Source organism: Nicotiana tabacum, chromosome 22 (genome assembly GCF_000715075.1).
Source record: "Nicotiana tabacum cultivar K326 chromosome 22, ASM71507v2, whole genome shotgun sequence".
Classification (NCBI taxonomy): domain Eukaryota; kingdom Viridiplantae; phylum Streptophyta; class Magnoliopsida; order Solanales; family Solanaceae; genus Nicotiana; species Nicotiana tabacum.
Window position 1 is genome coordinate 135,757,726 of NC_134101.1, and position 72,089 is coordinate 135,829,814.

General features: G+C 39.9%; 1 protein-coding gene across 1 annotated transcript; it reads left to right on the forward strand.

Moving 5' to 3' along the window:
* Positions 1 to 7,785: 7,785 nt before the first annotated feature.
* Positions 7,786 to 23,708, forward strand: LOC107784950 (uncharacterized). Its single transcript, XM_075243819.1, has 23 exons — positions 7,786 to 8,125; positions 9,449 to 9,528; positions 12,619 to 12,705; positions 12,806 to 12,856; positions 12,950 to 13,067; positions 13,198 to 13,254; positions 13,404 to 13,468; positions 13,568 to 13,651; positions 14,090 to 14,140; positions 18,567 to 18,629; positions 18,712 to 18,758; positions 19,037 to 19,106; positions 19,184 to 19,246; positions 19,553 to 19,642; positions 19,722 to 19,760; positions 20,739 to 20,888; positions 20,978 to 21,055; positions 21,155 to 21,240; positions 21,726 to 21,774; positions 21,869 to 21,949; positions 22,174 to 22,267; positions 22,877 to 22,989; positions 23,345 to 23,708. The coding sequence occupies exons 1-22, from the start codon at positions 8,008 to 8,010 to the stop codon at positions 22,942 to 22,944; spliced, it is 1,689 nt and encodes a 562-aa protein (XP_075099920.1). The 5' UTR covers positions 7,786 to 8,007; the 3' UTR covers positions 22,945 to 22,989; positions 23,345 to 23,708.
* Positions 23,709 to 72,089: the final 48,381 nt, after the last annotated feature.

Consider the following 72,089-nt stretch of genomic DNA (forward strand, 5'->3'; position numbering starts at 1 on the left):
CTAGGGCGACCCCTAGCTGACTGACCTCCACCTCGAGCTAGTTGGGTGGGTGGGGAAGTAACTGGTGTTGAAGTCGAAGGCTAGCCCCTCTACTGAGATGAACCTCATATAAGGTAGGGATAGAACCTCTTGATGTGACCCAAATCTCCATACTCAAAGCAACCTGTCCCTATAAATGGCGGTGGGGACTGAAGGGAGCCCCGAGCAACAATATACCCGCTAGAAGGACCGGGCATAGTTGAACCCTGAGCTGATGGTGCATGAGACGAACTTTGAGATGGAAGGGCACTGAGAGATGAGTGGCCCTATTAAGAACTGTGAAAACCATGGCCAGATGTTGCACCACGGTGAACTAGGCGGGCCGTATGAGCATGCTGGAAAGGACGACCTCTGTCGTGGTGGAACTGACCTCCAAAAGGAACACCACCAAAACTACCTGATCCCCAAGGCCTCTTGGCCTCCCTCTCAACTCGCTCCTGGCGGCGAACCAACTCTATATCTTGTGCAATGTCAACGACCTCCTCAAAAGAAGTACTAGACACCCTCTCTCTAGTCAAAAGAATACGCAGCTGATAAGTAAGGCCATCAATGAACCTCCTGATCCTCTCCCTATCTGTGGGAACCATCCAGATAGCATGACGGGCCAACTTAGAGAATCTCATCTCATACTGCATCATAGTCATATCATCCTGACACAACTGCTCGAACTATCTGCGCAGCTTCTCTCTGTAAGTCTGCGGCACATACTTATCCAAGAAGAGAATGGAAAACTTTTGCTAGGTAAGGGGCACTGCACCAACTGGCCTACACCTCTCATAAGCCTCCCACCAAGTGAAGGCAGCTCCAGAGAACTAAAAATTAGTGAATGAGACCCCACCGGTCTCTAAAATACCTGTTGTACGGAGAATCCTCTAACACTTATCCAAGAAACCATTGAAAGTCGGAGGCTGAAGTCTACCAAACCTCTCCAATCTACGCTGCTCATCCTCAAGCATGGCAGGGACCATATAGTCCAGAGCAGCTACAACCGGATGGGCTAGTGGAAATATCACGGCGATCCATCCCACGTGTTAGATTTCAGCACTGTCTAGTTGGACAAGAACTTGTCTTATGAGGAGGAGCCGATAGCTATTCTATACTGGCAGGTTCGTTAGTTGAGATCGAAGAGTTTTTCTTCTATTCATGTTTAGTGGAGAGGTCAGCCTGCTGAGGCATCGACCTGGGAGTCTGAGTCCGATATACGGAGCCGTTATCCCCATATTTTCCCTGACTCAAGTACTTCCTTCTTATGTCCGTTCGAGGACGAACGGTTGTTTTAAAGGTGGAGAATGTGATGACCCAAAAGGTCATCACCTATTTCTAAAATAAATTCTGCATTTCGAGTCCTTAAAGTCCACTTTCCGCATCACCTCAATTTGTGTGGACAGTCCGAGCGCGTTGCCGGAAAGCTATTATGTGAAAATCTGTGAAAATGTTGAAATTTTGACTTAAAATGCATTTAAGTTGACTTCGGTCAACGTTATGGGTAAACGGACCCGGACCTATGATTTGACGGTCCGAGAGGGTCCGTGGAAAAATATGGGACTTGGGCGTATGCCCGGAATCGAATTCCGAGGTCCCAAGCCCGGGAAATGAATTTTTAAAGAAAATTATTTTCTGGAAATTTCTATGAGTTTTGGAAATGAAATGCATTTATAACTTGATGGTATCAGGCCCGTATTTTGGTTCCGGTGCGCGTTACAGGTCTTATATGTGATTTAAGATAAGTCTGTGAAATTTGGTAATAAACGGACTTGAGATGACATGAATCGGATCGTATTTGAGAAAATTGGAAAATTGGAAGTTCTTAAGAAATTTCATGATTTTGATGCTAAATTCATAGTTGTTGATGTTATATTGGTGATTTGAATGCACTAGTAAGTCCGTAGGGTGTTTTTGAGGTAGGGTGCATATTTGGTTTGGAGCCCCGAGGGCTCAGGTGAGTTTCGGATAGGTCTCGGGAGGTTTTTGAACTTAGAAAAATTGCAGAATCTGCAGTCTGCTGGTGTCCAGGTGTTTGTGTTATGCGATCGCATAGGAATGTTCGCAATCGCATAGTGTAAATTTCAGGGGTCCTATTTTATGCTATGCGATCGCATAGGTCCTTCTGCGATCGCGTAGAGTAAATTTTGGGAGATCACAAATTGTTCTATGAGATTGCATTAGTCCTTCTGCAATCGCAATGTGTTAGACCAAGCCTGGGAATGGAATCATTTTCTTCTATGCGATCGCATAGCCTTGTCTGCGATCGCAATGCCCACCCCTTTACCCTATGAGATCGCATTCTCTTGTCTGCGATCGCAGAGAACAAATTTGCCTAGTCATTTAAACAGAACAGAACCCATACGGGATTAAACCCAAATTTCATAACTTCTTCTTCCAAGCTCCAAATTGGGCGATTTTTGAAAGAGAACTTCACCACAAATTCATAGGTATGTAATCTTGGACTCATTTTCTTCAATTTTCATTAACACCCATTAGATTTATAGTCTTAAATCATGTTCTTAAGGGTAGAAAATTAGGGATTTGGGTAGAGTTAGGGCTTTTTGTATAAATAGAATTTAGACCTCGTTTTGGGGTCGGATTTCGAAACTAATTACATATTCGGGCTTGTGGGTGAATGAGTGATCGGGTTTGGTCCGAACCTTGTATTTTGACCGAGCGGGTCCGGGGTCGATTTTTGACTTTTTGGGAAGAGTGATAGGAAATCTATAATTAAGCATTGGAATTGGATTGTTTAGCGTTTATTGATGTTATTAAGTCGATTATGTCCAGATACAATTGATTTGGAGCCAAATTGAAAAGGAAAAGCGGTATTTGAGGCTTGAGTTGGCCGTGGAAGTTCGAGGTAAGTGTTTGGTCTAACCTTAGCTTGAGGGATTAGGAGTTGTGTCCTATTTGCTACTTGTTTCTTGTTGAGTACGACGTATAGGCATGGTGACGAGTATCTATACGATGGTGTCGAGCATGACCGTGAGTCTTGAATTGTAATTTACTGTGTTCATAAATAATACTACGGATGTTTAAGTTGATGATTCCCTATATTGAGTAAGGATTATGATTATTCTCGTGGAAATTACTTATGACTGAGTATTGGTGTTAGCTTAGGTAGTTAGATGTTGGAACAAATTTGGTTATAGTTGTTTCTCCCTTGCCGGGACGTAGTTACTTATACTGTCGATTCCCTTGCCGGGATAGTGTAGTTCTTTATTGATCCCTTGCCTGGACTCTTGTTATGATTGTTGTTGATGGTATATGTTGATCGGGTTGCGCGCCGCAACAATATTATATTTGGATCGGGTTGCACGCCGCAATAATATTATATGTGGATCGGGTTGCACGCCGCAATAATGATATAAATGGATCGGATTGCACGCCGCAACAATAATATAATTGGATTGGGTTGCACACTGCAACAATGATAAATGATATATCTGGATCGGGTTCCATGCCGCAATAATAATATAATTGGATCGGGTTGCACGCCGCAACAATGATATAGTTGGAACGGGTTGCACGCCGCAACAGTGATAAATGATATAGTTGGATCGGGTTGCACGCCGCAACAGTATTGTCATGTGTTGGGATCGGGTTGCGCACCGCAACAATTGATGATATAAAGTTTTTATAGGTTGGTTACAAGCTCCTTATTGTTTTGTTGTAGATTCTAAGTAATCCTTATGCCTTTCCTTGTCTTACTGTTGATATTGACATACCCGCAACATGTACCCCCCTCCCATCTTTACTTGTTGTTCCTATTTTATTTTCCGTTGCATATTATATAACTGCACAGGTTTATTTGATAGTCTGGTCATAGTCTCATCACTATTTCGCTGAGTTTAGGCTAGGTACTTACCAGCACATGGGGTCGGTTGTGCTAATGCTACACTCTGCACTATATGCAGATCCCGTAGCAGCTTTTGGACAGTAGCATTTGGGTGGCTGTCTTCAGTCCAGCTAGAGATCCCGAGGTAGTCCTGCAAGCGTCCGTTGGCCCGACGTTTTCTTCTATCTTATTATGTGTTCTGTTTTTAGTTATTTCCGAGATAGATTGTACTTTCCTTTCAGCCATTTGTTTTAGTATTCATAAACAGTTCGTGATATTGTGACATCGGATTCCAAGTAGAGACGTATGTTGGCATTGTCGTACTGGCTTTAGTTATTTTATCAGATTAAGTCTTCCGTTTGATTTTATTTGTCGTTAATATTTCAATGTTGATTACCTGCTAATTCAAATTGTTAAAAAGGACTAAAATGAAAGAGTTAGTGATTCTTTATTTCGCGGCTTGCCTAGCTTCTACGAGTAGGCGCCATCACGACTCCCGAGGGTGTGAAATCCGGGTCGTGACAATACTTTACGCATTGTGGGCCTGAGGGCACAGTTATGTATATGTATACTTGGGCCCGAGGCCGCAGTCTATTTATTCAGATAAACAGTTGGTTCATCATTCAGAAGAGGGAGTATTCATAACCTTACTTCCTATGTTTAGTTCAGTTATCAGTTATCTGTTTGTGTTACAGTATTTATAGTTCTTTCCTTCAGTTGTTTTACATACCAGTGCAATTCAAATGTATTGACGTCCCTTTTTGCCCGGGGCCTGCATATCGTGATGCAGGTAATGATTTACAGGTTGACGATTCTGCTTGCTAGGACATCTCATATCAGCTATTGTGAGCCACAGTCTTTCGGGGCATTATCCCTCCCTTTTTCAGTTATTATAGTATTTCAGTTAATAAGGTATACCGGGGACCTTGTCCCGGTAAACAGTTAGCATTTTCAGTATTCTTTAGAGGCTTCGTAGACCATAACCCAGCCAGTCAGATATTAACAGGCTTTTATGTGTTAGCCTTGTCGGCTACTCGTTTATAATTGCAGACCTTTCAGTATTTTCCGCATCTATGATATTTCAGTCAGACTCTTTAGTAGATCATCATGTTATATATTTACATCTAGCTTACAGTTATACCACATGTTGATCCAGCCACACAGTTGGTTCACTTGGTCACATGTAGTCAGGCACCGAGTGCCGTGTTACGCCCAGGCCATGGTTCGGGGCGTGACAGTCGTGCATGGCAGTGATAATTGTAGAGTTTGCTAAATACACGTCTAAGTCCAGCGTGTTCATGCTATCCATAGACACATCCAAGTGTTCATAACTATCTAAATAATCTTTTTTATTTGTTTTATTTTCATTAGTAATTTCGGTGGTTTCACACAAAACCATTTGCTCATTTTCTAAGAGAGAAAAGTTGTTTTGTGTTAGGATAGTTGTATTCTCCATGGGCAGATTAGTAGTAGCCTTTCCAATGTAATTTTCTTGCATTTTAATAGAATTTTTTGATTTGTATTGCAAGACTTGAGTATCCAGGTACTTACCAGTGTTTGGATTGAATAATTTAACCGTGATACCTGGGTTGTTGTGACTTTTCAGTATTTTTGAGGAGTTTTTCGGATTACCCTTTGTATTATGCTTCTTCTCTTTGTTGAAGGACGCTGTCTTCCACTCCCCTTCGGCGTCTTCTAGATTTTTGGTTGATTGATTTTTTTTTTGGGGATATTTTATCCAGATCTTCCTTCTGAACATATTTACACTGGGTTTAGGTGTGGCCCAACCTTTCACAATTTTTGCACAGGAAGTTTTCACCCTCGTAGTGTATGTATTGTTTGTGGTGACCTATGTAGATGAAAGGTTGGACAGGGAATTCCAACGGTAACTCGACACAAAGCCTAACATATCGACCTCTTACTGTGGTTGATGTGCAAACATCGATTTTTAATAGACGTCCTATGGCATTCCCAAAATTTTCAAGAATTTTTCCGTCGTAAAATTCTGTTGACAATTGCGGTAATCTAATCCATACTGCTGAGGCTGTCAATTTCTCCTTGTTTGCTACAAAATTTGGTTTTCATTTTGTGATTGATAAGTAGTGACCATTGATAAACCATGTCTCCTGGTGGAGGGCCTTCTCCATATTTTCTTTCTTGGTAAATTTGATGATGTAGTAATCCTCTCCTAGATCAATTAGTGGGAAAGGCTTCGAGGGACTCTAGAATTCTTGTATCTTCTTTTTTAGATAATGATGCATAATACGTTTTCCAAATAGTTTAACTATGATTGAGAACTTCCATGGTTCATAAATTCTCTGCTTGTCTTCCTTGGTTAGGGATATCGCTTTAGTTCCCCGTATGTTGAGCTCCATTAAATGTTCTTGTATTCCATCTTCTGAGTAGTTTTCTTCCATTGGGTTTTGGGATAGGGTTAAGGAATTTGTTAAGTTCATTGGGTTTAAGGATACTAGCTTATCCTTGAAGGACACTTTGTCTTCTACGCCACACTTTATGGAATTTCTATGCTTGATATCAGGTGCTTTTCGAGGAGGAGGAATTATGTTTGATGCTTCAAAGCATTGGGAATTCATTGTAGAGAGAGAAACTCTGTGTTTACTTAGTACGTAATTAAAGTTGAGCAAAGTTTACTATTAATACCCCTCGGATATAATCAATTGTTCTTCTCTCGAGTAGTTATTGTTTTCTTCTTAATTCATGATATGGTGTGTTGTTGAGACATTATTTATTTTGAAGCCTTCATTTAGAGAAATAATGAGGAAGGATGCTCAAAGAAAGAAATAACATGCAAAAGCTTCATCAAGTTCAAGTCCTCATACGACTATATTTCTATGTCTGAACTATACTGATGTATTTTTGTTGGGAATGTATATATATTGGTTCTTGAAAATTAATTCTATATTCCTGTTCCAAGATATGGTAGAATTCTAACACCGTCCAATGCATGATACAGTGATATACAATAGAAATCTCATTTGCGTGGCCATGGAGGAGTTTATCACATTCTTTTAGGGTAACTACTTTGAACATTTGCAGAAACAATAGATAGTTGTACTGCATATTATGGTATTTGTGGATTTCTGATATGTTTATGTACGAGTATTGTATCTATATACTTAGTGATTACCGGGTTAATTGCCTTCTATAGAGCTGCTCATTCTGATTTTTAGCACCAGCAGGCCGTGCTTATTTTCTTCTCTTTGAAGAAGAAAAAAAAGGAGAAGCATACGAGAAAAGAAATATGAAACGCAAGATGATCTACTTCTCATACATGTGGAATACAAATGCAAAGCTATCTACTTCTCATACATGTAGAATAACAATTGGATATTATGGTTGTTAGTTGTTATTTTGCATATACAAAGTGGAGTAATATATTTCACTTTTAATAATTAATTAAAGTTGTAATAGTTTTTTAATACCTTTAGCGTTTCCTTTGTTATTACGTGCAAGAAATATTACCTAAATTTTATAAAGTTTTGACTAAAATATTAGAAATATAGAACTTTAGATAGTCTCTTAAAACGCCAAAAATTATAAACTACAATTTCTCTTTCCAATAGAGAGGACGAGAGAACTCTATCATTATAGAAGTACAAAAAGGTATCAGATGATTTCATTTGCCGTGATTTTTTTATATGTAATAAATCGATGGCCAAAAATAACTATATTCGTTATATATATATATATATATATATATATATATATATATATATATATAATATTTTATGTTATGCGTTTACTTAGAAGAAGTTTTTATGATCGCATAATTCAGATAAAGTATAATGTAAAGGTAAATTTGACCGAATAATATAATGAAATATATAATATAATATAGTATAGATAATAATATCAGAAAATAAGAGTGATATATTTGACCCTTTCCTAAATGAAAAGAAGAAAGCGACTTGACTGCAGGCTAAAGGTTCCATTGTCTGCTTCTATCAAAGAGTCAATACCTACGAGATGCGCCTTTTTACTCCTTCCCCTCCGACATTTTCTCAAACAGTTGGCCTACGGTTCCTGTGAGTTCTGTGTGTAACTGTAAACCCCTCCGTTTTCCGAACAATACCTCCGCCGAAACCCTAATACAACAAAGTAACCAAGAAGAAGACCACATAATGAAGTACGTTTTGGTAACTGGCGGTGTAGTGAGTGGTCTTGGCAAGGGCGTTACAGCAAGTAGCATCGGCGTTGTCCTTAAAGCATGTGGCCTTCGTGTTACCTCTATCAAAATTGGTTTGTTTTCCTATCCTTTTTTGCCTCAACAAAGTCTAGGCATATGGCCCTGTTTTCCTTTTTGTTTAGCCACTTTTGCTCTTCAACTGTTTTGTTTTCTGTTTTAGTTTCGCTTTAGTTCATGGATAAATATGTATCATTATGATACTGAAAGGACTACCAATATCCATTACTGGAATCAAACAAATAACGATTCATACAAGCTAGTTCTTCTAATTGATAATTTGGCCTAAAAAAGAACTTAAATTTGATTCATTGATTTTTCTTTTTTATTAAGAGGTTTTTGCTTTGGAACGTGGTATTTATACTGAATATCTCTATGAACTAGTTTTATCAATTCCAATAGAATAATCAAAATTTGAACTTGATTCAGATATAGGATCCAAAAAGATGGTAGGAACCCTTTTTTTTTTTCTCACAAAGGCAGTATAGGATAATCCTACAAGTATAGGATAAACTATGAGGATAGAATTTTGACATAATTTTTTATCATAAATTGTTGACAACAATTTATCTGTTGATTAAACTGATATGGAGTAAGAGTAAAGGAAAATGATGCTGCCCATAAAGAGGGAAGTCATTTTTCTCCCTTTTTTTGTGGAAAATAGTTTCTTGGCTGCAATATTTGTCACAATTCAAGGTATCCAAACGCTGGAAAATGTTTTATTGAGGAAATTATTTTCCTCGAAAACATTTTCTGTCATACCACACTTTTGAGTGTTGATTGAAGCAAGTGACATGGAGTAGAAATTGGGATATTTGGAAAAGAAAATGAAAGAAGCATTTCTCTCTTTTGTTTAGAAATCTTATTATTGGAACAATATTTTCCTCAACTCAGGGTAACTGAACATGGGAAACTAATTTCATCCAGATAAATGTATTCACGGGAAACATTCTTCGTCATGCAAAATCCACCATTAGTTTCCCCGTTTTGACTTTCCTGCTTAGCTGATTTGATCTTTGGCCGGTGAAGAATTAACTCTTGTTATGGAGTTTGTGAATGCTTCAGTACTCAATATCCACATTGTGTTCATATGCATAGGTATTTAGCATTAAAATTTTACAAATGATAGAAAAAAGTCAGCTGTATTGCATCTTGCACACAAAGTGTATGTTCTCTGTTGGAAATCAAATTGGAAAGTTGAATAGACTTCTTGTCTTGTTTATCATTTGCTTTTACCTCTGAATCTTCATTTGATGTGTGATGCTTGAATGCCAGTATGATTATTCATGCGTTTTCTTAGTTCTGTTGTTCTGCTGATGGATCTTGAATTGAGAACTTTTGTCTCTCTCAAGTACACTATGACATTTTCATCTTTGCAGATCCATATTTGAACACTGATGCTGGCACCATGTCCCCTTTTGAGCATGGGGAGGTTTTTGTGCTTGATGATGGTGGAGAGGTCTTCCCTTCCTTCTCCATGTTTACTTAGAATTTTTTTTTTCAATTGTCTTTCTTAAATTTGACTCTGTTGTGATGATCTTCAAATAATTATTTGGCATACTGAAAATTAATTTTGTTGGATATTTATATTGTATGCTTTACTTTTGATATGTTTTACCTTATATGGCCTGCATCATGCAGGAGAGCCAGTACGCGATGGTTAACATTCTCTAATTTGATGAGTCCTCATACAATTAAAACTTGTAGAACCAACTTGTTCCACATATAAGTAAATTGTTTCCACTACATCAAGGATAGCTGATATCTTAAAGATCTACTAGCCTGAAAGTGGTAAGTATAAGACACACTTGTTTTTTGATATATACAGGAAGTATACCAAAAAGTAGAGAATTTACATCACAACATGATTCTCTACAAAAGACGCCCAATCTTCTATACAAGTAGGGGTTATATGAGTGCACCAAAAAGCGATCAAAGATAAAAGACTATTCTTTAGATGTGGAAAAGGAGACTCAATCCCATCAAAAGCTTTCCTATTTCTCTTCCCCCAAACTATCCACATGAGAGCTAACAGGGCCAGTGTTAAAAAAAGCGGGCGCTTCCTCGCTTTAAGCGAGAAGCGAAGCGGAGCGGGAGGGGTATCGCTACCAGTGTTAAAAGCGGCTCAGGTATGCATGAGCGACCGCTTGAGAGAAGCGGTGAAGCGCCCAGAAGCGATCGAAGCGGACGATTTTTCAATTAAAAGATCCAAAGTCTTTTTTCAATTAAAAGACCCAAATCGCTGTTTCTATTTTAGCACTTCTTCGACTTCTTTAGTAGCAAACTAGGGTTCTTCAAACTAGCGATTTCTTCCTCACTTCAAGCAGCGATTTGTTCAAGCAAACTAGGGTGGTTCTTCTTCTTCTTCTTCAAGACTTCAACAATACAACAACTTAGTTTCAATAGGTATGTTTTCCAGTTTATTTTCATTCTTCTTTTTCTTTCTAAACGTCCAAAAGTGTTGAAATGATGGCTTGAAAAATTTTTTGCCCAGTTTCTGCCCAATTATTATTATTTTTTTTTAAATTCCGCTTCACTTAAAAAAAGCGGGCGCTTCGCTTCTCGTGAAATGGGGGTTGTCGCTTTTCCTCGCTTCATGCTATTTTTAACACTGAATGGGACGAGCTTCCACGCCTTTTGCTTTCTTCTTCTACGGAAATCGGCCCAGCTATATAACATTTTCTTTACAGTGCTTGGTATCACCCATTGAACACCAAAAAGATTCAGGATTGCCCTCCACAAAGCCGAGGACACAGGGCAATGCAACAAAAAATGATCAATCTCTTTCCCTGAGCTTTTACACATGTAGCACCAACTAAAGAGTGTAATTCCTCTCTTTCGCAAATTTTCAGCAGTCAAAATCACTCCCCTTGCCGCTAGCCATGCAAAAAAGCTTCGTGGGTGCCTTAGGAATCCAGATCGAGGAGTATGGAAAAATGGCCTTCTCTCTCACCAACATACTCTGGTAAAAGGACTTTACGGTGAACAAACCATCGCCACGCAAACCCATCTCCAAGAATCACAAGATGGATGGGGCCTGTCTTGCCCATAAGTCAACAAATCTTGGAGCTCCGCAATCTCCCAATCTTGCATGTTCCTTCTAAGGAGAGGTCCCATACTACCCCCCCCCCCCTTCATGCTCCTTACGAATCTGTTGGACCATCAATTCCTTCTGGTTTGAAACTCTGAAGACGTGGGGGAAGGAGACCCTCAGAGTATCCTCTCCACACCACCTATGATTCCAAAAGTTGATTCTCCTTCCATCTCCCACCCTGTAAGTGATGTTGCCACTGAAGGCTTCCCAATTCTTCATGATGCTCCTCCACATGCCACACCCGAAAGATGCTGTGATTGCCTTGGTCCTCTAACCCTCTCCCGTGGAATCGTACTTTTCTACAATGACCCCCCTCCATAGAGCATGCTCTTCTACCCCGAATCTCCACAGCCACTTCCCCAACAAAGCTCTGTTGAATACCCTAAGATCTTTTACTCCAAGTCCACCCCACTTCTTTAGGGAAGTGACTGTCTGCCAATTCACTAGATGAAACTTTCTAGTTCCATTCGCTGCATACCAAAGAAAATTCTTTTGAAGCCGCTCCAATTTTTCTGTGATGCTCACAGGAGCTTGCAACAGCAACAAGTAATAGGTGGGCATACTCGATAAAGTGCTTTTAATAAGCACTTCCTTACCGCCTTTTGACAAGTACCGTTTCTGCCAGCCTGCTAATCTTTTTTCAACCCTTTCGATCACTGGATTCCAAACCGTAGTATCCTTATGCGAAGCGCCCAATGGGAAACCCAGGTAAGTAGTGAGAAGGGAGCCCACCTTACTTCTGAGAACATAAGACAAAGCATCAATGTTAGCAACCTCACCCACCGGGAAAATCTCACATTTGCCGAGGTTGATTTTGAGTCCTGATACTATCTGAAACCACTGCAGGATCTGCTTCAGGTAGGTCAACTGATCCATATCAGCATCACAGAAAACCAGGGTGTCATCCGCAAAGATCAAATGAGAGACTCTTTGGCCACTTAACACCCCGATCGGAGCTGAGAATCCTCTCAAGAAGCTTCCGCCCGTATAAGACACACTTACATAATGATAAACTTCAAATAATAAGAGAGAGATAGCTTATAAAGATCCTTCATTAGGTTGGAGGTCTGAGTGACCAACGGAATAAAGTGGGAAATGGCCGGTGTTCGACTCCTGGGTGGTGGGGGGTTAAGGTGGAGTCTATCATATCAAAATAAAAATAATGTGCATACTGATACACACTCACTGTTCTTTTATGAAAAAACCTAACCTTTGCATATGTACCTTATTCACAAGATAGAGTTCACAATCTTAGGCGTGGACTGTTCTATGGTACAAAATCAGGTTATCATAGATATCTAATGTTACTTATTCTCTTTTAAAATCTTAAGCTTTTGTGACAAAAATGTCTTCTACCAGAAAATTGGTACTGTATTAACATACAATAGATTCTGGTCTTCCTCTGAAGCATCAAAGATTACTCTTATTCATTACAATAATAATGTGCTTCAACAGGTCGATCTGGATTTGGGAAATTATGAACGTTTTTTGGATGTGACATTGACAAGGGACAACAACATTACCACTGGAAAGATATATCAGGTTCTTATAAATAAACATATACATGTAGATATGTGCCTATCGACTGCTCAGGAATGAGATCTGTTTGACAGTTTTTTTTCCTTTTTGGGTGGGTTACCAGTCTGTTCTGGAGAAGGAAAGGAAAGGTGATTATCTTGGAAAAACTGTTCAGGTGATTATGCTTTCATCTGATATCATATATGGTGCGTCACTGAAAAGAAACCTATATACTCAGAGGAATTTCTCTCTCTCTCTCTATGTGTAGGTGGTTCCCCACATTACTGATGCTATTAAGGATTGGATTGAGTCGGTATCTCTGACCCCTGTGGATGGGAAAGATGGACCTGCAGATGTTTGTGTCATTGAATTGGGGGGGACTGTAGGTAAGTGCTTCTAGAACACTGGTGCATCTAATCTACTAAAAGCCCTAGCCTTCCTGCCCTTCTGGTGCATCTAAGCTACCTGTGCATCTAGCATCTCTTCTCTAGTAACCTCTTTCATAATTGTTTTTAGGTGATATTGAATCGATGCCCTTCATTGAGGCTTTACGGCAATTGTATTTCTCAGTTGGTAAGTAGGATTTTGCATTATGATGGATATGGAAAAGTCATTGGCTTGTTATTCTCTATAAGGAATGCCCTCTTATGATGTGTACTAATGTAATCATTAGCTTCCCTTACTCTAATCTCCTTTTGTAACCTTTTTATTTTTCTCAACAGGGCAAGACAACTTTTGCCTTATTCATGTCAGTCTTATACCTGTACTAGGTGTTGTCGGTGAGCAAGTAATAGTCCATAAAATGTTTATGTTTGAACAATGTGAATTTTCTTTTCATGTTTTTTCTTTCCATATATCCGTCATTGCGTTCTCCATGTGTCTGCAGAAAACAAAGCCTACGCAACATAGTGTGCGGGAGCTAAGAGCATTAGGTTTGACTCCCCATTTTTTGGCATGCCGGTCTGCTCAGGTATGTTGTTTTCCCCATTGATATAAATTCCTGCATTTTATATTTTGTATAAGATGTGAGTCGGTTTGTTTATGCTGGGACTTCCATTATAATTTTGCAATAGCCTAGTCCTAGCGTGAGCTTGGAGATGTAAAGATCTCACAGTAGCCCCTCTGTTATGGTCTTTCCTTCCCCTTCTTTTGGCTTGTTCTCCAAAGTTGTCAAATAACGAGATGTGAACTTCATTCCAGCTTTGTGTGGCATCCTAAGAGTTGGAACCTATCTTTTAACTACTTTATCTCTCTTTATGTGGTAAACCCTTATTGTTACCTAGAGACATGAAAAATTACTTAAGAGGAGAAAATTTTGGAACTGTTTTAAACCTTAAAATTTTAGGATTTTGGTTTCTCTACTACTACATTCTGCTGATATTGTTGAAATATTTCAACTCTCTTGCAGCCTTTACTGGAGAATACAAAACAGAAGCTTTCTCAGTTTTGTCACGTTCCTGTAAGTGTTAGTTTTATTGTATAAATAGTAGTAAATAACCCTAATCCCATATGTATTAGGAGTAGGACATGTATTGTATATATAGGGCTCATTGTATCATTGTCATTTTTAATCAATAATATATTTTTTCCCGTGCTTTCTTACATGGTATCAGAGCATCGGTGAGAAGAGATCTTTGTGCGTCATTCCAGCGATATCCGGGAAGAAAGAACTCAGTCACCGTGCAATTTTCCGGTGACCTAAGTGACTAATTGCGTCAAAGTCACTAATTATCAGTGTTGTGCAAAATCCAACACCACCACAAGGTTCCCAAGAGAGATCCGACCAAACCCGAGAAAAAATCACCAGAAAATAGTTAGCCACGAGCTGTCACGCGCCCGTCGGAGAACTGTTTCCGGCTGCGTGTCTGTCACACGTGCCGGCGCGTATGACCCCTTCCGGTCAGATGTCACACGCGCCGGCGCGTGTGACCCCTTCCGGTCAGATGTCACACGCGCCGGCGCGTGTGACCCCTTCCGGTCAGATTTTGAAAAAATTTCTTCAGGACAGCTTCATCTCCTTGCAATTCCGAGTCCATTAATACTATTTTCGACAGATTCCGACAACTTTGGAATTTTCCGGCGAGCTACAGTGATTTTTCCGGCGTGAACAGTGATCCCCAACAATTTCTACTTTTTCCGGCACGATATTATAATGGAATTCGTATCTGAAGCCTTTAACTCACAATCCGTTGGATTAAATGCAATAAATCCAATCCAGATGGTTTCTTTACCGGATTATATTGAGTTCCTTCAGTACAAAGCACGTAAACAGACATCTTCAGGATTAACCTCCGTTGTTCCAACAAATAGTATCATGATTGGTGTCTCCCAATCTTCACCTTCTGAGTCTTGGGTAATTGATTCAGGTGCATCTGATCATATTTCTGGTAACAAATCTCTTTTCACTAGTATCTCATATTCTCAATCTCTTCCAACAGTCACAATGGCCAATGGGTCTCAAGCCATTGCAACTGCAATAGGTCAAGCAAGTCCACTTCCTTCCTTATCTTTAGACTCAGTTCTTTATGTTCCTGGTAGTCCTTTTAATCTCATAGCCGTTAGTCGCTTAGCCAAATCACTTAAATCTGCTGTTTTATTTCTTGATGACCTTGTTTTTATACAGGAACGCATTACAGGGCGGATCATTGGTACCGGACGTGAATCAGATGGACTTTATTACCTTATCCTTGCAAAATCACATGGACTCGCATCTTGTCTTCCTCCAATAACTTCTCCCGTTACTGATTCACCAAATTTATTACATAAACGGTTAGGACATCCCAGTTTGTCAAAACTTCAGAAAATGGTACCTGGCTTGTCTCACTAGTCCACTCTAGAGTGTGAGTCGTGTCAGCTCGGTAAGCATACCCGCTCCCATTTCCGCGGCGTCTTGACAATCGAGCAGAGTCACCTTTTACTTTAGTCCATTCAGATGTTTGGGGTCCTAGTCGGGTTAGTTCTACCTTAGGATTCCACTACTTTGTTAGTTTCATTGATGATTATTCCAGGTGCACTTGGATATTTTTGATGAAAAATCGATCTGAGTTGTTTTCTATTTTCCAGACCTTCCATGCTGAAATTCAAAATCAATTTGGGGTTTCTATCCGTATATTTCGTAGTGATAATGCCCTAGAGTATTTGTCTTCCCCATTTCAGCAGTTTATGAACTCCCATGGGATTATTCATCAAACATCTTGTCCGTACACATCCCAACAAAATGGGGTAGCTGAAAGAAAGAATAGACATCTTATTTAAACTGCTCGTACCCTGCTCATACAATCTCATGTTCCGCTGCGTTTTTGGGGGGATGCAGTTCTTACATCTTGTTATCTTATTAATCGTATGTCATCTTCAGCTATCCAAAATCAAGTTCCATTCTCTGTCCTGTTTCCCCACTTACCTTTGTTCTCTCTTCCACCCCGTGTCTTTGGGAGTACGTGCTTTGTTCATGACCTTACTCCAGGAAAAGATAAGTTAGCTCCTCGTGCTCTTAAGTGCATATTTCTGGGTTACTCGAGAACGCAAAAGGGATATCGATGTTATTCTCCTGACCTTCAGCGATTTCTTATGTCTGTTGATGTTACCTTCTTTGAAACCCAATCATACTTCACAGGTCCAGTTAATCACTTAGATATTTCTGAGGTGCTACCTGTTCCTTCTTTTGGAGATTCAGTCCCTATCTCCCATTCATCTTCCTCCATAGCTCCACCGCCTACAGTTCCAGTTACAGCTCCACCACCTATAACTCCAGTGTCACCACCGAGTCTAGTGCCACCACCTAGTCCAGTTCCACCAACTATAGCTCCAGTGCCACTACCTAGTCCAGTTCCACCAACTATAGCTCCAGTGCCACCACCTAGTCCAGTTCAACCTTCTACAACTCCACCACTCCTGACTTATCATCGTCGTCCGCCCCCAACATCATGACCAGCTGATTCACGTCCTGCACCTGACCCTACTAATACTGTGGACTTGTCTCCTCTTAATCAACCGATTGCACTACGAAAAGGTATACGGTCCACACTTAATCCTAATCCTCATTATATCGGTTTAAGTTACCATCGTCTCTCATCATCCCATTGTGCATTTGTGTCATCTTTGTCCTCTGTTTCCATCCTTAAGTCTACAGGTGAAGCACTGTCTCATACCGGATGGCGACAGGCTATGATTGACGAGATGTCTGCTTTATATACGAGTGGTATTTGGGAGCTTGTTCCTCTTCCTTCAGGTAAATCGACTATTGGTTGTCGTTGGGTGTATTTAGTCAAAGTTGGTCCAGATGGCCAGGTTGATCGACTTAAGGCTCGTCTTGTTGCCAAATGATATACTCAGATATTTGGACTCGATTACAGTGATACTTTCTCACCCGTGGCTAAAATTGCATCAGTCCGCCTTTTTCTATCCATGGCTGTTGTTCGCCATTGGTCTCTCTATCAGTTGGACATTAAGATTGCTTTTCTTCACGGTGACCTTGAGGATGAGGTTTATATGGAGCAACCACCTGGTTTTGTTGCTCAGGGGGAGTCTAGTGGCCTTGTATGTCGGTTGTGCCGGTCCCTCTATGGTCTAAAGCAGTCTCCTTGAGCCTGGTTTGGTAAGTTCAACACAATTATTCAGTAGTTTGGCATGACTCGTAGTGAAGCTGATCACTCTGTTTTTTATCGACATTCTGCTTCAAATCTCTGTATTTATCTGGTCGTTTATGTTGATGATATTGTTATTACCGGCAATGATTAGGATGATATTAGTAAGTTGAAGCAACATCTCTTTCAGCACTTTCAAACTGGGCAGATTAAAGTATTTTATGGGTATTGAGGTCGCTCAGTCTAACTCAAGTATTGTGATCTCACAACGGAAGTATGCCTTAGATATTCTTGAAGAGACAGGAATGACAGGTTGTAGACTTGTTAACACTCTGATGGATCTGAATTCTAAACTTCTGCAGGACAGGGGGAGCCTCTTGGCGATCCTGCAAGATATAGGCGGTTGGTTGGTAAATTAAATTACCTCACAGTGACTGGACCTAACATTTCCTTTCCTGCGAGTGTTGTGAGTCAGTTTATGGATTCTCCCTGTGATAGTCATTGGGATGCAGTTGTCCGCATTCTTCGGTATATAAAATCAGCTCCAGAGCTTATTGTTTGAAGATCGAGGCCATGAGCAGATCGTTGGATACTCAGATGCTGATTGGGCAGGATCACCTTCTGATAGACGTTCTACGTCCGGATATTATGTCTTAGTGGGAGGAAATTTGGTGTTCTGGAAGAGCAAGAAACAGAATGTGGTTGCTCGGTCTAGTGCAGAAGCAGAATATCGAGCAATGGCTATGGCCACATGTGAGCTAATTTGGATCAAACAGTTGCTCAAGGAGTTGAAATTTGGTGAGATTAGTCAGATGAGACTTGTGTGTGATAATCAAGCTGCTCTTCATATTGCGTCAAATCCAGTGTTCCATGAGAGAACTAAACACATCGAGATTGACTGTCACTTTGTTAGAGAAAAGATACTCTCGGGAGATATTGCTACAAAATTTGTGAAGTCGAATGATCAGCTTGCTGATATTTTCACCAAGTCCCTCACTGGTCCTCGTATTAGTTATATATGTAACAAGCTCGGTACATATGATTTATATGCACCAGCTTTGAGGGGGAGTGTTAGTTTCATTGTATAAATAGTAGTAAATAACCCTAATCCCATATGTATTAGGAGTAGGACATGTATTGTATATATAGGGCTCATTGTATCATTGTCATTTTTAATCAATAATATATTTTTTCCCGTGCTTTCTTACATGGTATCAGAGCATCGGTGAGAAGTTTTGTGATTTTGCGTCTAGAATTGGGAGTTCCTCTTCATTTCTTCCGTTTTGATCTGCTTCCCTACAGGTTGCTAACATCCTAAATATCCATGATGTTCCAAACATTTGGCATATTCCGCTCCTGCTTCGGGTGGGTCTACCAACTGCTACCTTTTGTCCTTTGACATATGTTATATAAAAATGTTGGTGCTAAAGTTACATATATGTCACAGAACCAAAATGCACATGATGCCGTTCTAAAGCAATTGGATTTGCTGAGGTAATAACTTACCTCCTTTCTGTAATATAAACAGTAATTTAGATTTAGAATGTGACCGTCCTCTTCCCATCTCATATTTCCTCACTATTCTACTGAAATGAAAAAATGTTTCTCAACTTGGATGAATTCGATATGCAGTTCTCTCTCTTTTATGATTTTCTAGCAGTAATTTTGCTATTTAGGTTTAGTTTCTAGTAGCTGATATCTGACATATACAATGAGCAAGTTAGAGCAAGTTGCTTGATGTGTCCTCTGAGATTAGTGTTTCTCCGTGTCAGTGTCGCAAAACCTGTTGATTTACGGGAGTGGACGAGAAGAGCTGAGACCTTCGACAACCTTACCAAAACTGTTAGTAGGATTTACACAATGTAGGTATACTTTTAACAAATATATACATTGTAATTGAAAACTACCTTTTTCCGCAGGTTAGAATTGCGATGGTTGGGAAGTATGTTGGATTAACAGACTCTTACTTATCTGTAGTGAAGGTAACAATATGAAACTACAAAAACATGCACCGTCTTTATTAAGCTTACATTTTGTATTTGGGATGTGTTTTTTCCGTTTGACCATAGTCAAATTTAGCATTGCCTTTTTTCTTAAAGCAGCTTTTCCCATTGTCCTGCTTTCTAGTTTTGAAATCTGAACATTCTTATAAGCGTTAAACTGTTAATTCCTTATCTTCACTTGTTTCTTTCCCATATTTATGGGCCCTCCTGGATGCATTTATCGAATGTTTATATATGCTATGGTGTTGACTAGTCTGTTTTATAATTTTTTTCTTCATATTTTAGGCCCTTTTGCATGCATGTATTGCATGTTCATATAAGCCATCCATTGACTGGATTGCAGCATCAGATCTTGAAGATGATAGTGCTCAATCGGTACTTATATTTCTCTCTGTTTTTGGTTAGGTGCTGTTATGAGCTTCTGATTGCAACTATCTTATCGTTTTTCTGTCAGGCCCCAGAAGCTTATGCAACAGCGTGGGAGACTCTAAGGGTAAAAGTTGATCCTTGTCTAGTAATAATATTGTGTCATCCATCATTCTTGTTCGCTCCTTTAATGTCAGTTCATTCTTAGACATGAATTACTAAGACTGCCTTTTCTAGTTGAAGGGAAAGTTTATTAGTCTTCAATGATGACTTCTTAACATGGCATATTATTATTTTTCTCATCTTGAGATATGAGTCATCTGTCAATGCAGTACTTTCATTCTCTCTCTCTCTCTCTCTCTCTCTCTTTCTCTCTCTCTCTCTCTGTTTTCTTTCCTTTTGTGGTTGTATCATTTCTAGCATAGTTGAGTTTTCATGTGGTGGTTATGGGTTTTCAGTTTCTATATCATTTCTGCATGATTGCTCACTTGAGACGTGTTAACTATCCCACATTAGTCGAGGGAATGGACTGTTGTCTCCTTATATGGTCTTGCACAATCCTCATTTCATGAGCTAACTTTTGGGGTGTGAGGCTCAAAGTCCATTTCCTTTATATGGTATTAGAGTCAAACGTATTCCAGTTCTTGGTTTACTTAGTGTTAGGCCCCCATGTTATGTTGTCCCACGCTCCAGATGTCCAGCCTTGGCGTATGTGGTGGGGGTTGGGGGTTGGGAGGGTTAAGTGTCCGACATTGATTGAGAAATGGATTGTTGTTTCCTTAAATGGTTTTGGACAATCATCAACTCACAACATACATCTTAGGTAAAGCCCAAAGTTTATCTTCTTTACAACATGCATGTGAATATGCCACTATGGTAAGACTTCTAGCAGTCTAGCTAACCATCTATCCCTGAATATGTTTTTCTCGTAATGATTATCAAGATTCAAGATTGCAAAAATGTTTGGGCGAGTCTTATGCTGCTAAGCACCCTTTCGCGCTGGTGCTTTCATCACAGAGGCTCAGCTGTTACTGTAGAACTCATTCTTTGATAGAGTACATAACTCATTTTACAACCTATTGAGATTGAAACCAATCTTTTCCAGGGTGCAGCATGTGTCTTGGTTCCTGGTGGGTTTGGTGATCGTGGTGTCAAGGGGATGATATTGGCTGCAAGGTATGCTAGGGAGAATAATGTACCGTATCTCGGGATTTGTTTAGGGATGCAGATTTCTGTAATTGAGTTTGCCAGATCTGTAAGTTGATTCTTTTAGACTGTCAAATTGGAATATCTTGTGTTTAAACCATCTCTTTTATGTGCCTGTATCTCTTTTCAATTTTGCAGGCGTTGCATATGGAAAAAGCAAACAGTGAAGAGTTTGATCCCCAGACACCGGAGCTTGTTGTAATATTTATGCCTGAGGTAGTTAGCTCTTAATAATTCAAAGAGATGACTAAATATTTGTCTCGTTAATATGTTTCTCTTTATGCCTTTTCTAATATCACTGTTTTTATTTTGCAGGGGTCAAAAACACATATGGGAAGCACCATGAGGCTTGGATCTAGGAGAACGTTGTTCCAGACTCCTGATTGTATCACGTCAAAACTGTATGGAATCTACACATCAATGTTGACACATTCAATTTATGAAGTACTACTTTATCTAGTATCATTTATTCATCATAACAGTGCCTTGACCAGATGCTTGATCAATTAGATTTCTGTGGACTTATAGGATATAATTAGTCTAGAATTGCCAATTTCTTTGGAGCATCTCTACACCAGGAGCATAAGATGTGATTTTGTGTCGGTATCGTTTGGGATTCGCCCCATCATAATAGTTCACCCATCTGCTTTCATTGAGATATTACTAGTTCTCTTTCACCTATGTAAGATTAGCTTAGATACAGGATGTAAAATGGGTTTTTTTGGGATCTCTGCTGGCTTGTTTTTGTTTTTGCTCTCTGGTTATTGGTTGCACGTCCCTTCAATGGTTTTCTAATAAATTATTACCTGTCAAAAAAAATAAAAGATTTTTCTTAATTTCCAGTGTGTGTTTCCTGATACATGCACAATATCTTTTCTCTTGACAGGTATAGCAATTCTAAGTATGTGGATGAACGGCATCGCCATAGATATGAGGTTAACCATAGGCCTTACACTTGTTGCATGGTGATCCTTGCTGCATGAAGTATGCTGTCATGCCCACTGAATAAAATGGTGGTACATATTGCAGGTCAATCCTGAAGTTGTAGGGACTTTGGAAGAAGCTGGTCTGAGATTTGTGGGAATGGACGAAAGTGGAAAACGAATGGAGGTTTGATTTTGGACTATAGGCTTTAAATTGCTATTGACTTGGTGAAAACTATTCTTCATAATCCTTTGGTTTTAGACTCCATTATGTCCATAAGCTTAACTTCACAAGCTTTATGTTCTAGTAATTATTGGTTCGCATTGTTTTAAGTTCTTCATTACTTTTCTTCTTCTTGTTATTGCTTGTAGATTTTTCTCAATTTTTTCATCCTCTTATTCTTTGTGCAGATATTAGAGCTTCCAGGTCACCCATTTTATGTTGGTGTGCAATTTCATCCTGAATACAAGTCAAGGCCAGGGAGACCTTCAGCTCCTTTTCTAGGTAGGACTTAGATGGTTGACTTTTTTCTTTTAAATTTTAAAATAAAAACTGATAGTATAGCCTATAAACTTGATGCAATTTGCATGCATGTGGTGTTGCTTTTTAATGTTTCTGCAGTCATTTTCTGCGAACGGATTGTGTTAATGCAGCAGAGTCAGTATGAAATCTTTTATTTAAGATGGCAAAATCATTATTTTGGCAGTTGCCCGTACTTTTTTTTTTTTGCAGTAATTTGTGATCATTGTTCGTGCTAATAATGGCATCAATGTGATGTTTATCTAAATGGGCATGTTCGTCATTTAGCAGTTATTTACACTGGAAGAAATCTATGTTTGCTCTTGCGTTCCCTTAGATTAACAGTTGAGCTTGTTATTATTATTTGCTCCATATTTCTACCCTGCTAGAGACCTGGATTAATAGTACAGAAAACTTCCATTGCTTTTAGCTGAGGATAATAGCATAAGCTCACAGCATGCCAGAAAACTTCTATTGCTTTTAGCTTGTGCAGTCTCGGAACAGGATTGTACAGATTTTGCAACTTGTTTATTGGCATGCTGTGACCATTGCCAGCAGTGGAAGTAGTACCTTACAATTGTCATTGTACTGTAGGGCTTATCATGGCAGCAACAGGACAGTTAGAAGCTTACGTCCAGATGCAGCAGAATGGAAGCATATAAGCAAAACAGCAGCCGTAACTAGTTGGGTAAATTTTTGTTCACAAGGTACATTACTGTCTTTTATTTTTATGGCCTGCACCCGCTATAGTACTCTTCTTCAACATTTTGGAGTGTTCTTTTCTCACTTTGGTGTGCTGCCCAACACCAGCCGCGACCTGTAGTCGCCAGTACTTGTCCCAGGGGGTCTAAAGCTGAATTTTGTAGATTATGCGTCTATTCTTGTCATTTGAAATTTTTGTAGTTCCTTTACAAATTTACAATTCCAACAATTTAGCTGAGAGTACTTGGGGGGAGGGGGTTTCTGCCATTCTGATGAAAGATGAAACTTGTGTGGTATTGAGTTGGCAACTGCTTCAGTCTCTCTTCGATAATTTAATCTTCCAAGTGGTTTTGATTGCAGGAAAATTGATTTTGTGGTGTGATCCTTTCCAATCCTTGTCAACTGGTGGTGAGATAAATGTTGACGTACTGCACATGTTTGCTTGTGGACCAGAGCCCCCTCGAGTATGCAGAGCTGCGTTCTATGGTTGTCAGTCATTTCGAAGTGATTTAGCTAATACCCTTCTTGTTACTTGTCAACTTTGTTGACAACAGATAATTTAAAGATTTAGTTTGAGTTCTTTGGTTCTTTCTCTACTGCATTCTGATGGCGCCTCTTTTTCTTTATGTTTTTAACAAAGATTGTTTTGCGAATGACAGTGTTGTAAACATTTATTGCCTAGACTCAAAACGGAAATCGGGGACGTGAGATGGTGAAATTCTTTTACATATGATCCAAGAGTCACTAAAGGTGGACAAGTTGGATTAGAGCCAAAGACTTTATAAGGTGAAATATATATTTGAGGGTAAAAACCCTTGCAGGATCGGTTCCAACAGTCTGATTATGTCCCGAATGGGGAATTCAGTTCAATTTGTATTGTTTCCAAGAAAAGGTTGCCAGATCATGGATTCTACAGTTTGAACATCTGGAAAGGAAATAATAGTTTCACTTACGATCTTCAAGATTGAATCGGAAAAGCAGAAAAATACTCCCAACAAATATCTGCTAAAAGAAGAACGAAAATTTGTGTAGGTGAAAATTGGTTGGTGCCATAGTTGTACATGGCTCTTGTGAGTTCCAGCTCAACACTACTAGAAATTTGGTAAATACCGACCAAAATTTTTCGACCAACATTGGTCGGTCAAAAAAAGCGACCAAAGTTGGATGGAAACTGGGAGAAAAGTATTTTATATTTATTTAAATAAAATACCGACCAAAGTTGGTCGGTAAGTTGGTCAACAAATTGACCGAGCTGGTTAGACTTGCTTAGTCAAAGAAACTTTCACATTACCGACCAACTTTCGTCGGTAATGTGGACCCAATTTTTAAAATTTAATAGTTATATTATTATTTAAAATATTTTATAAAATTTAAAGAAATTTTATTTAAAATTGCCGACCAAAGTTGGTCGGTTAATTCAGGGGAAGCATTTACCGACCAACTTTGGTCGGTATATTTTAATTTCTGGAAAATAACCGACCAAAGCTGGTCGGTTATTAGGTCAACATTGGTCAAAATTATGAATCACTTTTATATTTACTATCTAAATAATATAAATGTAATCCGTTAACACTTTTGTAATACAAATAATGAATACACGAACATATATACTAACATATACTATAACATGCTATATATGTAGTTAAAGTAGTACAACGAAGCATGTGTATATATATATATATATATATATATATATATATATATATATATATATATGTAGAGAGAGATAGATAGATAGATATAGGTCAAACGTGTTTTTAATATTCAACGATGCATCTAAGTAAGTTATAAGTCGATGAATCAATTTACAAACAAATATATTTAATGATAAATTACATATACTAATTGGGATCTTCACAAGTCTATCAATCCCTATTTGATCTATTTGATGATAAATTATATAAATTTTTAAGTCGTTGAATATTAAAAACAAAACGTTTGATCTATATCTATTAATCGTAAAAACAAAACGTCTCGACTTATATCGATTAATATATGTCATGCATTATTAGTGATGAATGAATGTAATCCGTTAACTCTTTTGTAATACGAATAATGAATACACTAACATATACTATAACATGTTATATATGCAGTTAAAGTAGCATAACGAAGTATGTGTGTTATATATATACGCACACTAACATATACTATAACAAGCTATAGATATAGTTAAAGTATTACAATGAAGTGTCTCTGTGTGTGTGTATACTTTGATAGTCGCATATATATAAGAACACGAAGCGCTAGGAACAAAGGGTCAGGTTCTTTTAGGGATTGATAGATTTGTTAATCAATTCATCAACTTATAACTTATTTAGATGCATCGATGAATATTAAAAACAAAATATTTTGACCCATATCGATTAATATAAAAAACAAAACGTCTCGACCTAAAATCGAATAATATTATATTGGTTTATCAATTGATTAATTATTCGTACGTAGTAATGTATAAGATTGATCATCAATTATAATATAGTGTATGTGTGTGTGTGTGAAATTACTCATATACTTAACTATAACTTAGAAAATTTATTTACATAGATGCTATTATAATTTATTAAAAGTAATTACCTAGTTAATATAATTTTTTGTAAAGATTATACTTATAGTTTATAATTATTTATAATAGTTGTATAGTTAAATAAAATAAATGTTTATAGTTAATAATAATTTTTTATAGCTTATAATATTTTAAGAAATAAAAACAAAAAAAAAAGAATTTAGTTTTTTTTTACTTTTGTCGGTTTTTGGTCAAACAGTCAACACTTAATGTACCGACCAAAATTACCAACCAACGTTGGTCGGTAATTCTGAAATACATAATGAAATAACGAGCTCCCCCTCCCCCCATTTCTCTTACTTTCTTCCCCAAATTTTCCCTAACTCCTCCTTCAATACCTTCCCCTCTCCTTCTCTATTTCCCTCACACAAATCTCATTTCCAACACCGCATCGCCACCGCCCGTCGCCTGCCATCGCCGTCGCCGACCACTGCCACTGCCACTATGCTACCGTCCCTCTCCTTCTCCACCTAAAAATTCTAGGTTTGAATTACGACCCATTTCTTTGATATTTCTAGGTTTTGTTTCAATTATTTGAACATTGTATTTTATTATTTCAATTAGAGTTTTAATTATTTGAACATTGTTTTTATTGAGGACTAGGGTTTAGGTCTTGTTTTAATTTAGTTTTGTTAATTAGTTTTATTAACTAATTAGTTTAATTAGTCTTGAATAGTTTAGTTAGAATTGAATTATTAACTTTGTATTGTCTTGAATAGTTTAGTTAGAATCTAGGGTTTAGGATTTGTTCTTGTGAATTGAATTGAATTTTTAGGATATGCATTGAACTTTTAGGATATAAATTGAACTTTTAGTTTATGAATTGAACTTTTAGTTTATAAATTGAAATTTTAGGATATGAATTGAACTTTTAGGATATGAATTGGACCTTTTGGATATGAATTGAATTTTTAGTTTATGAATTGAACTTTTTGGATATGAATTGAGCTTTTAGTTTATAAATTGAACTTTTAGGATATGAATTGGACCTTTTGGATATGAATTGGACTTTTAGTTTATAAATTAAAATTTTAGGATATGAATTGAACTTTTAGGTTATGAATTGAACTTTTAGGATTTGAATTGGACCTTTTGGATATGAATTGAATTTTTAATTTATGAATTGAACTTTTTGGATATGAATTGAACTTTTAGTTTATGAATTGAACTTTTAGGATATGAATTGAACTTTTAGGATACGAATTAACTAAATTAATTTGTTCTTGTTTTATTTGTATAGATGGAACATCGTACTTGGATGTACAATATGAAGTATCCTAATCGGCAGGGATTGCCTGAGGATTTTGTAGAAGGGTTGATTACTTTATTAGACATGCAATGTCACTTCCACCATACCAAAGTGAAGGAGTAATTATGTGCTCTTGTGTCAGGTGCGACTGTATGAAATTTGAAAATCCGGAGGAAGTTAAGCTCCATCTTTATAGGAAGGGGTTTATAGAGAATTACTTTGTGTGAACTAATCATGGAGAGATCGATGGTGGCCGTGAGATATTTCATAACATGGTTGTCGGTGAAAGTAGTAGGTCGGTGGAGACCTCGGAATTCAATTCCGGGCATACGCCCAAGTCCCATATTTTCCTACAAACCCTCCGGGACCGTAAATCACAGGTCTGAGTCCGTTTACCCAAAATGTTGACCGAAGTCAACTTAAATTAAATTTTAAAGGCCAAATTAACATTTTCATCACATTTCCACATAAAAGTGTTCCAGATATATGCTCGGACCGTGCACGTAAATCGAGGTGACGAAAAAGGAGGCTTCTAAGGCCTCAAAACACTTGATTTACTCGTAAATCAAGTGATGACCTTGGTCATCGCATCCTCTACCTCTAAAATAACCGTTCGTCCTTGAATGGACATAAGAAAGAAGTACCTGAGTCGCGGAAAAGATGGGGATAACGGCTCCGCATATCGGACTCAGACTCCTAGGTCGATGCCTCAACAGGCTGACCTCTCCATTGAACACAAATAGAAGGGAAACTCTTCGATCTCAACTGACGAACCTGCCGGTCTAGAATAGCTACCAGCTCCTCCTCATATGACAAGTCCTTGTCCAACTGGACAGTGCTGAAGTCTAACACGTGGGATGGATAGCCGTGATACTTCTGAAGCATGGACACATGAAACACTGGATGCACAACTGATAAACTCGGCGGCAACGCAAGTCTGTAAGCCACCTCTCCTACTCGATCAAGAATCTCAAATAGGCCAATGAACCTAGGGCTAAGCTTTCCCTTCTTTCCAAATCTTATCACGCCCTTCATAGGCGACACCCGATGCAACACTCGCTCGCCAACCATGAACGCCACATCACGAACCTTACGGTCGGCATATCTCTTTTGCCTAGACTGAGCTATACGAAGCCTATCCTGAATGATCCTGACCTTGTCCAAGGCATCCTGTACTAGATCTGTACCCAACAACTGAGCCTCTCCTGGCTCAAACCATCCAACCGGCACTGCCTACCATATAAAGCCTCATAAGGAGCCATCTGAATGCTCGATTGGTAACTGTTGTTGTAGGCAAACTACGCTAAAGGCAAAAACTGATCCCACGAGCCTCCAAAGTCAATGACACAAGCTCGGAGCATATCTTCCAAAATCTGAATAGTACGCTCGGACTGCCCGTCCGTCTGAGGATGAAATGCTGTGCTCAACTCGACCCATGTTCCCAACTCACACTGAACTGCTCTCCAGAAATGTGAGGTAAACTGCGTACCTCGGTCCGAAATAATAGACACGGGAACACCATAAAGATGAACAATCTCCCAGATATAGATATTACCTAACCTCTCAAAGGAATAGGAGACTGCCACAGGAATGAAATGCGCTGACTTAGTCAGTCTATCAACAATAACCCACACTGCATCGAACTTCCTCTGAGTCCGTGGGAGTCCAACAACAAAGTCCATAGTGATACGCTCCCACTTCCACCCGGGAAGCTCAATCCTCTGAAACAAACCACAAGGTCTCTGATGCTCGTACTTTACCTGCTGACAATTCAAACACCGAGCCACATACGCAACAATATCCTTCTTCATCCTTCTCCACCAATAATGCTTCCACAAATCCTGATACATCTTAGCGGCGCCCGGATGAATAGAGTACTGAGAACTATGGGCCTCCTCTAACATCAACTCTCAGAGTCCATCCATATAGGCAAACAAACTCGACCCTGTTGCCTTAAAACCCCATCATCTCCTAATGTAACCTGCTTGGCACCACCGTGCTGCACCGTGTCTCTATGGACACACAAATGAGGATCATCATACTGCCGATCTCGGATACGCTCCAATAAAGAAGAACGAGTGACTGTGCAAACTAATACACGGCTAGGCTCAGAAACATCCAACCCCACGAACTGATTGGCCAAAGCCTGAACATCCAAGCAAGCGGTCTTTCACCGACCAGAATATACGCAAGACTGCCCATACTGGCTGACTTTCTACTCAAAGCATCAGCCACCACATTGGCCTTCCCCGGATGACATAAGATGGTGATATCATAGTCATTCAATAGCTCCAACCACCTTCTCTGCCTCAAATTTAGCTCCTTCTGCTTGAAGAAATACTGTAGACTCTTGTGATCCATGAACACCTCACATGCCACGCCATACAGATAATGCCTCCAAATTTTTAATGCTTGAACAATGGTTGCTAACTCCAAATCATGGACCGGATAGTTCTTCTCATGAATCTTTAACTGGCACGAAGCATAAGCAATGACCTTTCCATCCTGCATCAACACCGCATCAAGTCCAATACGAGATGCATCTCAATAAATTGTATATGGCCTTGAACTTGTGGGAAAAACCAACACCGACACCGTAGTCAAAGCTATCTTAAGCTTCTGAAAGCTTGCCTCACACTCGTTTGACCACCTGAACTGGGTACCCTTTTGGGTCAACCTGGTCATCGGGGCTGCAACATATGTAAACTCATCCACAAACCGACGATAATAGCCCGCCAAACCCAAGAATTCCAGATCTCTATAGCTGATGTGGGTCTAGGCCAGTCCTTGACTGCCTCTATCTTCTTTGGATCTACCTGAATACCCTATGCTGAAACAACATGACCCAAGAAAGCAACTGACCCCAGTTAAAACTCATACTTCGAAAACTTAGCATACAACCAAGTATCTCTCAAGGTCTGAAGAACAACTCTCAGATGCTGCTCATACTCCTCCCGGCTGCGGGAATAAATCAAAATGTCATCAATGAAGACTATCATGGATGAATCCAAGTAAGGTCTGAACACTCGGTTCATCAAATCCATAAAAGCTGTTGGGGCATTCGTCAACCCAAATGACATCACCAAGAACTCATAGTGCCCGTACCGAGTGCGGAAAGCTGTCTTAGGGACATTGATTGCCCTAATCTTCAACTGATGGTAGCCAGATCTCAAGTCAATCTTCGAAAATACCTTGGTACCCTGAAGCTGATCAAACAAATCATCAATCCACGGTAATGGATACTTATTCTTGATTGCAACCTTGTTCAACTGCCGGTAATCTATACGCATTCGCATCGATCCATGCTTCTTCTTAACAAACAACACCAGCGCACTCCAAGGCGAGACACCAGATCTAATGAAGCCTTTCTCAAGCAGGCCTTGCAACTGCTCCTTCAATTCTTTAAACTCAGGCGGGGCCATACGATACGACATGATGGAAATGGGCTGAGTGCCTGGAGCCAAATCAATGCAGAAGTCAATATTTCTGTCGGGTAGCATACCCGGCAGGTCCAAAGGAAATACCTCAGGAAACTCCCAAACAACAAGCACATAATCCATAGAAGGAACCTCAGTACTAAAATCACAAACGTATGCCAAATTGGCCAAACACCCCTTCTCGACCATACGACGAGCCTTCATATATGAGATAACACTATGGGTAGAATGACTAGAAGTCCCTCTCCACTCTAAACGAGGCAACCTCAGCAAGGCATGACAGTCCAAGATTGCGTGGTAAGGTGATAACCAGTCCATCCCTATTATGACATCAAAATAAACCATATCCGAAAGTAACAAATTTACATGAGTCTCAAGACCTCCAATCACAACTACACATGAATGATGGACATAATCTACCACAATAGAATCACCCACCGATGTAGACACATATACAGGAGCACTCAAGGAATCACTAGGCATGACTAGATACGGTGCAAAATAAGATGACACATAGGAGTATGTAGACCCTGGATCAAATAGCACTGAAGAATCCATACTACAAACCAGAACAGTACCTATGATAACTGCATCGGAAGCCTCAGCCTCAAGTCTGGCTGGAAGAGCATAACATCGGGGCTAGGCCCCACCACTCTGAACTACATCTCTGGGACGGCCTGTTGCTGGCTGGCCTCCACCTCTAGAGACCTGAGCTCCACCTCTAATACCTCTACCTCCACCTCTAGCACCTCTACCTCCACCTCTAGCTGGCTGGGCGGGCGGTGGAACACTCCGTGCCTGAACCATGGCACGGGAACCCTGTTGCTGAGAACTACTCGGTGCTCGAGGGAAAAATCTAGCAATATGTCTCATGTCACCACAAGTAAAACAAGCTTTCGGCTGCTGGGCTTAACGACCCTGAAAACTCTGAAGCGGAGGTGCACTGATAGGAGCTGGCGATGCACTATAGGACTGTTGATCAGAATACTACATGTGAGAACCACGACCACCTGGGGCTCCATGAGAAGCCTGAAGTGCTGACTGAGACGACCTGGGAGGACGGCCCCTACCAAAAGAATCCCTGCCTCCAGATGAGGCACCACTGAACCTACCAGAATGATGAAGTCTCTTGTCAGACTCCTAACCACTCCCCTGCGATAGAACCATCTCAACTCTCCTGGCCACATTGGCCGCCTCCTGAAAATAAATCTCACTCCCCGTCTCCCAAGCCATCTGCAATCAAATAGGCTGAATAAGTCCCTCAATGAACCTCTTCACTCACTCTCTCTCTCTCAGTGGGAAGTATAAGGAGAGCATGACGAGCCAAGACGATGAATCTGGTCTCGTACTGAGTAACAGTCATAGAACCTGCTGGAGATGCTCAAACTGCCACCGATAGATCTCTCTCTGAGTGATAGGAAGAAACTTTTCCAGAAATAACTGAGAAAACTAATCCTAAGTCAAAGCTGGTGACCCAACTGGTCTAGCCAAACAATAATCCCTCCACCAAGTCTTGGCGGATCCAGATAAGCGAAAAGCAACAAAGTCGACCCCATTGGTCTCCACTATCCCCATGTTCCTGAGAACCTCATGACAGTTGTCTAAATAATCCTAGGGATTCTCAGAAGATGCATCGCTGAAAGTGGTAGTTAAGAGCTTGGTGAACCTGTCTAACCTCCACAAGGCATCTGAAAATGTAGTTGATCCATCACCGGTCTAAGCTGCCGCTCTGCTGAAGAAGCGGTATGTGACTTCACCATTCGTGAAAGAACAAGAGTAAAGGGTTCAATTTAGCAGTGAGAGAACAAAATCGCACGATAGAGAAGAATAGATGTGAAGTTTTTCCTAACTTTGTAGCCTCTGAGGGATAAATACAGACGTCTCCATATCGATCCCTCAGACTCTGAGCGGCAGCTTAGACCGGAATTGTCCGTGACCTGATACCAACTTGTCACGACTCGGATTGTGAGACCTAAGTAACCTAGAGCTCTGATACCAACTTGTCACGACTCGGATTTTCCACCCTCGGGAGTCGTGACGACACCTACTCGTGAAATCTAAGCAAGCCGAGTATTATAAATTCACTACACTTTTTATTAAGCTTGTTCAATAATTCAAAGTAATAAGTGATTTAGGCAGCGAAATAAACTAAATAACCAGAAATGCGGAAGACGAAAACTTAATCATTAACCGAACATTTGCTACATAGTCTGAAATACAATACTACCCAGAATTTGGTGTCACAAGTCACAGACTATCTAAGAATACTACAAATAAGGTCTGAATAAAAATACAAAAATCTGTATCTGAATAAGTAAATACAGAAAGAGAAATGATAGGAGGAGATGCTAAGGTCCGCGGACATCTGCAGGACTACCTCGGGTCGCCTGAATAGACTGAAGATAGCACCCTCACTGCGCTCCAAACGCTCCGGTATCAGTATTTGCAGACAGTGCAGAGTGTAGTATCAGCACAATCGACCCCATGCATTGGTAAGTGCCTAGCCTAACCTCGACAAAATAGTGACGAGGCTAGGACCAGACTACCAAATAAACCTGTGCAGTTATATCATATACAATGGAAATAAAAGCAAATATTTACAGTTAAAGATAGGAGGGGGGGAACATGCTGCGGGGAGTAACAAATAACAACAGAATACCCATAAAGGAATGCAAGGAACGCCATAATCAATTACCAACAAAAGATAAGGAAATAAGAAACAAGTACACATGTAATACCGTTGAAGGCGTGCAACCCGCTCCCATTTCATATAGTACCGTTGCAGGCGTGCAACCCGCTCCCATTTCATATAGTACTGTTGCAGGTGTGCAACCCGCTACCATTTCATATAATACCGTTGCAAGCTTGAAACCTGCTCGCATTTCATATCGTATCGTTGCAGGCGTGCAACCCGCTCCCATTTCATATAGTACCGTTGCAGGCGTGCAACCCGCTCCCATTTCATATAGTACCGTTGCAGTCGTGCAACCCGCTCCCATTTCATATAGTACCGTTACAGGCATGTAACCAGCTCCCATTTCATATAATACCGTTGTAGGTGCGCAACCCGCTCCCATTTCATTTATCAACACCAATCATAAAAGAATCCCGGCAAGGGAATAATAATATAACAACAACATCCCGGCAAAGGAACAATAATATAAGAACAACATCCCGACAAGGGGACGATAACATAACAACAACATCCCAGCAAGGGAACAATAACATAACAACAACATCTCGGCAAGGGAACAATAATGATAATCCTCATATGAAACACGAATAATGACAACAGAGTCACAACAATTACAATACAAGACTCACGAGCATGCTTGACACCGACGTATAGATACTCGTCACCATACCTATACGTCGTACTCCACAATTAACACATAGCAAATAAGACACAACTCCTAATCCCTCAAGCTAAGGTTAGACCAAACACTTACCTCAAACTTCCACAGCCAACTCAAGCTTCAAACACCGCTTTTCCTTTAGAATTCGTCTCCAAATAACTCGTATCTAGTCCAAATTGATTTAACAACATCACTAAATGCTAAAGAATTCATACCCAATGCTTAATTATAGGTTTTCTATCATTTTCCCCAAAAAGTCAAAAGTCTACCCCGGGCCTGCTTGGTCAAAACTCGAGGTTAGGACCAAAACCCGATCACCCACGAGCTCAAATATGCAATTAGTTTTGAAATCCGACCCCAAAACGAGGCCTAAATTACAATTAATCAAAAAGCCCTAACTCTACCCAAATTTCTAATTTCTACCATAAAACCCCTAGATTTTTGGATGAAAATTGATGAAATGCAATGGGAAATCGAAAGAAAAAGGTTTAGAATCATATACCAATGCTTTGGGGAAGAACTTGTTTTTTGAAAATCGCCTCAATGCTATCTAGTTTTGAAAATATGAAGTTTTGAACTAAATCCCGATTTGCTACTGTTTTTAATTTACTGGACAGGCCTTCTTCGCATATGCGAAGGGTCAGGTCCATTATCCTTCGCGTTCACGTTTAGCAGCTCGCATTCGCGGAGCTTTGACTCCTCAAGCCTTCGCGCTCGTAGGCCAGTGGCCGCGTTCGCGTAGAACAAAATCCCCTTCCCCCTGCCCCAGCCCAAAGGCCTTCGCGTTCGCAATAGCAGTTCCGCGTTTGCGAAGGGTAGCACCCCCAAAGCTTCGCGTTCGCGACCTGTTTATAGCGTTCGCATAGAAGGAAAATTCCTTCAGCCTGACTTAACCTTCGCGTTCGCGAGAGTCCTTCCGCAAATGCAAAGAACAAAACTTCAGAACACCAGAAACTGAAAACCTGCAACTTTTCTAAGTTTAAAAATCTTCCGAAACCTATCCGAAACTCGCCCGAGCACTCGGGGCTCCAAACGAAACATGCATACTAACTCAAAAAATCATATGAACTTACTCGTACGATCAAATTGCCAAATTAACAGCTTTAACAATGAATTTAGCATCAAAACCAAAGAAAATTTTCAAGAACTCTTAACTTTCAAATTTCACAACCGAGGGTCCGATTCACGTCATTTCAAGTCTGTTTCCTACCAAATTTTATAGGCTCAATCTAAACGCCATATAAGACCTGTGCCCGGCTCCGGAACAAAGATGCGGGCTTGATACCATCAATTTCAAAAACATTCAAATTTCCAAAAACTCTTAAAATTTCAATTAAACAATTTTCTTCAAAAATTTATTTCTCGGGCTCGGGACCTCGGAATTCAATTCCAGGCATACGCCCAAGTCCCATATTTTCCTACGGTCCCTCCGTGACCATCAAATCACAGGTCCGGGTCCGTTTACCCAAAATGTTGAACAAAGTCAACTTAAATTTTAAAGGCCAAATTAACATTTTCATCACATTTCCACATAAAATCGTTCCGGATATATGCCCGGACCGCGCATGCAAATTGAGGTGAGGAAAAAGGAAGCTTCTAAGGCCTCGGAATACAGAATTTACTCATAAATCAAGTGATGACCTTTTGGGTCATCACAGATACTTTCAGGTGAGGAAATTTGGGAGAGGGTCCAGAACTTCAATAAATTTATTGAAGCTCCACATTATAGATTCCCCGGATATGGTGTTACTCATAATTGGACAAAACAAAGTATATTTTGGGAGTTTCCTTATTGGAAGGATAATCTTCTCCGTCACAACCTTGATGTCATGCATATTGAGAAGAATTAGTTTGACAATTTGTTCAACATAGTGATGGATGTTAAAGGTAAGACAAAGGATAACCTGAAGGCTAGAATGGACTTAAAAGAATATTGCAGGCGGCCTGAATTATACTTGCAGACAACAAACAAGTTGAAGATATTGATTATTATGGTGTGATCAAAGAAATAATAGAACTAGAATATAGAGGTTCGCCATATAAGAAATTGATACTCTTTAGATGCAAGTGATTTGATCAAATCCAACAAGAGGTACAAGAGTACATAACCAATACAACATAATTGAGGTTAATCGTACGAGGGAGTATGATCACTATGATCCTTTCATAATTGCACATAATGTTAGGCAAGTGTATTATGCTCCTTACATTACGGCAGAATAAGTCTGATTGGTGGGTTGTAATAAAAACTAAGCCTGTAGGTAGGGTGGAAGTCGAGAATGTGTTAGAAAATGATTTGAACATCCTGAACGCATATTGGAAGAAGTTGATATAAATGAAGTAACAATTATAGAAAATGAGGACGAAGAATCAACTGATGAAGCTCAAACAAGTGAGGAGGAAGAATTCTCGGACGAGGAACAATACGTCGATGCGCTTTAAAAAGTTGGTTTCTTAAAGCACTCTAGTTTTATAGCTAGTTTCTTATATGTTTCAACCTAAATATGTATTATATTATGCAGATGGTAGGCAAGGGTCAAGGTAACAATGACCCTACTGGTTCTTAGGGTCGAGAAAAGGCTAGGAAGGGAAAAATGAGGATAGATAATAATACTCCCTCTTTTCCACCCTCTTTAGAGATGCCTATGTCTTATCCTCCACCCTACGGCTATACTGAGATGTCATAGCATCACGAGCCCTACAGCTTCATCCAGACACCAGGTCTTTCATCACAGGGCCATAGGACTATACGTCCGACATACAATCCAGCTACCTTACGACCACATGGATCGCAGCCATCTGCATCGCAGCCATCTATATCACATCCCTACATATCACAGCCACATGGATCATATCCATCTATGTCATAGCCATTCAGGTCACATCCATAAATATCACAACCACTTGGGGTCCATCTAGATATGTCGCAGTCACAGGAATGACAACCATCTTTATCAGCGACTCCATCTATTTCAGGCCTTCGCCATAGAGGTAGTAGATCTGACCCCCCCCTACACCATCCATATATGCCTATGATACACATGCTTCATACGATGATGATGATGACGAGGAAGTGCATTATGATCAATATGGTAGGATCATCATAGTCCCTGAGGGTGATGGGTAAGAGTTATTTGCGTTTATTGTTTTGTAACATTTTTAATAACATATTAATGTATTTTTATTGTTAAATTGCAGGTTCATCCCGAGTAATAAGACTACGAGGATAATCACCAAAGTCATCAGAAAGCTTTATGATGGCCCTTATGCGACTTGGAATAATTTCCCGTTCTCGCTGAAGGAGCAAATTTTCAATCAATTTAAGGTATAAATGTTATTTTAAGCAGTTTAATAATTTATATTTATGATATTTTCATATAATATTTAACTTTTGAAATACAGAGCAAGTGTGTATGGGAACACCGCTATAGCGCGAAAATGGTTGCAAATTTTCATCATAAAGCTCACAAGCAATTGTCGGATGCTTTCTCCGATGCTAGAAAGAAGAACAAGAAGCCTGACTGGTTACTTCAAAATTTATGGGATGATTTGCAAAGGCAATGGCTTACCGCAAATTTCTTAGAGAAGAGCAGAAAAGGAAAGAAAGCTCGTGCATCTGATAAGGGAGGCTCCTTGCACACTGGAGGTGCGATCAGCCTAGGGACAATAAAAGGAAGATTAGTACGTAATTGCTTAAATTATTTTAATTTTCAAAGTATATCTATTCTGTTTATTAACTAAATTAATTTGTTTTCAGGAAAAGAAGTTGGGGCATCCAATGAACCATGATGAGCTATTCAAGGAGACGCATATTGTAAAGAAGAAGAAGAGACGGATCAAGAAAGGTGGGTTGAGGACCGGGCCTCGACTATATATGCTTTCACTTTTCTTTAAGTATTTTAATTTACTTTTATATAAATTTTGAAAAACTAATTCAATTTAAATTTTCGTATAGGGTTTCTACCAAACTAACGTGGAAGAATTTATCCGCACTCAGGTAGCTGGTGAATTGGGCGAGCCAACCCAACCTTCAGACGAGGATGACGAAAGAATATGGATGGAGTCTGCTGGCGGTCCAAATAGGGGAAGGTATACGGGCTTCCAACTAAAACGTTTCATCGTTATAAGTGTGGAATGCAAGGAATAGGAACTTCCTCACAAGGCGAGCAACTTAATGGGGAGAGCCTCTCCGCTATGAGAGAGACTATGACAGAGCTCACATTTGAGCTAAAAGCAGCCAAGGAAAGAGAAAGGGTTAGAAATGCTTAATTCCTTGGCATGCAAGCTCAGATCAGAACTATCATATCTATTGGAGCTTTTTTGTTGCCCCGGTTTCGTGAGTCATCTTCAGAGGCTCGACCTGCTCGTGATCGTTCCTCCTGTCCTCCCCGTGGTCGTTCTTTCCGTCCTCCACAAGACCCTTCTCTATACCGCCTTGTAGATGAAAGTTCATCAGACGGTGATGATGATGTTGTACAAAATACTCCTTGACTTTTATATACTTTGAACTAGACAAATAGAACCAGTTTTGAACTAGTTGTAATAAGTTTTAACTTGGTTTTGGATTTTTATGTTCAATTGAACTTTAGTTTGTTAGTTTTAATGAATTTATTGATTGTTGTTGTGTTATTGTTATTGTTGTTGTTGTTGTTGTTGTTGTTTTATGTTGCTATTAGGTGTATTGGTATGCTAGCAGATGGTGTAGCTGCTAAAACAGGTATTTTATGCCAAAATTAAAACCTAAAAAACCAACCAAAGTTGGTCGGTTTCTATTAAAAAAAATATTTTTCTGCAAATTACCGACCAAAGTTGGTCGGTAATCATTAAAAAAAAATTACAATTACCGACCAAAGTTGGTCAGTTAATGAATAAGGAATTCCTAGAATTCAACATTACCGACCAACTTTGGTCGGTATTGTTAAATTCTATTTTTTTTAAAAATATATATATTTCCATTTACCGATCAACTTTGGTCGGTATTTTTTTAAATTTAATAATTAATAAAAAATATAATTTAAATACACCGACTAACTTTGCTCGATAAAATTAAATTATTAAAATATGTTTCCGACCAAAGTTGGCCGGTAAATGTTTTAAATTATTCAGATGCTCGTTTTTGTTGGGAAAATATAATAATCTCGCCCAGGAACAATATCCACGATAAATCACAATAATACAAGAGAGTAACAAAGACACCAACTCTTCTAACGAGGTAAAATACAATACCCGAGCTGTCACGACCAAGATTTCCCACCCTCGGGAGTCGTGATGACACCTACTAGTGAAAACTAGGCAAGCAAACCATTTCCGTTAATTACCTTTTTCCCATTTTAATCCATTAACAATTAAGAATCAACATTTTGTAAACAATGAAATTTTATCAAGCGGAAGAATAGAATATAACCATTTAAACATTTCCAATACAAACCCTTAAACATAATACCCAGAATTGGTGTCACAAGTTCACAGACTGTCTAAAATTACTACAAATAAAGGTCCGAAAAATAAATACAAGCTGTCTCAGAAATACATAAATGAAATAGGATGAAAGTATAGGAGGAGACGCCAGGGCCAGCGGATGCCTGCAGGACTACCTCAGATCGCCGAATGGACTGAAGGCAGCAACCTAAAGCTAAGGTCTGTAAGCTCCAGTACCGAGATCTGCACACAGTGCAGAGTGTAGTATCAGCACAACCGACCCCATGTGCTGGTAAGCGCCTAGCCTAACCTCGGCCAAGTAGTGACGAGGCTAGGACCAGACTACCAAATAAACATGTGTAGTTAAATCATATATAGTGGAAAATAAAAGCAGGAAGGTACAATTAAGGATGGGAGGGGGAATCATGCTGCAGGGAACATCAATAATAACAGAAGAGCAACAGCTCTATATAAGGATCACCAAAGTCCAATTACCAACAAGAAACAACAATAAAAGACAAGTACATGACATCACCCTTCGTGCTTTTACTCTCATCCTCACCATAGAAATCAAAAAATCTATACGGCATCACCCTTCGTACTTTTACTCTCGTCCTCACCATAGAAATCAATATAATTGGCACGGAATTGTACATCGTGCAGCACGACATCACCCTTCGTGCTTTTACCTCACAATATTGGCACGACATCACCCTTCGTGCATTAACACTCTCAAAATCATACACGACATCACCCTTCGTACTTTACACTCTCTCGCAAATATCATGCACACATCACCCTTCGTGCTTTAACTCTCTTCCTCACCCAAACAACAATCACAAGCAATAAGGGCAAGGGAATCGAGTAAATTAAAATAAAATCCCGGCAAGGGCACAATAACACAACAATAAGATCCCGGCAAGGGAAACAATATCATGAATAATAGTGTCCCAGCAAGGGAGATAATATCAAGGCAATAACATCCCGGCAAGGGAGATAATATCATAAACCTCTTCTTTTTTCCACATTTAGTTCTCAATTCAATTCTCAATTTGAGCCAACGCTCTACAATGTTCAGCAATTAAATTCTCAACTTGAGCCAATGCTCTACAATGTTTAATTACCAATAATACTTTCACAAGTCTTATTCATCAATAGAAATCATCATATAAAGCATGAGCAATATGAAACGGAGTCGCATTAATCATAGTATAAGACTCACGTGCATGCTTGACACCAACGTATAGATACTCGTCACCATGCCTATACGTCGTACTCCACAATTAACACATAGCAAATAAGACACGACTCCTAATCCCTCAAGCTAAGGTTAGACCAAACACTTACCTCGATGCCACGAACACAATTCAAGTCTCAATTATCGCTTTACCACTTGATTCCACCACCAATTCGCTTGTATAATCGATTTGGTTAATGATATCAATAAATGCTAAATGAATCAACTTCAATGCATGAAAATAGGTTTTATAAAGTTTTCTCCAAAAAGTCAAAAATCGATCTCGGGCCCGCTTGGTCCAAACTCGAGATTCGGACCAAAACCCAATTACTCATTCACCCCCGAGCCCGGATATATAAATGATTTTGGAATCCGACCTCAATTTGAGTCTAAATCCCTAAATTTCAATATTCTTAGGTTTTATCCAAAATTCCAATTCCATCATGAAAACCCTAGATTTTAGGATGAAATCTTGTTAAAAGAAGTTAAGGAGTGAAAGAGATAAGTTAGAAATAACTTACTAGTATTTTGGGAGAAGAAAGAGTGTTTGGAAAATTACTTCTTATGTTTTAGGGTTTGAAAAAATGAAAAATAATTGAAAAGTCCGCTTAAATATACCCCTCTCATACCCTCTCCGCGGACCGCATAAAAAGAACTGCAGCCACGGAGCTCTACCGCGGACTGCAAGAAATCGAGTGCGGCCGCAAAGGTATGGCCTTGCCCTCCGTGGACCGCATAATTCCCACCGCGGAGAGAAGTCCCTACCACAGCCGTGAAGATTTCTCCGCGGACCGCGAGACCTGACTTTAGAGACCTGCAACTTTTCTAAGTATAAAAACATCCCGGAACCTATCCGAAACTCACCCGAGCCCTCGGGGCTCCAAACCTAATATGCATAATAACTTAAAAACATCATATGGACTTACTCGTGTGATCAAATCGCCAAATTAACACCTTTTACAACGAATTTAGCATCAAGATCAAAGAAATATCTCATGAACTCTTAAGTTCCATTTTTAACAACCAAGGGTCCGATTCATGTCATTTCAAGTCCGTTTCTTGCCAAATTTTACAGGCTCAACTTAAATCACATATAAGACTTGTACCGAGCTCCAGAATCAAAATACGGGCCTGATACCATCAAATTCAATTACATTCCAATTTCCAAAAACTCTAAAATTTTCAGTTAAACAATTTTCTTCAAAAATTTATTTCTCGGGCTTGGGACCTTGGAAGTCGATTTCGGGCATACGCCCAAGTCCCATATTTTCCTACGGACCCTCCGGGATCGTCAAATTGCAGGTCTGAGTCCGTTTACCCAAAATATTGACTGAAGTCAACTTTATTTAATTATAAAAGCAAAATTTATCATTTCACACAGATTTTTCACGTAATAGCTTTCCGGATTCGCGCCCGGACTGCACATACCGAGGTGAGATAAAAGGGAGGTTTTAAGGCCTTGGGACACTAAATGGACTTGCAACACAAGTGATGGTCATCACATTCTCCACCTCTAAAACAACTGTTCGTCCTCTAACGGACATAAGAAGGAAGTACCTGAGTCAGAGAAAAGATGGGGATATCGGCTCCGCATATCTGACTCGGACTCCCAGGTTGCTGCCTCAACAGGATGACCTCTCCACTGAACATGAACAGAAGGGAAACTCTTTGATCTCAACTAATGAACCTGCCGGTCTAGAATAGCTACCGACTCCTCCTCATAGGACAAGTCCTTGTCCAACTGGACTGTGCAAAAATCTAACACATGGGATGGATCGCCATGATACTTCCGAAGCATGGACACATGAAGCACTGGGTGCACGACTGATAAACTCGGCGGCAACATAAGTCTGTAAGCCACCTCTCCCACTCAATCAAGAATCTCAAAAGGACCAATGAACCTTGGGCTGGTAACCATATAAAGCCTCATAAGGAGCCATATGGATGCTGGACTGGTAACTGTTGTTGTAGGCAAACTCTGCTAAAGGCAAGAACTGATCCCACGAACCTCCAAAGTCCATAACAAAAGCTCGGAGCATATCCTCCAAAATATTAATAGTACGCTTGGACTGCCCGTCTGTCTGAGGATGAAATAATGTGCTCAGCTCAACCCGTGTGCCCAACTCTCGCTGAACTACCCTCCAGAATTGCGAGGTAAACTGTGTACCTTGGTCAGAAATGATAGACACAGGCACACCATGAAGACGAACAATCTCCCGGATATAGATCTCAGCTAACCTCTCGGAAGAATAGGAGACTGCCACAAGAATAAAATGCACTGACTTGGTCAACCTATCAACAATAACCCACACTGTATCGAACTTCCTCCGAGTTTGTGGGAGTCCAACAATGGAATTCATAGTGATCAACTCCCACTTCCACTCGGGAATCTCGATCTTCTGAAACAAACCACCAGGTCTATGATGCTCGTACTTTACCTACTGACAATTCAAACACCGAGACACATATGCAACAATATCCTTCTTCATCCTCCTCCACCAATAATGCTACCGTAAATCTTGATACATCTTAGCGGTGCTCGGATGAATAGAGTACTGGGAACTATGGGTCTCCTCTAAAATCAAATCTCGGAGCCCATCCACATTAGGTACACAAACTCGACCCTGCAGCCTCAAAACTCCATCATCTCCTAAAGTAACCTGCTTAGCACCACTATGCTGCACCGTGTCCCTAAGGACACATAAATGAGGATCATCATACTGCCGATCTCGGATACGCTCCAATAAAGAAAAACGAGCGACTGTGCAAGCTAACACACAGCTGGGCTCAAAAACATCCAACCTCACGAACTAATTGGCCAAAGCCTGAACATCCAAAGCAAGTGGTCTCTCACCGACCGTAATATACGCAAGACTGCCCATACTGGCCGACTTTCTACTCAAAGCATCGGCCACCACATTGGCCTTTCCCGGATGATATAAGATAGTGGTATAATAATCCTTTAAGTAGCTCCAACCACCTTCTATGCCTCAAATTTAGCTCTTTCTGCTTGAACAAATACTGCAGACTCTTGTGATCCGTGAACACCTCACATGACACGCCATACAAATAGTGCCTCCAAATCTTCAACACATGAACAATGGCTACTAACTCCAAATCATGAACATGATAGTTCTTCTCATGAATCTTCAACTGTTGCAAAGCATAAGTAATGAGCTTGCCATCCTGTATCAACACCGCACCAAGTCTAATACGAGATGCATCATAATAGACTGTATATGGCCTTAAACCTATGGGCAAAACCAACACCGACGTCGTAGTCAAAGCTGTCTTGAGCTTCTGAAAGCTCGCCTTACACTTGTCCGACCACCTAAACTGGGCACCCTTCTGGGTCAACCTGGTCATCGGGGCTACAATAGATGAAAACCCCTCCATAAACCGACGATAATAGCCTGCCAAACCCAAGAAACTCTAGATCTCTGTAGCTGATGCGGGTCTAGGCCAGTTCTTGACTTCCTCTATCTTCTTCAGATCTACCTGAATACCCTCTGCTAATATAACGTGCCCCAAGAATGAAACCGAACTCAACCAGAACTCACACTTCAAAAACTTAGCATACATCTGACTATCTCTCAATGTCTGAAGAACCACTCTTAGATGCTGCTCATGCTCTTCCCGGCTGTGGGAATAGATCAAAATATCATCAATGAAGACTATCACGAACGAATCCAAGTAAGGCTTGAAAACTCAATTCATCAAATCCATAAAAGTTGCTGGGGCATTTGTCAACCCAAATGATATCACCAAGAACTCATAATGCTCGTACCGAGGGCGGAAAGCTGGCTTAGGGACATTGGATGCCCTAATCCTCAACTGATGGTAGCTAGATCTCAAGTCAATCTTCGAAAATACCTTGGCACCCAGAAATTGATCAAACAAATCATCAATCCTCAGTAACAGATACTTATTCTTGATTGTAACGTTGTTCAACTGCCGGTAATCTATACACATCCTCATCGATCCGTCCTTCTTCTTAACAAACAACACCGCCGCACCCTAAGGCGAGACACTAGGTCTGATAAATCCTTTATCCAGTAAGTCTTGCAGTTGCTCCTTCAACTCTTTCAATTCAGGCATGGCCATACGATACGGCATGATAGAAATGAGTTGGGTGCCCAGAGCCAAATCAATGTAGAAGTCAATATCCCTATCGGGTGGCATACCTGGAAGATCTGAAGGAAATACCTCAGGAAACTCACAAACAACAGGCATAAAATCCATAGAAGGAACCTCAGCACTAGAATCATGAACATACACCAAATAGGCCAAACACCCCTTCTCGACCACACGTCGAGCCTTCATATATGAGATAACACTACGGGTAGAATGACCAAAAGTCCCTCTCCACTCTAAATGAGGTAAACCCGGCAAGGCTAAGGTCACAGTCTTGGCATGATAGTCCAAGATAACGTGGTAAGGTGATAATCGGTCCATCCACAATATGACATCAAAATCAACCATATCCAAAATTAACAAATCTACACGAGTCTCAAGACCCCAATCACAACTATACATGAATGATGGACACGATCTACCACAATAGAATCACCCACCGGTGTAGATACATATACAAGAGCACTCAAAAAATTACTAGGCATGACCAGATATGGTGCAAAATAAGATGACACATAGGAATATGTAGATCCTGGATCAAATTGAACTGAAGCATCTGTACTTTAAACCAGAACAATACCTGTGATAATTGCATCGAAAGCCTCAGCCTTAGGCCTAGCTGGAAGGGCATAACATCGGGGCTGGGCCCCACCACCCTAAACTACATCTCTAGGGCAGCCTGCTGTTGGTTGGCCTTCACCTCTAACAGCTTGAGCTCCACCTCTAAACCTCTACCTCCACCTCTAGCACTTCTACCTCCACCTTTAGCTGGCTGAGTGGGCCGTGGAACACTCGGTGCCTGAACCATGGCATGAGAACCCTGATGCTGAGAGCTGCTTGAGGGCAAAATCTAGCAATATGCCCCATATCTCCACAAGTATAACAAGCCCTCGGCTGTTGAGACTGCTGACCCTGACGACCTGAATGACCACCCAAAAAAATCTGGAGCGGTGGTGCACTAATAGGAGCTGGCGGTGCACTGTAGGCCAACTGATCAGAATACTGCATACGAGAACCAAGGCCACATGGAGCGTCGTGAGAAGCCTAAAGTGCTGAATGAAACGGCCTGAGAGGATGGCCCCTACCAAAAGAATCTCTACCTCTAGATGAGGCACCACTGAACCTACCTGAATGACGAGGCCTCTTGTCAGACCCCTAACCACCCCTCTATGATAGCACCATCTCAAATCTCCTGGCCACATTGGCCGCATCCTGAAAAGAAATCTCGTTCCCCATCTCCTTAGCCATCTGAAGTCGAATAGGCTGAACGAGTCCCTCAATAAACCTCCTATCTCTCTCTTTCTCGGTGGGAAGTATGATAAGAGCATGACGGGCCAAGTCGATGAATCTGGTCTCGTACTGAGTGACAGTCATAGAACCCTGCTGGAGACGCTCAAACTGCCTCCGATAGTTCTCCCTCTTAGTGATAGGAAGAAACTTCTCAGGAATAGCTGTGAAAATTGATCCCAAGTAAAAGCTGGTAACCCGGCTGGTCTAGACAAACAATAATCTCTCCACCAAGTCTTGGCGGATCCAGATAAGTGAAAAGCAACAAAGTCAACCCAATTGGTCTCCACTACCCCTATGTTCTTGAGAATCTCATGACAGCTGTCTAAATAATCTTAGGGATCCTCAGAAGATGCACCGCTGAAAGTGGTAGTGAAGACCTTGGTAAACCTGTCCAATCTCAACCATCACCGGTCTGAGCTACCACACCCGGTTGAACTGCTCCAACTGGCTGAGCTACTGGAGTCACTGGGGAGCTATCTGCTCCGGAGTGCGAGTCGCAGGAGTCTGGGCTCCTCCTTTAGCCTGAGAGACGGCTGGTGCTACAGGAAGTAGGCCTGCCCTGGTGACGCTATTCATAAGGCCCACTAGATTGATCAGAGCATCCCGGAGTACTGGGTAGCAATGAACCCCTCTGGATCATGAGTTGGGCCCACCGAAACTGCCTGGTCCAGAACCTCATCATCAAACTCAACTTGAGGCTCCGCCGCTGGTGCTGCTGCTCTGGGCTGAGCTCTGCCCCTACCTCGGCCTCTGGCACGGCCTCAGCCTTGCCCTCTGCCCCTTGTGGGAGCTACTGATCGGTGGATAAGGAAGTGCGTGTTCTCGCCATCTGCAAAAAAACATAGTAGAAATTCAATTAGCATTGAAAAGTCAAACTACACGACACGAAAGAATAGATGTAAAGTTTTTCCTAACTCTGTAGCCTCTGGGGGATAAATACAGACATCTCCGTACCGATCTCTCAGAATCTACTAAGCTTGTCTGTGAATTGTGAGAACTAAGCAACCTAGAGCTCTGATACCAACTTGTCACGATCCGGATTTTCTACTCTCGGGAGTCGTGATGGAGCCTACTAGTGAAAACTAGGCAAGCCAACCATTTGTGTTAATTACCTTTTTCCCATTTTAATCCATTAACAATTAAGAATCAATATTTTATAAACAACAAAATTTTAATAAGCGGAAGAACAGAATATAATCATTTAAACATTTCCAATACAAACCCTTAAACATAACTACCCAAAATTGGTGTCACAAGTTCACAGACTGTCTAAAATTACTACAAATAAAGGTCCGAAAAATAAATACAAGCTGTTTCAGAAATACATAAATGAAACAGGACGAAAGGATAGGAGAAGACGCTAGGGCCTGCGGACGCCTGCAGGACTACCTCGGATCGCCGAATGGACTGAAGGCAGCAACCCAAAGCTATGGTCTGTAAGCTACAGTATCGGGATCTGCACACAGTGTAGAATGTAGTATCAGCACAACCGACCCATGTGCTAGTAAGTGCCTAGCCTAACCTTGACAAAGTAGTGACGAGGCTAGGACCAGACTACCAAATAAACATGTGCAATTAAATCATATAGAGTGGAAAATAATATCAGGAAAGTACAGTTAAGGATGGAAGGGGGAATCATGCTGCTGGGAATATCAATAATAACAGAAGAGCAACAGCTAAATATAAGGATCACCAAAGTCCAATTAGCAACAAGAAACAACAATAAAAGACAAGTGCACGGTATCACCCTTCGTTCTTTTACTCTCATCCTCTCTATAGAAATCAATAAAATTTACACGGCATCACCCTTCGTGCTTTTACTCTTGTCCTCACCATAAAACTCAATATAATTGGCACAAAATTGTACATCGTGTGGCACGACATCATCCTTCGTGCTTTTACCTCACAATATTGGCACGGCATCACCCTTCGCGCATTATCACTCTCAAAATCATACATGACATCACCCTTCGTACTTTATACTCTCTCGCAAATATCATGCACGACATCACCCTTTGTGCTTTAACTCTCTTCCTCACCCAAAGAACAATCACAAGCAATAAGGGCAAGGGAATCGAGTAAATTAAAATAAAATCCCGGCAAGGGCACAATAACACAACAATAATATCCCGGCAAGGGAAACAATATCATGAATAATAGCGTCCCGGCAAGGGAGATAATATCAAGGCAATAACATCCCGACAAGGGAGATAATATCATAAACCTCTTCTCTTTTCCACATTTAGTTCTCAATTCAATTCTCAACTTGAGCCAACGCTCTACAATGTTCAACAATTAAATTCTCAACTTGTAAACCCATTGTCTTGAAAATACTTGTCGATCCAACTATTCCATACTCGTGGGGCTTGCTTTAATCCATATAAAGCTTTCTTCAACCTCAACACTTTATCTTCGTGGTTTTTGACCACGAAGCCCAATGGTCGTTCAACATAGACTTCTTCTTCAAGATAGCCATTTAAAAAGGCTGACTTGACATCTAGTTGATGGATCTTCCACTTCATTTGCACTGCCAAAGAGATCAGCAAACGAATCGTCTCCATGGGGGCAATAGGTGCATAGACTTATATATAGTCAATGCATTGCCTTTTCTTATAGCCTTTAGCCACACGTGTGCCTTGTATCTCTCCACATCTCCATCAACATTCTTTTTTGTCCTGTATACCCATTTCACTCCAACTGCTCGATGACCCTTGGAATGAGTTGTCAACTCTAAGTGTTGTTCTTCTCTATTGACTCAATCTCCTCCTCCATGGCTTGTTTCCACCTTTTGTTTGTAACAGCTTCATCAAAGTTTATTGGTTCACTGTCAGCAAAGAGACAACATAAAAAAATCAAAATTAGTAACTTCTTCTGTGTCCTCATAGAGCTCTTGAATACTCATTGTCCTTTGCGGCTGTTCATTTGAACTTTCTTGAGAATAAGGAGATGCAACGTTGGATGGAGAAGGAGGTGGAGTTGTATCCTACACAGGTTCCACGATCTCTGGTTTTTCTTCATCACCAAAGTATGGAAGAAAATCATATGAAGTTTCTTCCTGAGCTTCCCAATCCCATGCCAATTCTTCATCAAATTCAACATCACGACTTACCACCACCTTACCACTGCTTGGGTTGTATAACTTGTAGCCTTTTGAACTTGTATCATAGCCAACAAACACATGCTTGACACTTCGATCGTCAAGCTTTGCTCTCCCTTGATGTGGCACATGAGCATAGGCTATGCTCCCAAAGATTTTCAAGTACTTGACACTTGGTTTTCTTCCACTCCATGCTTCTTGAGGGGTTTGATCTCTAACATTTCTTGCTGGAGACCTGTTGTTCAAATACATTGCACAAGAAACAGCTTCGGCCCGAAATTCCTTGGGCATACTTTTAGCTTTCAACATACATCTAGCCATATTAAGAATCGTTCGATTCTTTCTCTCTGCAACACCATTTTGTTGGGGTGAATAAGGTGCTGTTAGAGGGCGACGAATTCCATGAGATTGACAGAAGTCATTAAATTTGTTTGAAGTGAATTCGCCTCCTCTATCGGACCTTAGAGCTTTAATTTCATAGCCATTTTCTTTCTCCACAAGTACTTTGAAATTTTTAAAAGCAACAAAAGCTTCAGAATTTTGGTTCAAGAAATAAACCCAAGTCTTTCTACTAAAGTCATCAATAAAAAGCAGAAAGTATTTACTTTTACCAAAGAAAGGTAGATTGATTGGTCCACACACATCAGTGTGAACAAGCTGGAGCGGCTTGGTTGATCTTGACATGGCCTCCTTTGGAAAACTCCTCCTTTCATGTTTTCCAAGAAGACAAGCTTCATACAGTTGATTTGGATGGTTGATTGATGGTATCCCACGTACCATGTTCTTTTCTCCCATTGATTTGAGCACTTCAAAATTCAAGTGCCCAAATCGCATGTACCAACACCATGATTCATTTTGCACATTAACCTTCAAACACTTTGCATCAATTGTTTTAAGATTCAGAGAAAATAATCTATTCTTTGTCATATGCACTTTAGCAATTAGAATTTAACTTGAATCTCTAAGCCAAAAATGCATATTTTTCATGTGGATGTCATATTCCTTTTCAAAAAGTTGGCCCAAACTCAAAATAATACTTTTTAATTTTGGCACATAATAAACATCTTGAATTAACTTGTGACTACCATATTTACAGGAGATCAGAATCGTACCTATCCCTTCGATTTGAATCTTTGAGGTATCTCCAAAGGACACATTACCTCTCACTATTTTATTGATCTCCACAAACTTCTCTTTGCATCCACACATATGATTGCTTGCTCCATTGTTCAAATACCACGAGCTGCAATCATCTCTGTCTTGTTCCTTGAGTGCCATCAACAATGTTGACTCAACTTCTTCTTTCTTGTCGTCAACAAGGTTAGTTTTTTTTAACATTGCTACGACATTCCCAAGAGTAATGACCAAATTTACGACAATTATAGCACTCAATTTTTGATTTGTCATACCTTTGTCCATTATTTTCTTGATAGTAGCCACGTCCTCTTCCTCCTCTTTGTCCACGACCACGATCTCTGAATCTTTGGTGCATTTTAACTTCATTGTTGAAGTTATTACCGTTACTTCTTCCTCTTCCATGTCTGCCTCGGCCTCGGCCTCGTGTGTTTCTTCGATAGCTCTTTTCACCTCCATAATCCTTGAAGGATGCCCGAGTTTTAAGAAGTTGCTCCAGTGGCACTTCTTGTCTCCTTTTGATCTTTTCTTCATGGGCCTATAAAGAACCCTCCAATTGCTTCACCGTCATAGAGTCTAAATCTTTAGATTACTCAATAGCACACACTACAAAATCAAATTTGGGTGTTAAAGTGCGAAGGATCTTTTATACCACACGGACATCTTGTATGTCCTCCCCGTATCTTCTTAGTTGATTCACAACAGCCTTCATTTTTGAACAATAATCCAAAATGCATTCAGATTCTTTCATTTTTAGAACTTCAAAACCAGCCCTTAGAGTTTGAAGTTTTACCTTCCTCATCTTGTCAACTCCTTGGAGAGAATTTTGTAAAATCTTCCAAGCTTCCTTTGAGGTGGTAGCTGTCACACCTCCTTTTTTCCCACACAACCTTATCACGAGGTTGAGTTAGAAGAGTTTTTCCAATTAAAGTGACGTTTTGAAAAGGGTTTATTTATTATTTGGAGTCGCCACTTGGAATTGAATTTTGGTGTTCCAAGTCACCTTTTATTTGAATCCCCTTTCAAAAGAAAGGTTTGCCTCTTAATTTATGGTCTACGAAAATAGAAGACTGAGTAAGGAATTCTGTTGACCGAGGAGAAGGTGTAAGGCACCCCTCGAGTCCTGTGATTCTAGCACAGTCGCTTTTATTGACTAATGTAAGGCTTAAATCTGTTTTTGGCTATTCTTGTATTTTATTGCATTTTTTTTACTACCACTTAATTGGTTATTGTATTTTATTAATTGTGTTCACCAAGATGCGGTACACACATAAGGTATTCTTTGAAATTGAATGTTGAACCAAGGTACGAAATGTACACATGGTCAAAACATAATTATTTTAAATTTAAAGGTATCAAAACGCGGGGCACATGATCCTTTTATTATTTAAGCATATCAATCCAAGGTTCAGGCATGAACATATGGGCTAATAGCGTATTTAAAATATTTAATTATTTTGTCTCTTTTATATTCGAGATTTGTATTTGTATATTATTATTATTATTATTATTATTATTATTATTATTATTATTATTATTATTATTATTATTATTATTATTATTATTATTTTGTTTTTTTTAATAAGACCTTTAGGTTCCAAAGAGGGTAATCAAAGAATGCATAAAAATAAAAATAAAAAGTAATTATTTATGTAAACAAATGCTAAAATTTACAATTACGACCATTTAATATATAAGAGCATGAATACTAATTTTATTGATAAATATATTCTAATAAAAAAATAAAATAAAATAAAATAAAAACTCAAACAGTAGGACTATGAGAGGCTCTAGGGAATTAAACAAATATAATCTCATACCAAAACAAATGAAGATCAATATTTCAGATTCAAACATTTGTGGGAGAAAAAGGACTAATAAATTTTTTACCCATGCTCTTTACTAGAACTAAACATCTTTTTCTAATATACCCGCTATTCAATATAATAATTTAAACAACTTAAATCAATCAAATTAGATTTAGTGACATAAGATCCATAACATAGGAATCTGGAACATAAAATTTAATACATTTCATGCAAGTTCTTCAAAAAACTATAATTTATAATACTAAAAATATAAGAATAAACAAGAAAATATAGTGCTTCACCTTGAATAAGCAAGATCTTTTTAGTAGATGTAATGGAAATTCACTATAAGTACAATTTCAATTCCGAAAAATCAAGCGGATTTATAGAAAACCGAGAACCGCGACCGGAAGCAACAAGCATCAACAAATTCGAATAAAGAAAACTCCAGTCAAGATGTTTCACCTTGAAAAATGCTTTTCTTTTCTTTCGATCTTTCCTCTTCTGTTCAAAATGTTTTCCTTTTCAAAACTATAATTTATAATACTAAAAATATAAGAATAAACAAGAAAATATAGTGCTTCACCTTGAATAAGCAAGATCTTTTTAGTAGATGTAATGGAAATTCACTGTAAGTACAATTTCAGTTCCGAAAAATCAAGCGGATTTATAGAAAACCGAGAACCGCGACCGGAAGCAACAAACATCAACAAATTCGAATAAAGAAAACTCCAGTCAAGTTGTTTCACCTTGAAAAATGCTTTTCGTTTCTTTCGATCTTTCCTCTTCTGTTCAAAATGTTTTCCTTTTCAAAACTCCCCCCCCCCCCCTCCCCCTCCCCCTTAAAAGTGTGCTATTTGTATTGAAAATCCTAGAGTGCCTATCCGTGTGTGTGTGAGATCGTGGGATTGAGGGGATATGGGACGTGAGGAGTGGGGGTTAATTGTGAGGTTAGTTAGTTTTTATTAATTTTTTTTCTAACCATTTTTTTAAATTAAATAAAAGAAGATAAACACACACACGCATATATATATATATATATATATATATATATATATATATATATATATATATATATATATATATATATATATATCAACCAAGAGATACAATTTAATTAAAAGAAACTATATAAATAAGTAAACTCACTATATACACTGAAGTTTAAATTATACTAAGGAACAAATCTTATATTCTAAGAATGTAAATATTTTTTGTAGTTTTTAATTTTCTTAAATAAAATCTATTAAGAGTAAGATAAAAATTTAAAATATTAAGATTAGACCTAAAAGAAATGTTTACACTAAATAGTATAAAATTTGAGTGTGGTCAAAAATTAGTTGTTCACAGCATGCCCCTCTTTGCTTGGACACATGAAGAGTTTTCAGGCAAAGAAAATGAACAAGGTGACTAATATTTTGACCTCACTATAATTTTAAAAGGAAAAGAAGATAAAAGAAAAAGATGCGACCGAGCATTGGCTTTAGGCAGCCTACATATCCCGGGTTATAAGGGAATCAAGTCACGTGTAGTTCAAGTGATTGAGTATTCTTAGAGGGAGAGTCGAGCAAAGTGTCGTCGAGGTTCCGGTCCGCGGTTCCTACTATTACATCAAAATGAAAATAAAATTACATACTCTTGATATCTAAGAGTTACAAATTTCTATCTAAATGCCATCTAGAATCTTGTCTTAATTCTTAACTTGCTTCTCCCATTGATTTTAGACTGAAACTTGATGCTCTTGATCCAACAGACTATGAAAAATTCTTGCCGGCTTGTTTCTTGATCAGATGATGGGAAGATGGATCCTGACCATATGTCTCCGCATGCATTACGTCAAAGCTGGTTGTGGCTGGTATTGAGATCAATCGTTCCATTTTCTCCGGCAAGAGCTGGAATCTTATTTTTTGCATATCCAATCCATGCTTTGCAGAAAAACCTACAAGTCATCACAAACAAACAAAACGAATAAAAATTTTCTGCCCCAGTTTGCACTAGGAAATTTTTGTGAGTTATTCAAAACACATTAAACAATATTTGCTATTGCAGAATAAAGAATTGAAACAGTTTTTTTTTTACTTTTAATATTAGGGGATGTCGTACCCTACATTAACAAGATGGAAGGCAACCAGGGGATGTAGTAACCTTTGTTGGCAATAAGATGAGGCTCGTGGCATCCTAAGATGCTACTGGGGAATGTCGTACCCTATGTTGGCAAAACGTAATGCATCCAGGGGATGTAGTACCCTGTGTTAGAAATAAAATGAGGCTCGTGGCACTTTGGGATGCTACTAGGGAATGTCGTACCCTATGTTGGCAAAAAGTAATGCAGCCAGGGGATGTAGTACCCTGTGTTAGAAATAAAATGAGGCTCGTGGCACTCTGGGATGCTACTAGGGAATGTCGTACCTTATGTTGGCAGAAAGTAATGCAGCCAGGGATGTAGTACCCTGTGTTGGAAATAAGACGAGGCTCGTGGAGCTCTGAAATACTACTAGGGAATGTTGTACCCTATGTTTGCAACAAGAAATGCAACCAGGGAATATAGTACCCTATGCTGGCAATAAGGTGAGCCTCTTGGCACTCTGGATGCTACTAGGGAATGTCGTACCCTATGTTTGCAATAAAATAAGGCTCGTGGCGCTCGGAGATGCTACTAGGGAATGTCGTACCCTATGTTGGCAGAAAGTAACGCAGTCAGGGGATGTAGTACCCTGCGTTGGCACTAAGATGAGGATCGAGGCACTCATAGAATGCTACTAGGGAATGTCGTACCCTATGTGTGCAATAAAAAATGCAACTTGGGGATATAGTACCGTGTGTTGGTAATAAAGTGAGGCTCTTGACTCTCTAAGATTCTACTAAGGAATGTCGTACCCTATATAGGCAGAAAGTAATGTAGCCAGGGGATGTTGTACCATGTATTGAAGATAGGGTATTGATTCCATATGATGAAACTAAAAATAGCATGTTTACATGTATATTGGAAAAAATCAAGGATTTGAGAACTTCACTTGGTGGTGTTCGTGTTTTCACAAACTGTTTCTTAAAATTGTTCTGTTCCTATTCTGAATAAAGAAAGATTTGTTAGTTTTAAAATGGAGGTTGGTTTATGACCTTGATTATTTCAATCTCTTGATCCCGGCTCATCTTCTTTAATGATTTCAACTGCAACTGATTATTTCATGAATACCAACTGTATTTCTGACTCTGGAGAACCTTTAGCTTTTCTAAACTTTGCCATGATGGTACTTAAACTTTTTATACTTTATGTTGCCTTTGTGAGCATTTCTCTTTTGACTTCTTTCAAAGTTTTCCATTTCAAAACATCGGCCAATTATGGCCAGTTGGGGTTGACTTGATGCCCTTGTCGAGGCTGGGCGCCTTTTGAATATTTCAGCTCGTTTCAAACAAGAACACTGTAAATCGTCTTGCCATCTTTTCTTTGCCTTATTTTTGGAACAAAGTCATCGAAAGGGATTCTAAGAAAAAAATAAACAATGGAATAGAGAATGAGTTTAAAACAAAAGGCGTCCCTTTCGGGGAACAGAAATACGGACTTATCTAGGAGTACATGCAGACTTCAATGAACATGAAATGCCTTTTGGACTGGATGCTTGATCTGTATAAACCGTCCGATTCTCAAAAACCCATCACAATTTTTGGCTTGAAAGCGGGAAATCTTGCTTATGATTTTGTTGATGCCATGGCTGCGTGGATCCTCTTTTCAATCAACAGTGCCCTTTGAGGGTTTTAACTAGCCGATCTCTCTCATTTCTCTTCTCGCCATTGTCTTATAGTGCCCTTTGTGGATTTTTACTAATAAGACTCTCATTTTTATTTTCTCTACTCACCATCGCCCTACAATGCCAATGAGGGTTTTCACCAATAGGATCTCTCATTTTATTTCTCTCATTTGGTTGCATCTGATTCAAGTAACCATATCCTCCAATTCTTGAACATTCTCGCCGATTAATCGAAATGACTTGAAAGGATTTGGGTAAAAAGAATTTGGATTGAATTACAACTTTGGAACCTTTCATGCAAAACCATTGCCGAAACATTATAATATCTGCCCCAGTTTCACTTTTTGCGGAATTTGGATTTTTATTTTGCCGTGACTGAATCTCAGAGAGAGGTTGCCTACGTATCCTTTCGGAATCAAGTCGAACGTAGTTCAGGGAACTCTGTTTTTTATTTTCTTTTGTTTTTTTGTTTTTTTTCTTTTGCTTTTTTTTTCTTTTCTCCTTATTTATTTATTTATTTGTTTTTTTTCTTTCTTTTCTTTGTCATTTTTTAATAATAACTTCCAGATTCCAAAGAGGGTAATCAAAGAGAGGGAACCGATTCAAAAGGGTTTGCAAAAAAGGTTAATGGTGTTTGGGTAGCAAGAAAGAAAGCCTCCGTCATGCCAATCGGAGAATGTTAACACCAAGTAATGAGTTAAAAATTGTAACTTTTGACTACATCTGCGTTGACTATTGTCTCGGGGACATTTCCTTCGATGTCTCCCAAATACAACACTCTATTTGGCAATACTCTTGTTACAACATATGGACCTTTGCAATTTGATAAAAAAAATTCCTTAGCTTCTTCATGGTGGGGGAGAATATGTCTCAGGACGAGTTGTCCCACTTCAAATTTCTTGGGACGTACATTTTTGTTGTAAGCATGGGCCATTCTTTGTTGTACAACTGCCCATGGTAGCCTCCGGCCAATCACTTTCCATCAATCAAAGACAATGCTTCAATCGGGTCATGACTCAATCTTCATCATCGATCTCGGCTTCAACAATGATCCGAAGAGAGGGAATCTCATTTTCGTTTCAATTCTTAGTTTATTTTCGTACAAGCCTTATCTTCAACACATTATGCTTCTTTGTTCATTATTTTGAAATTTGACAACGTTTTAGGATCCGGGCTTGAAATCTGCAAGCATGTCATGTTATTAAAATTTGCATTTACAGAACTGAAAAGAGAATAAGAAAGGTGACAAGATTAAGAAAAGAGACATTTATGGATGATGAAATATTGATTTCATTTATTTGAATATTTTTTTTAAAAAAAAAAGATAGAAAGGTTTACATCAGAATGTAAGACAGTAAAGTAAAAACATTTGGATGAAACACTGAAATAACTCGAAAGGCAGAAAAGATAGCAAGACCGGCTACCGAGACTCCCGTCTGATAGGGAAAGTTTCTGGGTTAGCGCCCATTTTTTTGTTTCTCTTCTACCACGGCAATGGCTACTGTGACTTTCAGTGCTGGATCAAATTCCCCATCATCAAATCATCCCGAGCAGGCCATGTCCTATTGCTCAAATCTGGTAAAGTCAACCCCACATTTGCCTTCATTTTTTTTATTTCTCATCGTCAACTTGCCTACTTGCCTTTTCGTAACCTTGGGTAAACAACAGTGGTGCTTGCTCCATTTGTTGAGAAGATGTTTTTACTTCCGAGGGATCTTGGATTGTTTGCGTGATTCGCCATTGCAAACCAACAAACCGACCACCTTTAACTAGTTTTTACTTCAAAACAACAAGCATGTTAGAATAACACTCTCTCTTCTTTTTTTCTTTTTTTTACCACTTTTTCTCTTCTTCTTTTTTTTTTTACTTTTTTTTCCAAAATGATTCGATCGAACCTGATGAGGGTTGCCTACGTATTATGTGGAGACATGAATCAGATCTTGTGTAGTTCGGGAAGATCAAGAATAAAATAAACTAACTCTTTTTTTTTTACTTTAAAAAAAATCTAATCGTAAAAGCTCCTAACAAGGAAAATATTTTTGAGCTTTGAATTCTCTATCTCTTTTTTTTTATTTAAAATTTTCGAAATAAAGAATTCTAAACAAGAAAGAAAATATTTTTGGATTTTCATTATTGGTAACTTTCGAAAGAAAGAAATATTTTTGGATTTCGATTTTTTTATTAATTTTTTTTTGGGAAAAAGACTTCTAAAAATGTGGAAAATATTTTTTGGATTTTTGAAAATTGGGGGCCGGACCTGATGAAGGTTGCCTACATATCTCACATCCGGTGAGAATCAGACCCGCGTAGTTTGGTTAAAACAACTAAAAAAAACTATTTTGAAAATTGTAATTGTACATACCAGAGCCTTTCAAAATTTTATTTAAAAAAATGGGGTATTTTACGAAAACTTGGCAATTTTCTCTTTCTCTCCTATCTGTTCAATCAATCTATCCTAAAGCTGGTCAACATTTGAGTAAAGCATACCAAATAATGTTACATATAGCACAGAAAAATAAATATGTTGGTTCGAAATGGGCCCGACTGTGACGACCCGGTCAGTCGTCTCATGAGTTACCGCTATGTTTTCCCCATTTCTGCTTCTTTATTCTTCATTATCCATGTTTTATGTGGTCGAGTTGATTGGTTTGCGTTTGGTGTGGTTTTTGTAAGAAATGAGACACTTAGTCTCTTTTAAGAAGGCTTAAGTTGGAAAAGTCAACCGTATGTTGACTTATGAGTTAGAGGGCTCAGATGTGAGTTCCGATGGTTCGGTTAGCTTCGGGAGGTGATTTGTGACTTCGGAGCGAGATCGGAATGAGTTTTGGAGTTGTAGAGGAGATTTAGGCTTGAATTAGCGAAATTGATATTTTGGCAATTTCGGGTTGATAGGCGAGATTTTGATATAAAGGCCGGAATGGAATTCGAGAGTTGCAGTAGCTTCGTTGTGTAATTTGGGATGTATGTGCAAAATTTCAGGTCATTCGGACGAGATTTGATAGACTTTTTGAGCGAAAGCATAATTTAAGAGTTCTTGGAGTTCTTAGGCTTGAATCCTATGTTAAATTGATGATTTAATGTTGTTGTAAGCTTTTCGAAGTGTTGAACAAGTTTGAACGATGTCATGGGATGTGTTGGTATAATTAGTTTGAGGTTTCGGGGGTCCCGGGTAGGTTCCGGGATGTTTTAGGCCAAAAATCATAACTGTAGCAGGTCCAGGAGGGTTGCAGGCCTCGGAAACCACCCACGCGGTCCACACAACAAGAAGTGCGGCCGCGGTATGTGCTGTACGGACCGCACAAAAAGAAGTGCGGCCGCGGTAGGTGTCATGCGGACCGCACAAAATGGTGTGCGGCCGCGGTGGGGAACGATTCGCTGGTCCTACTTCGGAAGCTCATATCTTTTGATCTACAAGGAATTTCTAGATGAGTCAAAAAATAAAAGTTATAGCCCTTCGTGTCTAGTTTCCAGAAAGGTAAAGATATCGCAATTTGGACATTTGTAGAATAAGTTATGGCAGAAAAACTAAAGCCTGTCACTGCAGAAGAAGGTCTGTGCGGCCGCGGTTGTTTTTGCACGGACCGCGGTCGATTTGGTGCGGCCCGCGGAGGCTGAAATCTTAGGGGTACTCTATATATACGAGGTTTTGGGTTTTATTTAATATTTTGACCTAGAGAGCTCGGATTTTGACGATATTTCGAAAGGTTTTCAAGATATTCATCAGGGTAAGTGATTTTAACTCAGATTTGGCTAGAATACATGAATCTATCACAGAATTCATCATTTAATTCGTGATTTGAGATGGAATTTGGGAAGAAAATTGTGAAACCTTTCAAAAGTGTAAAATGATGATTTGAAGGACCAAATGGTGTCGGAATTGGATAATTTTGGTATGGTTAGACTCGTAAGGGTATGAGGATTCTGAAAATGTAAATTTTATCCAATTCTGAGACGTGGGCCCGGGGCTCGGGTTTTGGTAATTTCGGGAATCATGCCCTTTGTTGATTGTTTTCGCTTGGGCTTTGTTTCCTTAGCATATTGTGACATATTCGTTCTGATTTTGGGATAGCTTCGACGCTCGTGGAGGCCGATTTGAGGGGCAAAGGCGTCGCGAGCTAGAGATTTAGCCGGTTCGAGGTGAGTAATGGTTGTAAATGATGTCCTGAGGGTTTGAAACCCCGAATTGCACATCGTAGTGCTATATTAAGGCAAGATACGTGCTGGATGATGAGCGTGGGGTCTTTTACTACTGAGGATTGTGACATGATCCGCCCCGATTGATGATTTTATCGCGTATTTGACTGAAATTCATTTGTTATCATCATGATTTGGGTTGATTGCCATATTTGGGATTCGTGCCAACTATTTGAACCATTCGGGGATTTTTATCACTGTTTCCTCATTGCTTGACTTATTATTTGAGCTCAGTCCTGTTGATATCTACTGTTTTACAAACTCAACCACTTTTACTCAAATTTGAAACTTAAATGATATTTCTACATCATGTTTTGGGCTGAGAACTACTGTTTTACTAATGCCCAAGGGGCTTGTGATGATTCTTGGACTGAGTGAGGTCGATGGCCATATGTGAGGATATGCTGAGTGATTTGAGGCCGAGGGCCTGAGATACTTTATATGCCACGAGGTGGCTCGAGTGATGTGAGGCCGAGTGCTGAGTGATGTGAGTCCGAGTGCCGAGTGATAATGCCATGGGGTGGCTTGATACAGCGCTTGGGCCATAAGGGGGCCCTCCGGAGTCTGCACACCCACAGTGAGCGCGGGTACCCATTATGATCTGAGGTGAGCCCGAGGGGCCGATACTGTTCTAAGTGATTGATACTGAGCCCGAGGGGCTGATACTGTACTGAGAGTGAGCCCGAGGGGCCGATACTGTTCTGAGCGATTGATACTATGCCCGAGGGGCAGATTTCTACTTGTTATTTACCTACTAAATTACCTGTTTTACTTGTTTTAAAAAGGAATATCATTTGATTTCTTCACTGATTTACTGCTTTAAGTGATTTTAGTGCTTGATATGGTATTTGATTTGTGCCTTTACGTGTTTTCATACTTTCATCCATTATTTGTAATTATTACTCACTGAGTCGGAGTACTCACATTACTTCCTGTACCATGTGTGCAGATTCAGGCATCGCAGAGTCCTCTCCTAGGTGCGGATTCTCCCAGTTCAGGTAGTGATTCGGAGACTACGAGGTAGTTGTTAGCATTCGCAGCCCCGTGGCTCCCTTATATTATCATTTTCATGTTTTAGAACTATTGTATCAGATTTAGTGTTTAGTAGACTTGTAACCAGATTTCTTAGTTGCTCATGACTTGTGACACCCCGGCTTGGGCTGTGTGGGATGGTTTTCACTGTTGTTATCGTTAAATTTTCGCAATCTATGGATATTATATTATGTTTATTACTGTTTATGATAAATAACTACTTAAAGAGGTGTTTTGTTTTGGTCTGGCTGGCCTTGTCTTCACGAGAGGCGTCATCACGACCAGGTTCGGGAATTGGGTCGTGACAAGTTTGGTATCAGAGGCTAGGTTACATAGGTCTCATGAGTCATGAGCGGGTTTAGTAGAGTCTCGCAGATCGGTACAAAGACATCTGTATTTATCCTCGAGAGGCTGCAGAACCTTTTTAGGAAAAACTTCATATTCTTGAAACTCTTGTCGTGCGAACTTGTTGGTCCGAGTACTAAACTTCTGTTATTCCATTCTGTCACAGTTGGTGAGGACGCGAGCTACCAGATGAGGTGGACGACCACTAGTGCCACCAGCTGAGACCATCAGAGGTCGTGGATATGGTCGTGGTTGTGGCAGAGGCAGAGCAGCAAGGGCAACACCTGTAGATCCACCAACTGCCCTAGCTCCGGATCAGGCTCCATCTATAGATGCTCCAGCAGCACCAGTTCAGGCACCAGTTGTGTCCATCGTGATTCCGGGTCTTCAGTAGGCCTTGGCACAGATCTTATCAGTTTGCACTGGCCTGACTCAGGTAGTTTCAGCCACTACAGCAACAACTACTTCATAGGCCGAGGGAGGCAATCAGACCCCCGTTGCTCGCACGCCTAAGTAGGTAATGCAGGGACTACAGACACCGGGGGAACCTCCAGCTCAGCCAGTTGCACCAGCTCAGGAGTTTGTTGTGCCAGTTATGTCGGATGATGAGCAGCGTCATCTTAAGAGGTTTAGTAGACTCCAGCCTCCATCATTCAGTGGTGCTGAGGGCAAGGATTCCCAGGGTTTTCTTGATAAGTGTCAGCGGATGCTCTGTACAATAGGGATTCTTGAGACTAGTGGTGTGGAATTTACCACCTTTCAGTTTACTGGGGCTGCCTTCACTTGGTGGGAGGCGTATGAGAGGCGTAGGCCGGTTGGAGCAGCGCCCCTTACTTGGCATGAGTTCTCTACTCTCTTCTTGGAGAAGTATGTACTGTAGTCCCGCAGAGAGGAGCTGCGTAGACAGTTTGAGTGGTTGCGATATGGGGATATGACTGTGTCACAGTATGAGCCGAGGTTTTCTAAGTTGGCACGTCATGCCATTTGGATGGTTCTGACAGATCGTGAGAGGATCAGGAGATTTGTTGATGGCCTTAACTATCATCTCTATATTCTTATGACCCGAGAGAGGGTGTTGGGTGCTACGTTCGAGGAGGTGGTTGATATCGTTCTCAAGATTGAGATGGTTCGCCGTCAGGATCGAGAGGAGAGGGAGGCCAAGAGGCCTCGAGAATCTAGCAGTTATAGTGGTGCTCCTTCAACGGGGCCAGTTTCAGCATGGTAGAGGCCATTCTTTCAGGCCTGCTCTGTCAGCTTGCCCAGGTTATCGTGGGGCATCTTCGGGTCATGGTTATCACGGTACTCAGCAGGGCCAGTCATCACTTAGTGCCCTTCCAGCCCAGAGTTCATCTCGTGCCCCGTCAGCTCAGGGTTCTTCTATGTCGAGTGCATTAGCTGGTCACTCCGGTGCGACGGGTTCCCTTCAGTCCCCTTCTCCAGCACCTGGGAGTTGTTTTGAGTGTGGAGAGTTTGGACATGTGTGAAGGCAGTGTCCTCGTCGTATTGCTAGTTCATCTCTACAGAGGGGTCAGCCCTCGACTTCTGCTCCAGTTACCTCACCGCCCGCCCAGCCAGCTAAGGGTGGAGGTCAGGCAGCCAAGGGTCGCCCTAGAGGGGGAGGTCGATCAGGGGGCGGTCAGGCCCGTTTCTATGCATTTCTAGGAAGGCCAGATATTATTGCTTCAGATGCTGTCATTACAGGTATTGTTTCAGTCTGCCACAGAGATGCCTCTGTATTATTTGATCCCGATTCCACCTTTTCTTATGTGTTATCATACTATCCTCATTATTTGGGTACACCCCGTGAGTTTCTTGCTTTACCTGTTCATGTATCTACCCCGGTGGGCGATATTGTTGTTGTAGACTGTGTGTACCGGTCATGTGTGGTGACTATTGGGGTCTGGAGACCCGAGTAGATCTATTGCTATTGAGCATGGTGGATTTTGATGTCATTTTGGGCATGGATTGGCTATATCCGTGTCGTGCTATTCTAGACTGTCATGCTAAGACAGTCACTTTGGTTATGCCGGGTGTACCGCAGATCGAGTGGCGTGGTGTGACTGATTATGTTCCTAGTAGAGTGATATCTTTCTTGAAGGCCCAACGTATGGTTGGGAAGGGTTGTCTTTCATATCTAGCATTTGTGAGGGATATTGGAGCTGAGACTCTTAGTATCGATTCTGTCCCAGTTGTAAGGGATTTTCCCGATGTGTTTCCTGCAGACCTATCGGGCATGCCATCGGACAGGGATATTGATTTTGGTATTGACCTGGTGCCGGGCACTCAGCCCATTTCTATTCCGCCATATCGTATGGCACCAGTAGAGTTGAAGGAATTGAAAGAACAGCTTCAGGAACTCCTAGATAAGGGGTTCATTCGTCCTAGTGTGTCACCTTGGGTGCACCGATTTTGTTTGTGAAGAAGAAGGATGGCACGATGAGAATGTGCATTGATTATAGGCAATTGAACAAAGTAACAATTAAGAACAAGTATCATTTGCCTCACATTGATGATTTATTTGATCAACTTCAGGGAGCGAGGGTGTTCTTTAAGATTGATCTCCGTTCGGGCTATCACCAGTTGAAGATCAAGGATTCAGATATTCTTAAGACTACTTTCAGGACTAGATATGGTCACTATGAGTTTTTTGTCATGTCTTTCGGGCTGACCAATGCCCCATTAATGTTCATGCATTTGATGAACAATGTATTTCGACCTTATCTGGATTCGTTGGTTATTGTATTCATTGATGATATTCTAGTGTACTCGCGTAGTCAGGAGGAGCACGCAGAGCATTTGAGAGTTGTATTGCAAAGATTGAGGGAGGAGAAACTTTATGCAAAATTCTCCAAGTGTGAATTTTGGCTCAGTTCAGTGGCTTTCTTGGGGCATGTGGTGTCCAGCGAGGGTATTCAGGTTGATCCGAAGAAGATAGAGGCGGTTCAGAGTTGGCCCAGACCGTCCTCAGCCACAGAGATTCGTAGCTTTCTTGGGTTGGCAGGCTATTATCGCCGGTTTGTTTAGGGATTCTCATCTATCGCATCGCCCTTGACCAAGTTGACTCAGAAGGGTGTTCCATTTGTATGGTCGGACGAGTGTGAGGAGAGCTTTCAGAAACTCAAGACAACCTTGACCACAATTCCAGTGTTAGTTTTGCCATCAGCTTCAGGTTCATATACCATGTATTGTGATGCTTCGAGAGTTGGGATTTGTTGTGTATTGATGCAGGAGGGTAGAGTTATTGCTTATGCTTCTCGTCAGTTGAAGCCCCATGAGAAGAACTACCCTGTTCATGATTTGGAGTTGGCTGCCATAGTTCATGCATTGAAGATTTGGAGGCATCATTTATATGGTGTATCTTGTGAGGTATTCACCGATCATTGCAGCCTTCAGCATTTTTTCAAGCAAAATGATCTTAATTTGAGGCAACAGAGATGGTTGAAATTGCTTAAGGATTATGATATCACTATATTGTACCATCCGGGAAAGGCCAATGTGGTGGCCGATGCGTTGAGCCGAAAGGCAGTGAGCATGGGGAGTTTGGCATATATTCCAGTTGGCGAGAGACCCCTTGTAGTTGATGTTCAGGATTTGGCCAATCGGTTCATGAGTTGGATATTTCGGAGCTCAGTCGGGTGTTGGCATGTGTGGTTTCTCGGTCTTCCTTAGATGATCGCAACAGAGAGCGCCAATATGATGATCCGCATTTGCTTGTCCTTAAAGACAGAGTTCAGCATGATGATGCTAGAGATGTGACCATCAGTGATGATGGTGTTTTGAGGAAGCAGAGCCGGATTTGTGTGCCCAATGTGGATGGGCTTAGAGAGTTGATTCTGGAGGAGGCCCATAGCTCGCGGTATTCTATCCATCCGAGTGCCGCAAAGATGTACTAGGATTTGAGGCATCACTATTGGTGGAGAAGAATAAAGAAAGATATTGTGGGATTTGTAGCTCGGTGTCTCAACTGCCAGCAGGTAAAATATGAGCATCAGAGACAGGATGGCTTGCTTCAGCAGATGGTTATTCCCGAGTGGAAGTGGGAGAGGATCACTATGGACTTTGTGGTTAGACTTCCTCGGAATTTGAAGAAGTTTGATGCTACTTGGGTGATTGTGGATCGGCTGACCATGTCCGTGCACTTCATCCCTGTGTGTACTACCTATTCTTCAGAGCGGTTGGAAGGGATTTATATCCAGAAGATTGTTCGGTTGCATGGTGTTCCGGTTTCCATCATCTCAGATAGAGGTACTCAGTTTACTTCCCAGTTTTGGAAATCTGTTCAGCGAGAGTTGGGTACTCAGGTGGAGTTGAGCACAGCTTTTCATCCTCAGACGGACGGACAGTCCGAGCGTACGATTCAGATATTGGAGGACATGTTGCGTGCTTGTGTTATTGACTTTGGAGGTTCATTGGATGAGTTTTTACCGCTTGCAGAGTTTGCTTACAACAACAGCTACCAGTCGAGTATTCAGATGGCTCCGTATGAGGCTTTGTACGGGAGGCGGTGTAGATCTCCAGTTGGTTGGTTCGAGCCCGACAAGGCTAGACTATTGGTGACAGATTTGGTTCAGGATGCCTTAGAGAAGGTGAAGGTGATTCAAGAGAGGCTTCGTACAACGCAGTCGCGTCAGAAGAGTTATGCGGACCGGAAGGTTCAAGATTGGGCCTTTTGAGGTGCTTCAGAGGATTGGGGAGGTGGCTTATGAGCTTGCTTTGCCACCCAGCCTGTCGAGTGTGCATCCGGTATTTTATGTTTCTATGCTCCGGAAGTATATTAGGGATCCGTCTTTTTTTTTTGCACTTCAGCACGGTTCAGTTGGATGATGATTTGACCTATGATGTGGAGCCAGTAGCTATTTTGGGTCGTTAGGTTCGGAAGTTGAGGTCAAAGAATATAGCTTTAGTGAAAGTGCAGTGGAGAGGTAAGCCCGTGGAGGAGGCTACCTGGGAGGCTGAGCGAGAGATGCGGAGCAGATACCCTCACCTATTTGAGGCTTCAGGTATGTTTCTTGACTCGTTCGAGGACGAACGTTTGTTTAAGTTGGGGAGGATGTGACGACTCGGTCAGTCATCTGATGAGTTACCGCTCTATTTCCCCCATTTCTGCTTCTTTATGCTTCGTTATCCGTGTTTTATGTGGTCGAGTTGATTGGTTTGCGTTTGGTGTGGTTTTGGTAAGAAATGAGACACTTAGTCTCTTTTAAGAAGGCTTAAGTTGGAAAAGTCAACCTGATGTTGACTTATGAGTTAGAGGGCTCGGATGTGAGTTCCGATGGTTCGGTTAGCTTCAAGAGGTGATTTGTGACTTTGGAGCGCGATCGGAATGGGTTTTAGAGTTGTAGAGGAGATTTAGGCTTGAATTGGCGAAAATGATATTTTGGCAATTTCGGGTTGATAGGCGAGATTTTGATATAAGGGTCGGAATGGAATTCGAGAGTTGCAGTAGCTTCGTTGTGTCATTTGGGATGTGCGTGCAAAATTTCAGGTCATTCGGACGAGATTTGATAGACTTTTTGCGCGAAAGCATAATTTAAGAGTTCTTGGAGTTCTTAGGATTGAATCATATGTTAAATTGATGATTTAATGTTGTTGTAAGCGTTCTGAAGTGTTGAACAAGTTTGAACAATGTCATGGTATGTGTTGGTACAATTAGTTTGAAGTTTCGGTGGTCCCGGGTAGGTTCCGGGATGTTTTAGGCTGAAAATCATAGCTGTAGCAGGTCCAGGAAGGTTGCAGTCCTCGGAAACCACCCACGCAGTCCGCACAAAAAGAAGTGTGGTCGCGGTATATGCTATGCGGACCGCACAAAAAGAAGTGCGGGCGCGGTAGGTGTCATGCGGACCGCACAAAATGGTGTGTGGCCGCGGTGGGGAACGATTCGTTGGTCCTACTTCAGAAGCTCATATCATTTGATCTAGAAGGAATTTCGAGATGATTTAAAAATGAAAATTGTACCCCTTCGTGTCTAGTTTCCAGAAAAGTAAAGATATTGCAATTTGGACATTTGTAGAAAATGTTATGGCTAAAATACTAAAGCTTGTCACTGCAGAGGAAGGCTTGTGCGGCCGCGGTTGTTTTTGCGCGGACCGCGGTCGATTTGGTGCGGCCCGTGGAGGCTGAAATCTGAGGGGTACTCTATAAATACGAGGCTTTGGGTTTTATTTAATATTTTTGCCTAGAGAGCTCGGATTTTGGCGATTTTTCGAAGGTTTTTCAAGAAATTCATCGGGGCAAGTGATTTTAATTCAGATTTGGCTAGAATACATGAATCTATCACTGAATTCATCATTTAATTCGTGATTTGGGATGAAAATTGGGAAGAAAATTGTGAAACCTTTCAAAAATGTAAAATGATGATTTGAAGGACCAAATAGTATCGGAATTGGATAATTTTGGTATGGTTAGACTCGTGAGGGTATGAGGATTTTGAAAATGTAAATTTTACCCGATTCTGAGACGTAGCCCGGGGTTCGGGTTTTGGTAATTTCGGGAATCGTGCCCTTTGTTGATTGTTTTCGATTGGGCTTTGTTTCCTTAGAACATTGTGACGTATTCGTTCTGATTTTGGGATAGATTCGACGCTCGTGGAGGCCGATTTGATGGGCAAAGGCGTCGCGAGCTAGAGATTTAGCCAGTTCGAGGTGAGTAATGGTTGTAAATGATATCCTGAGGGTTTGAAACCCCGGATTGCACATCGTAGTGCTATATTGAGGCAAGATACGCGCTGGATGATGAGCGGGGGGTTTTTACTACTGGGGATTGTGACTTGGTCCGTTCCGATTGATGATTTTATCGCGTATTTGATCGAAATTCATTTGTTATCATCATGATTTGGGCTGATTGCCATATTTGGGCTTCGTGCCAACTATTTGAACCATTCTGGGATTTTTATCACTGTTTCCTCACTGCATGACTAATTATTTGAACTCAGTCCTGTTGATATCTACTGTTTTACAAACTCAGCCACTTTTACTCAAATTTGAAACTTAAATGATATTTCTACATCATGTTTTAGGCTGAGAACTACTGTTTTACTAATGCCCAAGGGGCTTGTGATGATTTTTGGACTAAGTGAGGTTGAGGGCCATATGTGAGGATATGCTGAGTGATATGAGGCCGAGGGCCTGAGATACTTTATATGCCATGAGGTAGCTTGAGTGATGTGAGGTCGAGTGCCAAGTGATGTGAGTCCGAGTGCCGAGTGATGATTCCACGAGGTGGCTTGATATAGCGCTTGGGTCGTAAGGGACCCCTCCGGAGTCTGCACACCCACAGTGAGCGCGGGTACCCATTATGATCTGAGGTGAGCCCGAGGGGCTGATACTGTTCTAAGTGATTGATACTGAGCCCGAGGGGCTGATACTGTACTGAGAGTGAGCCCGAGGGGCCGATACTGTTTTGAGCGATTGATAGTGTGCCCGAGGGGCGGATTTCTACTTGTTATTTACCTGCTAAATTACTTGTTTTACTTGTTTTAAAAGGAATATCATTTGATTTCTTCACTGATTTACTGCTTTAAGTGATTTTACTGCTTGATATGGAATTTGCTTTGTGCTTTTACGTGTTTTCATACTTTCAACCATTATTTATAATTATTACTCACTAAGTCGGAGTACTCACATTACTCCTTGCACCATGTGTGCAGATTCAGGCATCGCAGAGTCCGCTTCTGGGTGTTGATTCTCCCAGTTCAGGCACTGATTCGGAGACTACGAGGTAGCTGTTGGTGTTCGCAGCCCTGTGCCTCCCTTATTTTATCATTTTCATGTTTTTAGAACTATTGTATCGGATTTAGTGTTTAGTAGACTTGTAACCGGATTTCTTAGTTGCTCATGACTTGTGACACCCTGGTTTGGGCTGTGTAAGGATGGTTTTCACTGTTGTTATCGTTAAATTTTCGCAATCTATGGATATTATATTATGTTTATTATTGTTTATGATAATTAACTGCTTAAAGAGGTGTTCCGTTTTGGTCTGGCTGGCCTTGTCTTCACGAGAGGCGCCATCACGACCGGGTTCTGGAATTGGGTCGTGCACCGACTCCTGTGCCGAATCCCCCTAAGTCCAATGCACATGATACAAATAAAGCGTAGCCTACTAGGGATATCCGTTGCTTGTGGCTTGTTCTTCTAAGTTTTCAAATCCTAAAGGAGATGGTATCTAGACCTGGCTTACCCAGGTAGACAACCCGAGCCGAGGAGCATCAAGCGTCACCAGTAGTAGAACAACACTGGCTAGCTAATGACTCTCCCGCCTTAACATGTGTGACTAAATCCTTCGTCAAAAGCTGGTAGGCTAACTGCCTTTATCTCAAGACAGAAATTTTGTGGAGCTAGTAGGCAAACACAACATAACTACCTATCAGAAGACTCAAATGAGTGCGAGAGAGGATACGATTTATATCACAGTTCAAATAAATATTAAAGTAGTAAAAAAGCGACAAATAGCACATTAGGCTTCCAAACACAATAATATCCAAAACATGATAAAAGCCAAACAAGAATCAATATACAAAGTCTGAATTCTTATTAATTAGTCCCCAGCAGAGTCGCCATAGCTGTCACACCTCTTTTTCCCACGCAACCCTATTACACGGTTGAGTTAGAAGAGTTTTTTCAATTAAAGTGACGTTTTGAAAGGGAATTATTTATTATTTAGAATCGCCACTTGAAATTGAGTTTTGGTGTTCCAAGTCACCTTTTATTTGAATCCCCTTTTAAAAGGAAGGTTTGACTCTTAATTATGGTCTACGAAATAGAAGACTGAGTAAGGAATTCTGTTGATCGAGGGGAAGGTGTAAGGTACCTCTCGAGTCCCGTGGTTCTAGCACGATCGCTTTTATTGACTAGTGTAAGGCTTAAATCAATTTTTAGCTATTCTTGTATTTTATTGATTATGGCTTATTTATTACCATTTAATTAATTATTATATTTTATTAATTGTATTCACCAAGATGCGGAATGCACACGAGGTACTTCTTTGAAATTAAGTGTTAAACCAAGATACGGAATGTACACATGGTTAAATCATAATTATTTTTAGATTTAAAGGCATCGAAACGCAAGAATGCACACATGATCCTTTTACTACTTAATCATATCAATTCAAGATTCGGATATGAACACATGGGCTAATATTTAAAATATATCTAAAAAATTTCTAGTGTTCTAGAGTATTCCAATTATTTTGTCTCTTTCATATTCGATACATATATTTGTATATTTTTATTATTATTTTACTTATTGCAACAAGTCCTCAATTAGTTTGTGATTCATCTTGCTACCTAAAAAAATTTATCACTCTTTTTGTTTTATTGTTATCAAATTAATGAGCTGATTAAAATGACATTATTTAACAAAAATTATGACTAAAACAAAAGAAGCTTTAATAAAAACTATTTAAATAAAATTCTTGGACAAACAGTAACAAAGAAAAATAATCATTCTTGTATAACACTCAAATTAGTAAGTACGCACATGAAAACTAAAAATAAAAATAAAGTAAAAATTGAAAACATAATATTGAACTGACTTTTTAATCATCACACACATGCTTATTTAACTAAACTAAAAATTAATAATCTGAAATTTATTTGAGCACAAAAACAGAATGATATAAATATTCAAACATGGACAATACTTAAAATCAAGAGATATGGCAAACAATCACAAAATAATCAAACAAGAACACGTTAAAAATATGAATCGTCATATATCCATTGGCACAGACCCACTAAATGATGGATTGGAATGATGTTTACGTTGAAAACAATAAGAAAATCTAACTTTAAACTAACTTTATTCTTTTTAACTAATGGGATCCTAACCAAATCCATGTAATCTGCACTACACTAATATTATATGAACAAACTTTTTTTTAAAAAAAAAATGTAAAGTAAGTAAACTAACTTACATGTAATAACATGATTCCTGAAAGATCTAAACTTAACTATCAATGGCAATATTATTTTAAGTCATAACTAAAAATTTGGTAATTAAATTTAACTTGGACCAACATCCAAACAAATATTCAATTCACTCTAGTTCAAAAAAAATTACTGAAAAACAACTCAAAGATATAAAAACAGAAATAAAAAGATGAAGCCAAAATTAATAAGAACCAATAAAAATATCCTTCATGTTGATGATAAAAATTCGAACATTACCTTTTTGGGAAGCTTTTTTACAATAAAATCACAACCACAATCTACTGATTCCAAAGCTAGCAATCTAATTTTTCTAGAACTTCGAACTCGAAATCGCGAACGAAATCTCGAACTCGTCTTCAACTCCCTTTCTCTTTCTCGTTTGTTCTACTACTTCTCGAGTCCCTTTTCTTTTTTTATCTTTTTCTTTGTTCTGACTTTCCCTTTCTTTCTTTTCTTGTTGTCTTCTTTTATCCTTTTCACTTCTTTTCCTTTTCCGTTCTTTTGTTCTTCTTCTCTTTGTCTTCTGACTTCTGTTCCTTCTTTTCCTTTTCTTCTTTTATCTTTTTTTTTTCTTTTCCTCTCACCCCCCTTTTCGTTCTTTTCCTTATGGTCTCCTTCTATCTTTTTCTGTTCTCACCGTTATATGTAGTGCGTAGATGATGGGGATAGTGGGGATATGGAGAGGTTGTGAGGAGTTACGTGAGAAGCGAGGGTTTGAGGGAAATGTGGTGTAATGGAAAGTGGGGAAAATGGGGAAGTTGGGATCAGATTTTGTTCTCTCTCTCTTCTTTTTTTTTTGTTAGTTTTTTATTTATTTTATTTTATATTTTTTAAACCTTTTTCTAATTCATTTTATTAAATTATTAAATATAAAGAAGGTAAAATACATAGCTATATATATACATACATATACATATGTATTTGGGATTTTTTTTTGTAAATAGAAAAAATAAAATCTATAATTTAAGAATATGAATATTATTTTTTTATTTTTAATAAAATTAAATTGACTAAAACCTATTAAGAATAAGATAAAACTTTATAACATCAAGATTAGACCTAAAAAATTATTTACACTAAAATAGTATAAAATTTGGGTGTGGTAAAAAATTAGTTGTTCACAGTAGCATCCGC

Coding starts and splice junctions, on each gene's coding strand:
- LOC107784950 (XM_075243819.1), top strand. CDS start 8,008: ATGAAGTACGTTTTGGTAACTGGCGGTGTAGTGAGTGGTCTTGGCAAG. Junction 13,255..13,403: donor GCAATTGTATTTCTCAGTTG/GTAAGTAGGATT, acceptor TTTTCTCAACAG/GGCAAGACAACTTTTGCCTT. Junction 13,652..14,089: donor TGGCATGCCGGTCTGCTCAG/GTATGTTGTTTT, acceptor ACTCTCTTGCAG/CCTTTACTGGAGAATACAAA.